Source organism: Leucoraja erinacea, chromosome 2, assembly GCF_028641065.1.
Source record: "Leucoraja erinacea ecotype New England chromosome 2, Leri_hhj_1, whole genome shotgun sequence".
Lineage (NCBI taxonomy): Eukaryota > Metazoa > Chordata > Chondrichthyes > Rajiformes > Rajidae > Leucoraja > Leucoraja erinaceus.
In genome coordinates, this window is record NC_073378.1 from 80,186,606 (window position 1) to 80,258,694 (window position 72,089).

General features: G+C 43.7%; 1 protein-coding gene across 1 annotated transcript; it reads right to left on the reverse strand.

Moving 5' to 3' along the window:
• Positions 1-47,027: 47,027 nt before the first annotated feature.
• Positions 47,028-59,055, reverse strand: med10 (mediator complex subunit 10). Its single transcript, XM_055659118.1, has 4 exons — positions 58,884-59,055; positions 57,542-57,625; positions 54,489-54,591; positions 47,028-47,514 (listed from the first exon to the last, which is right to left on the reverse strand). The coding sequence occupies exons 1-4, from the start codon at positions 59,003-59,005 to the stop codon at positions 47,416-47,418; spliced, it is 408 nt and encodes a 135-aa protein (XP_055515093.1). The 5' UTR covers positions 59,006-59,055; the 3' UTR covers positions 47,028-47,415.
• Positions 59,056-72,089: the final 13,034 nt, after the last annotated feature.

Below are 72,089 nucleotides of genomic sequence, written 5' to 3' on the forward strand. Positions count from 1 at the left end.
CAAGAGCCAGATGACTTAGGTTTAAGGTGAGGGGGGAAAGATATAGTAGGAACTCGAGGGGCAACTTGTTTAGAAAAATGGTGATGGCTATATGTAGCAATGTTACAAAATTTTGAGATTTAAAAAATCAAGTCTGCAATTTATCCCATCAGATAAAGCATAACAATAAGTTTAATTTGACACCTAATTCACTTTCATATCTCAAGTATTAAAAAAGTTATGACCATTTTCATACTCGGAAATTAGCATCTTGTTCCCTATTGATTTTCAATGGGCATTACAAAAAAGCTGTGATCTTAGATAGTCAAAAGCACATTTCTTAAGGAAAGATTAACATTTTTAAATAGCCTAAGTGTCCAAAGATTATTCACAAATAATTCACAATATAACATGATTTTTATATCTAATTTACATTAATTTATAGGCCAAATGGAAGGAATTTAGTGTTCAATTGCTGTAAATAAATGCCCATTTAAATCGGTTTTCTAGTGGGTTTCTGTGAACGCGCAGGTTTAGAATGTTGACAGCGCGCTAGATTAGTGCCCTCAAATGCCGAGAAAAATACTGCGGGATATAAAAAGCCCAAAATGAGCTATTCGTTATAGATAATTATAATTATAGGGTTATATACATGCCCCATTTAATGTAAAAATAAGGTACATACCTTTAATTGTTTGCTTTATAAAACCCTGGGGCTGCGAAAGCTTGCGAACTGAACGAGAGCTTTTAAATTTATTATATCTACTATTCGAGGCCTATAAAACTAATAATAGCTTTTGGGACCGGGTCTTGCAGCGATTCTCCGTTAATGATTTACTAGGCTGAACATCTGCGATTGGAACAGCCTAGTAAAAATCGGGTTTTAAACCCGCCCCCTCCAAACAGCTCCAAAATCACACACAAGGGGTGGGGCAGATGCTCAGCCACGATTCAGGTAGGTTTTGTAACATACCTACTATATGGAACAAGTTGCCAGCGAAGGTAATTGAGCCAAAAACGTTCACAACTTTTAAAAATATTTACACAAGTACATAGATAGGATAGGTTAAGAAGGATATGGGCTAAACACAAGCATGTGGGACTAGTGTAGACGGGGCACGTAGGTTGGCATGGGCAAGTTTCCCCAAAGGGCCTGTTTCCACACTGTATGACTATGACATATAGTATGAGAGCAGGGAGGTGTTGTTCTAGCTTTATAAAACATTGCTTAGGCCAATTTTATGCGCTGGAATATTGTGTGCAGTTCTGGTCGCCACAGTATAAGAAACTCGTGATTGCATTAGAGAGTACACAGAAAAGAGGGACCCGGTTGTTGCCTGTGATGGAATGTTTCACTTTTGAGGAGAGACCGCAAAAGCTGTTTTTGTTTTCCTTGGAGCAGAGGAGGTTGAGGAAGGACCTGATAAGGCATACAAAATAATAGTCAGGGTAGATAATAATCAACATTTCCCAATAGCACAGCTGTCCAAGACCACAAGTTATAGGTTTAAGATGAAGAGTATAAGGTTCATGGGATATAGTCTTTAGACTTTACTTTAGACTTTGGAGATAGAACAGAAACAGGCCCTTCACCCACTGAGTCCATGCTGACCGGAAATCACCCCCATACACTGGCACTATCCTACAGTGGCAGACTGGGTCTAAAAATATTGGTTGCCAGGAGACAAAGGGGGCCCACTTCATCAGGGGCCCACTTGATATAGGGGGCCCACTTCATCAGGGGCCCACTTGCCATCGGGCAAGCTGACACCCTGGCCAGTCCGCCACTGCTATCCTACACACCAGCGCCAATTTACAATTTATACCAAAGCCAATTAAACTCCAAACCCATCTTTGGAGGGTACTGGTGCACCCAGATAAAACCCATGTGGTCACAGGGAGAATGTAAAAACTCTGCACAGACAGCACCCCTAGTCAGGAACAAACCTGGGTCTCTGGCACGGTAAGGCATCAACTCTACAACTGTGCCACTGTGCCGCTCCTATATGAGGAAGTATTTTTCAGCCATAGGATGATTGTAATCCTGACACATTGCCTGAGATGATGGTAGAGACAGGGACTCTCATACCAATTCAGAAAGATCCGAATGAGAATTTGAATTGGTAAGGCATAGACTACCAGCCATGTGCTGGTGACATATTATTATGGACAGGACTTGATGGTTAACGTGGACGCTGTGGCCCAAAATGCCTGTTTTTGTATTGTATGAGTGAATGACTCTAGGTTTACAAGGTTAATTCCCGGGAAGGTGGGACTGTCATATGCTGAGAGAATGGAGCGGCTGGGCTTGTACACTCTGGAGTTAAGAAGGATAAGAGGGGATCTTATTGAAACATATAAGATTGTTAAGGGTTTGGACACGCTCGAGGCAGGAACCATATTCCCAATGTTGGGGGAGTCCAGAACCAAGGGTGACAGTTTAAGAATAAGGAGTAAGCCATTTAGAACGGAGATGAGGAAACACTTTTTCTCACAGAGAGTTGTGAGGCTGTGGAATTCTCTGCCTCAAAGGGCGGTGGAAGCCGGTTCTCTGGATACTTTCAAGAGAGTGCCATATAGGGCTCTTAAAGATAGTAGAGTCAGGGGATATGAGGAGAAGGCAGGAACGGTCAACTGATTGGGGATGATCACATTGTATGGCAGTGCTGGCTCGAAGGGCCGAATGGCCTACTCCTGCACCTATTGTCTATTGTCTAAATGCTAGAGAGGTTACTTAAGGTAAGACAAGTGACATTTCTTGCACTTTTTTTCAATGAGAAGGTAGAAAGAACTCATTCTGACTTGGAAGCAGTATGATGGACCACAACACACCCAAATAGATGTACCTCCTCCTGTATCCTAATTAATAATAATAATAATAATACATATTATTTATGGGCGCCTTTCAAGAGTCTCAAGGAAACCTTACAAAAATTTAGCAGGTAGAGGAAAAACATGTAAGGGGAATGAAATAAATAGTAGAGACATGACTAGTACACAAAGTAAAGGCAGAATTCAATTCAAAACGCAATATGAGGCAATTAATGCACAGATGAAAAGGGAGGGGGGCGTGGGGCTAAGGACAGGCAGAGGTGAAGAGATGGGTCTTGAGGCGGGACTGGAAGATGGTGAGGGACACGGAATTGCGGATTAGTTAGGGGAGGGCGTTCCAGAGCCTGGGAGCTGCCCTGGAGAAGGCTCTGTCCCCAAAACTGCGGAGGTTGGACTTGTGGATGGAGAGGAGACCGGCTGATGTGGATCTGAGGGACCGTGAGGGTTGGTAGGTAGGGGAGAGGAGGTTAGTGAGATATGGGGGGGGGGGGGGGGGCAGATGGTGGAGGGCTTTATAGGTGAGGATCAGGATTTTGTAGGTGATTCGATGGGAGATGGGAAGCCAGTGAAGTTGTTTGAGGACTGGAATGATACAGCACTCACTACATTATTCAACCTCTCCCTGGACAAGTCCGTGGTCCCTGCCTGCTTCAAAAAATCCATCATTGTACCAGTACCAAAAAATGCCTCCCCAGCCTGCCTGAATGACTACCGTCCGGTGGCCCTTACCTCGGTAGTCATGAAATGGTTTGAGAGGCTGGTGAAGAAACACATCTGCGCCTTCCTTCCTCGGAACATGGACCCGTTGCAGTTCGCATACCGTCCGAACAGGTCCACGGACGATGCGGTCTCCCAGATCTTGCACACCGCTCTCTCCCATCTGGACAGCCAGAAGGGGGGCTACGTGAGGATGCTGTTCATACACTACAGTTCAACCTTCAACACGATAGTCCCCACCAAACTGGCCGGGAAGCTACTGGAATTGGGGCTCAACACCTCCCTGTGTGCCTGGGTCCTGGACTTTCTCACCGCCAGGCCCCAGGTAGTCAAGATGGGAGGGAATACATCGAAGTCCCTCACCCTGAGCACAGGATCGCCCCAGGGTTGCGTCCTCAGCCCCCTATTGTACTCCCTGTACACACATGTGGCTAGGTTCAGCTCCAACTCAATAATTAAGTTTGCTTATGACACTGTGGTGGTGGGCCTGTTCTCAGACAACGATGAGAAGGCCTACCGGGAGGAGGTGGCTGATCTAGCACTCTGGTGCCAGGATAACAGCCTCCTCTTGAACATCAAAAAAGCGAAGGAGCTGATCATGGACTTTAGGAGGGCACATCATCCGAGGACGTACACTCCATTGAGGATAAATGGGGATCCTGTGGATAGGGTGAACTGTTTTAAATATCTGGGAGTCCACATCTCCGAGGATATGACATGGGCATCACACGCCTCAGCACTCGTGAGTAAGGCAAGGCAGCGCCTTTACTACCTCAGGCAATTGAGGAAATTCAGAGTGTCTCTGAGGATCCTCCAGTGCTTCTACGCAGCGGCGGTGGAAAGCATCTTGTCCGGAAATATTACCATCTGGTTTGGGAATTGCTCTGCCAAGGACAAGAAGGCTCTGCAGAGAGTAGTGCGTTCGGCCGAACGCACTATGGGAACTTCACTCACCCCCCTGCAGGAACTATACAACAGGAGGTGCAACTCCAGAGCAAATAAAATCATGGGAGACCCCTTCCACCCCTGCAACGGACTGTTCCAGCTGCTACGGTCAGGCAAACGCCTCCGTTGCCATGCGGTGAGAACGGAGAGGTTGAGAAGGAGTTTCTTCCCAGAGGCCATTCGGACTGTAAACGCCTATCTCACCAGGGACTAACTATACTGAACGTTTTTTCTTCCATTATTTATTATGTAAAAGAATATGTGTGTTATGATTGTGTTTATAATTTGTTTGGTTGTTTGGTTGTTTGTCTTTTGCACAAAAGTCCGCGAGCATTGCCACTTTCATTTCACTGCGCATCACGTATGTGTATGTGACAAATAAACTTGACTTGACTTGACTTGACTTGATGTGATGCCAGGATTTGGTGTGGGTGATGAGTCGGGCGGCTGCGTTCTGGACCAGTTGGAGTCGGTTGATGTAGGTGGAGCTGATGCCAAGGAGAAATGGGTTGCAATAGTCCAGTCAGGAGGAGATGAAGGCATGGATGAGTCTTTCAGCAGCGTCTGAGTTTGGCGATGTTGCAGAGATGAAAGAAGGAGGTTTTAATGACATGGCAGATGTGAGGCTCAAGGGAGAGGGTGGAATCAAAGATCACGCCAAGGTTGCGGGCCTGGGGAGATGGGGAGACAGTGGTGCCGTCGATGGTGAGAGTGGGGTTATTGATTTTGCTGAGTGTGGCTTTGGAGCCTATGAGGAGGAATTCTGTCTTATCGCTGTTGAGTTTGTTTAATTACTTAGCAACAGCACAGAGGTACTGTACATCCACAAATGTGCATGACAAGATGTAGACACTTTTGTAGTCAGCTCAGATTGGAAGATCTTTGACAGAATATTGCATAGGTACACCATGGGCATGTTCGGCAACTTGTATACAACTGCTCTGTTCATCAGCGGTAGGACAGTACTAATTAATGGCTGAACAATGATGAGTTTCTCCAATCAAGCCTGCAGTTAAGCAAGAATGGCATCTCTCCTTTATCTTGATCAAGTGTTGTATCAAATAAATCCATCAGGGAGGAAGTGCATGTAAATGGATGGCAATTCCAGGCAACTGAGGCATTTAGATATCACTGTACGTGCTTAACATTGCACCTTTTAATCCAATCCACTGTCAATCTTCAAATTCATATGTAGAGGACGTTCAAACTGGCTTCAGAGTCCACACCAAATATGAGGAAAATATAGGAAATGTGGGGAAGATACCAATTAACGTCACAAATCTTGAAGTAATTAAAAATATCAAAGGCAGTCTCAATCATAAGCTTAGTATTGCTGAGCCCCAGGTTAATAGTCCCAGTTTGAGCCACCAGGTTTTGTGTTGGTCACCACCTGGTACTCTGCATCTAATCTCATGCTGAGCTGATGCAAACTGTATCCAGCCCTTTGGCTCAGATTTCTTGACTTCACTTTCCTTTTTGATAGTAAGGCCCTCGGGCTCACATATGACCTGCTTCCACTGCTGTTTTGAGTACATTCTAAACTCTAACCAGTCTCTGTGTAAAAAAGGTATTTGCTGCTTTGCTTCTATTTTGCCAATCATTGTCAATCTTGACACTCTGCCAGTTGAAGCAGTTTATTTCTATATCTCTAATATTACTCGAACAATATCCTTCATGATATTAAATACCTCTTCCAATCTAAAGCAGAAGCCAACAGCATGAACGCATGTACCATCAGACTCAGGAACAGCCCCTTCCCCTCTGTTATTAGACTTCTGAACAGATTTACCTCATTCAATCTACCTCATTGCATACATTGGACTTTTCCTTGAGAACTTCTTATGCTGCAATGCTGAGAAACCACATTCTGCACTATGATATTTTTCTCTTTGCTCTTCCTGTTGTACATGTTTGGTTTGATTATATTCATGCCTGGTATTATCCAATTTGATTAGATAGCACGCAAACAAAAAATGGTCACTATATTTCAGTACACGTGACAATAAACCCAAATGTTTGCTCCAAAGAGAACAACCAGAGATTTTCGAATCTGTCCACATAACAACAGATCCTCATCCCTACAATATGTTTGATAAATCTCTTTTGCACCCTTCCCAAAGCCTTTATGCCTTCCTTAAATTGTAGTGCCCAGCAGTGGGTGCGGCTGAACTGCCTATTCAGGTGCCTCTTAAACGTTGTTATTTATCTGCTTCTACAATCTCCCCAGGCAGCTCATTCCAGGCACCTACATATGACAAATAAAACTGAAACTTGAACTTGAGGAAACATGTTCCTGATGCTGGGGGAGTCCAGAACCAGGGGCCACTGTTTAAGAATAAGGGGTAAGCCATTTAGAACGGAGGTGAGGAAACACTTCTTCACACAGAGAGTTGTGAGTCTGTGGAATTCTCTGCCTCAGAGGGCGGTGGAGGCCGGTTCTCTGGATACTTTCAAGAGAGAGCTAGATAGGGCTCTTAAAAATAGCGGAGTTAGGGGATATGGGGAGTAGGCAGGAATGGGATACTGATTGGGGATGATCAGCCATGATCACATTGAATGGAGGTGCTGACTAAAAGGGCCGATGGCCTATTCCTGGACCTATTGTCTATTGGCGATTGTTAAACTCCATCTGCCATTTCTCCACACATATTTTAACTGATGTATCCGGTTATATCCTTTAATAAGCTTTCTCACTGTCCACAACCCTACCCATTTTTTCATCACCTGCCAATATCCTTATGCGGCTATCTACATTTTTGTCCAAATCGTTTATTTATATATAAAACAACAGGCTCTGGAACTGATCCCTGCTGAACACTGCTGATGACAGCCTTCTAGTCAGAAAAACACCCCTCCACTTATATAGACTGCTATGACCGAGCCAACTTTAAATCCAGTCTACCTAGCCTCCGTAGATTCCATGTGCCTAAAGGGCCTGTCCCACGAGCATGCAACTCCATGCAGCAAGCGCGACCTAAAGGGCCAGTCCCACCAGCATGCGCCTGCATGCGGCAAGCGCGACCTAACATGGTCGCTTGAGCCGTACCGCCTCGCGGGGCCGGTCCCACTTCGATCGGTGGAGCCATATGTAGTTGTGCGGAGCTGGTCCCGACATCGCGCGGGGCTCCGAAAAACTGACCGTGGTCAAAAATTCTGCGCGTCAATGGCCTGCCGGCCCACAGCCGCCTCAACGCCGTACGTCACGCGCGAACTTCCCGCGGACTTCGCTCGAACTTCATGTCACTCACTCGACCTCCGCGCGGCCGCCGCTTCTGGTTTGGTCGCGCTTGCCGCATGCAGGCGCATGCTCGTGGGACAGGCCCTTTAATCTTCTGGATCAATTTACCATGGGCAAATACTTTATCAAAGTCCATGTAGACCATATCCACTGCCAAAACCTCATGAATCATTTTCATCACCTCCTCTAAAAAACACAAACTAGTTTGTAAAACATGATCTCCGCTGCACAAAGACATGCTGACTGTCCCTAATAAATCCATGCTTTTCCAGACAAGTGTAAATCAGATTCTTCGCCAATCTTCTCCAGCACTGGTAGCCTTTACTTTCCAATTTATCATCTTCCAGCAGCTGTCTCTATCATTACCATTCCCTCCTCACAACGTTCCCCCCCCCCCTCGAATCTGCCCTTTTTTTAATCCTCCCTGCCTGTTTTCCATTATCACCCATCTGCCTCATCGCCCATCTCCACACCTCATCCTTCTCCTTCCCTCCCCTACCTGACTCAATGTATCCATCCTCCTCTACCCCTCCAAGATCCACTTACCACCGACTATCCTCTCTCACCCATTCCCCTCATCTCTTTGTACCTGCTGCCTTCCCTCTCCGCTCTCAGTCCAATTGCAGAATCCCCACCAGAATCATCGATAATTCCTTTACTACAAGATGCTGCTCGACTGAGTTCTAGCAGACGTTTGTTGTTTGCACTGTTTCTCTAACAATTTCCTTATCACTGATGACAGGCTCAATACGTTCTATTTTCATTCTCTGTCCCCACTGGTTTTCCTAACTGTAAACATGAGCCGAAGTCATTGTATGATTTAAACACATCTTTAATGAGCACTTAGCAGCACTTAGGACAACAGGTTATCAATACATCCTGGCTGCTCGAACTGAAGTGCCAGGAATGGGGTGTTAGTATGTTATGGAGGGATGGAGTTAGTGGTGCTGGCTTGTGTGTGATTGGTTCACATGCATCATCAATCTACATCCTTCCCCCTTGGGATTAAGTGTGGAAAGGGCACCCATGCCATGGAGTTAAACATATTCGCCATATCTGTCTGGTGGTCTGCTAACACGTCCCGAGCGCGTGCGGACCCAACCCTTCCCTCCCTCTCCTGAAAGATGGGACGGAGATCCAGGAGGCGAGAATGACGCGGGAGAGGCTTGCGGGAACCGAATGTACTCGGCCATCCCCGGCTAGTAGAACAGACCACGAGCGTGTGCCAGTGTGGAATCGGCCCCTGGGTGACCGCTGTTTGCTTCTTTGAAGTATTCATCTCGCAGCGACGAGGGTATCACCACCTTGTGACCCTTAACCACAACACCATTCTGTACCACCAGTTCATCATGTACCAGGAAGTATGGCTGTACCTCTGTAGGCGTGTCGGATCGTTTGTCAGGCCAGCCTGTTTTGATGATGGAGGAGAGGGTTTGAAGCGTATCTTCAGTGGCAGTGTGCGCGGCCAGGGTACGCAGTTGCATACTGGGGATGAGGTCGACACCGAGGACCATGAAATCCTCCTCCTGTTGATGGGGGTGTTGTTCGCAAGATGCCCGAGGTAGGTGCACGAGAGAGAGTGTCAGCAACATGCATGTCCTTACCCTTCTTGTAGGTAATGGTGAAGTTGTACCGCTACAGCTGCAGCATCATCATGCGCTGGGCTTGGATGGGCTTGTTCAGGATTGTCACCAGCGGTTGGTGGCCCGTCTCGACCGTGAATGTGTTGCCAAGGACAAAATCACGGAATTTGGTGCAGGCAAAAACGACAGCCAGCAGTTCCTTTTCGATTTGTGCGTCGTGCTGCTCCGTGTCGGTCATGGTGCGAGAGGCATACGCGACAGGTAGTAGGGTGCCGTCAGCAGATGGTTGCAAGCAGGCTGTGCCGAGCCCAAATTTCAAGGCATTGCATGTGATCGTCACCGGACGATCAGCCAGGATGTATTGATAACCTGTTGTCCTAAGTGCTGCTACGTGCTCATTAAAGATGTGTTTAAATCACACAATAACTTTGGCTCATGTTTACATAGCAGGACATTGGGGTCATCAGGAGATTCAGCTGGGGTTGTTACCTGACCGTTAGCATTGCGGACTGCTGGAGCATAGCGGAATGTTCTTGATCGACGAATAGCATCTAGACCCGCAAGGTTGAGCAGGAGAGAAGCCTTGACAGGATCTGGTTCATTTCGGTGTGCAATGTTCATGTAGTGCTGGTAATCAAGTTCAAACGTAGCCCAGCGTTCGCTGATATCCGCATCAAAGACAAGAAGGTCAGGCTTTCGACAAGAGGAGGCCATCGTAAAGTAAAACAAAATTCACCAAATAAAAGACATTTTAAAAAAGTTATACAGAAAAATAGGGTCAGACCACTTCTGACACCATGTAAACATGAGCCAAAGTCATTGTGTGATTTAAACACATCTTTAATGAGCACTTAGCAGCGCTTAGGACAACAGGTTATCAATACATCCTGGCTGCTCGAACTGAAGTGCCGGGAATGGGGCATTAGTATAAGTGTTATGGAGGGGTGGAGTTAGTGGTGCTGGCTTGTGTGTGATTGGTTCACATGCATCATCAATCTACACTAACCAAAGGAACAATGTACTTTCCATTTTACTGTGCCTTCTTTCATTCTTCTTTCCAATCTAGTATTCATCATGTTTCTTAGCATTAAGTTTTATCTGCCACCGATCTGGCCATCCTAGCACACCGGCCTGTATCTATTATGCCCAACACCACTGGCGCTTACTGCGATCCATGGCGGTCGGCTGCAGAGCGGCGCTGTCAGCCGAGGGCGGAACAGCCCGTAGAGGCTGCTTTGGAGGCGCGGACACTTGGCTGACTGAACCACGGTCCTGCTGCTTGGCGAGCCACCGCTCATCCGCCCGTTCAGCGAGCTGCAGGGGATCAGCAAAATCGGCCCTGGCGAGGAGAAGGCAGATGTCGTCGGGCATCTGTTCCAGGAAAGCCTGCTCGAACAACAGGCAAGGCTGGTGGCCATCCATGAGCGCCAGCATCTCGCTCATTAATACCAACGGCTAACGATCGCCGAGACCGTCCATATGCAAAAACCCAGGCCCGCGTTCGCGGTGGCTGAGCCCGAAGGTGCGTAGCAGCAGCGCCTTGAGACCCTCATACATATGCAAGGGCAGATTCTGCAGGTAAGGCAGCAAACGGGTGGCAGTCGCCTGGCTAAGCACACCCACCACGTAGAAATAACGAGTAGAACTCGCAACAATTTTGCGGAGTTCGAACTGAGCCTCAATGTGTGCGAACCACACTGTGAGGCCGAACCGCCCAGGAAACAGGCAGTTTGAGGGAAACTGCGTCTGCTGGGCGGGGTTGACGTTGAGGTTTTCAGCGGCATTCATGCTGAAATCTGGAAAAACGTTTGGATCGTTGGGGTCACCACTGAAGCGAGACCAGGCAGGTTAAGTAAAGTAATTTTTATTCACAGAAAAAAACGGAACTAAAACTCGTGAAAACTGCATGCCTGACTTAGCTAACAAAACACAGCTCCTGTCGCTGAGAAAAACGCTGAAAAACTGGCTAAAAGCCCACAAAAACGAACCCCCGCGGTTACGTGACCATGCCAACCAATGACGAGGGTTCTGACTTCCCCAGCCTACCACTTTGTGCCGCTACAACGCCCACAGTTCACCATTTTTGGTGTCATCTGCAAAGTTAGAAATTATGCACATGTACAGACGAGTCAAATTTATCGATAAGAGTTAAGAAAACCATTGGTCCTTGACAGAACACTGAGGATTTACGCTGTACACTCCCTTCCATTCAGAAAAACAACCCTTTTCTTCCCAAGCTCTGTTGACCATGTCAGTTTTTTTTTAAAGCATTCAGATGACAAAATGGAGATCTCGCACACTACTCTTGAAGCCACATCAATTGGCAGATTCTGAGTATTTTATTATCCACTTTCAGCACAGATTTATTATCTCAATCTCCTTTTATTTTAAATTTTATGAATCTCCCTCAAATTTGCATTATTAGAAATGTGCTGTAGTATTATAATGATGTTAATAAACTGAGAGTATACCATATAATTTGATGTAATATTGATTACTAATCCTGACCTAAAGGCAACGTGTCATTAAGCTGGAAAGGTTCACTGGGATGTTACCAGGACTGGAGGACTTGAGTTATAAGAAGAGGCTGCATAAGCTGGGATTTTTCCCCTGGAGCGTAGGAGGTTGATGAGTGACTTTACAGAGGAATATAAAGTCACAAAGAGCATAGATAGAGTGAATGGTCTAAGTCTCTTTCACGTGAGGGGAGTTTATAACTAGAGGGCAGAGGGCATAGATCTAAAGCGAGAGGGAAAAGATTTAAAAGGAACCTTATGGGTGACTTTTTGATAGGGAGTGGTGGGGATATGGAACAAGCTGCCAGTGGCAGCTGTGGAGCTGGTACAATTACAATATGTAAATGATATTTAGGCAGTCACATGCATAGAAATTGGCTTAGAAAGGCTCCGAGGGATCAGAGACAACTGCAGGCAAGTGGGACGAGCTGAGTAGTAGGTCGGCAGAGACAAGATAGTTTCAACTGCTTGTTTCCCTGCTGTATGATTCTATGACTTTATTCTCATGGTTTTTTTTGCTGCTTTATAGAGCATGGCATTCAGCTATTTCTTGGAATTCTTTATAGTCCTTAACAATATGTGGCTTTAATGCAGCTTTTAAAATTTGTCATTGCATTGTACCAAGTCTGTACAGGCAGCTAGACCTTGGATTCCACAGAATGGTTTAACTTCTTGTCGGATTCTGCACAGATATTTTAACAATATTGAGAGTCAGGAATAATGGTGTAGGTAAAATATAAAACTAACTATTCACCCACTCAAAATACAAATTGTTGCAAGGTCATTTCCGTGCTGGGTTCCTTCTCTCCCACCTGCAGAGAAGCTCGCTGAATGAATTTAAATATCACGAGGTTTCCATGGAAGATGGATGGAAATAGATGACGTCAATGTGGGCCAGAAATACTGAGTGACTCGGAGCGCAGCTGATCAGCCAGAGCCAGCACCAGAAACTAGTTTGTGGATATGAACTGACATAACCAAGCACACAGAAAAATAACTGAAAATAGTCGTATTACCAGAAAATGTGTGAAAGCTTATCATTAAAGTCGGAGAAAAGCATTCAGTGGATGCCTTCTACTTGTCAAACAACTACATACAAAGAAATTACAATGATGCTACCTGGACGCGATGGTCTGAGCAATAGGGAAAGGTAGAGCAGGCTGGGACTCTATTCCCTGCCAGGAGGGAATGCCAGGAGAGCGCAGGAGGATGAGGTGTATAAAATCATGAGAGGAATAGATCGGGTGGACACATAGAGGCTCTTGCCCAGAGTGGGGGAATCATGACCAGAGAGCATAGATTTAAGGTGTAGGGGGAAAGATTTTATAAGAATCTGAGGGGTAACTTTTTTACACCATGTCATGTGTGATGGGTATATAGAACGAGCTGGTGGCAGAAGTAGTTGAGGAGGGATTATCGCAACGTTTAAGAAACAATTAGACAGATACAAAGATACGACAGATTTAAAGGGGTATGGGCCAAATGCAGGCAAGTGGGACCAGTGCAGATGGGACATGTTGGTCAGTGTGGGCAAGTTGGGCCAATGGGATTCTATGACTCTAACTTACATTTGTAATTCTGTCTTCTCCTAGGACCACTCCTGTTCCAGCTGGAAGCTCCGCAGACCGCAGCTTCAGGCTGCGATTGGAGCGCTCCCTTCTGGCGACCCCCAGCGAGGGCTCACCCGCTCTGCGATGAAAAAGTTTACGCTGCGCCCGCTGCTGAAGTCCTGATCCCATCTCCAGGAAAGGCCACACTGATCCTTTGTGTTAGGCCGCGAGGGAGGTGACATGGAAACCCGTGCCTGCCTTCTTCCCATATCCCTTGACTCCACTAACCCCTAGAGCTTTATCTAGCTCTCTCTTGAATACATCCAGTGATTTGGCCTCCACTGCCCTCTGTGGCAGGGAATTCCATAAATTCACAACTCTCTGGGAGAAAACTTTTTTTCTCACCTCAGTCTTAAATGGCCTCCTCTTTATTCAAGACTGTGGCCCCTGGTTCTGGACTCACCCAACATTGGGAACATTTTTTCTGCATCTAGCTTGTCCAGTCCTTTTATAATGTTATATGTTTCTATAAGATTCCCCCTCATCCTTCTAAACTCCAGTGAATACAAGCCTAGACTTTTCAATCTTTCCTCATATGACAGTCCCGCCATCCCAGTGATCAATCTCATGAACCTACGCTGCACTGCCTCAATCACAAGGATGTCCTTCCTCAAATTAGGAGACCAAAACTGTACACAATATTCCAGATGTGGTCTCACCAGAGCCCTATACAACTGCAGAAGAACCTCTCTACTCCTATACTGAAATCCTCTTGTTATGAAGGCCAACATTCCATTAGCTTTCTTCACTGCCCGCTGTACCTGTAAGCCAACTTTCAGTGACTGGTGTACAAGGATACCCAGGTCTCGCTGTATCTCCCCCGTACCCAACCTAACCCCATTGAGATAATAATCTGCCGCCTTGTTTTTGCCGCCAAAGTGGGTAAATTCACATTTATCTTATATTATACTGCATCTGCCACGCATCTGCCCACTCACTCAACCTGTCCAGGTCACCCTGCAATCTCCTAACATCCTCCTCACAGTTCACACTGCCACCCAGCTTTGTGTCATCTGCAAACTTGTTAGTGTTGCTCCTAATTCCCTCTTCCAAATCATTAATATATATGGTAAACAGTTGCTGCCCCAACACCGAGCCTTGCGGCACTCCACTTGACACTGCCTGCCTTCTGAAAAGGACCCGTTCACTCCTACTCTTTGCTTCCGGTCTACCAACCAATTTTCTATCCATGTCAACATCCTACCCCCAATACCATGTGCTCTAATATTAGTCACCAGTCTCCCGTGCGGGACCTTATCAAAGGCATTCTGAAATTCTAGATACACTACATCCACTGGCACCCCATTCATCCATTTTACTTGTCACATCCTCAAAAAATTCCAGAAGATTAGTCAAGCATGATTTCCCTTTCATAAATCCATGTTGACTTGGACTAATCCTTTTACTGCTATCCAAATGCCCCATTATTACCTCTTTAATAATTGACTCCAGCATCTTTCCCACCACCGAAGTCGGGCTAACTGGTCTGTAATTCCCCGTTTTCTCTCTCGCTCCTTTCTTGAAAAGTGGGATAACATTAGCTATCCTCCAATCCATAAATGCTGGAGAAACTCAGCGGGTGCAGCAGCATCTATGGAACGAAGGAAATAGACAACGAGAGAGAACTCTTTAACTCAGCGGGCAGGCAGCAGTTAATTGTTGTTCCCTTCAGTTTCCCAGGGGGTCAGGACGGGACTGGAGTTGGGAGGGAAAGGTGGGGGAGTCGAGGGAGAGGAGGGGAGACAGATGGGGGTGTCTTCATTTACTGGCGGCGGGTGTCTGTCACTGAAACAGGCAGGTGAGATTTCACATCCACCTTGTGTGTGCCTCTCTCTCTCTCCCTCCCTCCCTCTCACACAGGCTGAGAGATTCTGCCTCAGTAACTGTGCTCACTCCATCTGTGTCTCCCACATACACAGTAAAACTCTGCTTTGTGTGTGTATATACCAATTCAACCAAGGGAGGATATTTATAGTGTGTGAAAAAAAAGTGACATCATTTGTGCAGTGATGATTTGATTACACTTGACAGTTTACCCTTAGATTTAAACCTCGGGAGACGGACAAGTCACTCGCACAAATAACAGAAATGCCGAGTACCGTGGGAACTCTTTGTCTACCCCCCCGTTATATCGTGTGATATCGTGCTAGACCACGACCACTTCAACTCTTCTGCCATCGTACTTCATCTTTTCAGCCCTTATTGCCCGTTTTGTTTCCTACTGTTGTCCTATGAAAGTTTCCCAATCCTCTGGCTTCCGGCTACTCTTTGCTGTGTTATACATCTTTTCTTTTAGTTTTATTCTATCCCTAACTTCTCTTGTCAGCTGTGGTTGCCTCTTACTCTCCTTAGAATCTTTCTTCCTTTTTGGAATGAAATGATCCTGCGTCTTCCGGATTATGCCCAGAAATTCCTGCCATTGCTGTTCCACTGTCATTCCTGCTAGGATCCCTTTCCAGTCTACCTTGGCCAGCTCCCCTCTCATGCTTTCATAGTCCCCTTTGTTCAACTGCATCACTGCCACTTCCGATTTAACGCTCTCCTTCTCAAATTGCAGATTAAAACTAATCATATTATGATCACTACCTCCAAGCGGTTCCTTTACCTCGAGTTATCTTATCATATCTGGTCCATAACTTGTCCCAGCTACACTACTTCCACCTGCCTGCACTTGGTCCATATCCTCGCAAACCTGATCAATCCATGTACCTGTCCAACTGTTTCTTAAATGTTGGGATAGTCCCTGCCTCAACTAGATCATTTGGCAGCTTGTTCCATACAGCCACCACCCTTTGTGTGAAAAAGTTACCCTTCAGATTCCTATTAAATCTTTATTTAATGAGAGGAGAATTTTGTTCCGAAAATAAACTTGATTCAGAATAATAAAAATGTACACAAAACAAGAACAGTGCAAAAAAAAATCGGCACTATCAGCGTTTATACATTTGTAGGTGCTATATTCACAAATATCCTTATACTAAGCACCCTTGCCACTCATGTGGCTCCCACCAGGGTGATATCCCTGCCCTTGTTTGAGGGGCATCTCCACCAGACCCTGCCCCCCCCCCCCCCCCCCCCCCCCCCCCCCCCCCCCCCCCCCCCCCCCCCCCCAATATCCTGCAGTGGAAGGACCCTAAACTGGAGTGCCCTCCCAAACCCTTGCCGTAGGATGCACCAAGTTTGGCAGGAGATCGCCAGGTTTTGGGCAGACTAAAGAGAGTATTTCACCAAGTTGATGATCTTCCAGCAGCACTTGATGTCCATCTCTGAATGTGTCCCTCTTTGGAGATGGTGCTTCCTCCCAGATACTAAAGGAGAAGGTGGCATCAAGTTCCAAAATTATTCTGGAACCCCATGCATAACTTGTAAAACTAAGAACACTAATGCACAGGAACCGCTCCACATGTTCATGCAGCTGGTTCAAACAGCTTTCACCCAGACCACATTGTAGATGATTTGCAGATTTTAATATTTATGCTTTTAAGCACATTGGTTAGGAGAAACACTCTGCAACCGGTTACACGTTTGTTTATATAAAAGCTTTTTCAATGCACCCTCCTATCCTGTTCACAATTAACTCTCTCAACCTATTTTTGGATATCAAAGCTCTATTACAGAAATTAAACCCACTTGGATTTATTTTGAGATTATTAGAACATTGTGAAATGTAAACACCCACTGTTTCAGAAAGGAACTCTATATCGTTTTCAACTTCTGAATATCATTGAAATCCATCAGAAAGGAAGAAATGAATCATTGAATCTCATCAGCCAGGACTGAGGTTTCATTTTTTTTAGTTTAGAGATATAGCACAGAAACAGTCCTTTCAGCTCACCAAGTCCACTCCAACCAGTGATCCCCAAACATTAGTGCTATCCTGCACACTTGGGACAATATTAGAATTTTATCAAACCCAATTAACCTACAAACCTGTACATCTTTGGAATGTGGGAGGAAACCGGAGCACCCGGACAAAACTCACATGATCACAGGGAGAACAAAGAAACTGCACAGACAGCACCCAAAGTCGGGATCGAACCCAGGTCTCTGGCACTGTAAGGCAGCAACTCTACTGCTGCGTCACTGTGGCACCCGTCTGCCTCAAACAAATGTCACACTCAGGTGGAATAGTGCAGCCTGTAGCAGGACAGGCCGAAGCTGTAATTGCACAAGCTTAATACTCCGAGATAAGCAAATAAAAAGACGATAAGGTGTGAACACACAAATGGATCATTCCACCACAATGCATCTTCTTGCACAGGGCACCAGCTAAAATTGTGCCCCAATGCCATCGTTGTTATCTTGTTAGGTTGAAGATATAGTGTCGAAAGAGGCCCTTCAGCCCACCAAGTCCATGCCGATCACCCACACACTAGTTCTATTCTGCACATCAGGGACAATGTTTACAGAAGCCAATTAGCTCACAAATTAGCTTACGGTGGGTTTCTTTCTCAGAGCAACAGCCATGAACTGGAGCAAAAAACACCAAGTACAGGGGATACTCAACGATTCAGACAGTATCTGTGGAGAAAATGGGCAGCTACTTTTTCAGGTTGGGACTCCCACCACAAACCAGGTGGCTTTTTCGGTGTTTTTATGGTCATCTTTACTGAAACTTTTCACAGCACGTTTATTGCCACTCGTCCATCGCTTATGGCTTTTGATTGTGCCCACAGGGTAGCTTTTCCAGACAATTAACGGTTACTTTGACGGATATAAAAACACTTTCCTTTCACTATGTTTTTAACGCGTTACAACGTCTCAGCGAACCTGGTGAGTTTAAAGGGAATGGGAAGTATACAAGCACGCTGGACACCATCTCTGGGCATAAACCTACCCTCCCTCCTGACCCATGGGGTTCTGCACCCTGGCCAAAGAGTCTGGGCTCCAACTACTCCGGCTTAACATCAGACCAAACACTGCTCCGGTCCATAATCTGGCCTCAGGCTCCAGTTACCTCTCTCCACTCCCCACACCATGCCCACCCACACACCCTGCTCAAGTAGCCCCCTCTCCACCTTGCAAAACCCTGGCTCTGGCTGCATGCCCTGCTTCTGTGATGGGATTAAAACCATCAATCTCCAGACACCCCAGAAACCCCAGGCCCCAGACGTCCTGATCTTCAAAGACACTGCAGATGTCCCCGCATTGCATTCACCACCCAAAGCGTTAATTCCCTTCCCCACCAGTTGACAGTGGCTGCCGTGCATATCGTCTACAAGATATAGACTGCTATTTATTCACCTACGCCACCAGCTGCTAGTTCACCATCAGCTCCAGAGTCGGCCTTAAGCCGATTGGACCAATTGCTCCCAATTGGGCCCCGCGCCTTAGGGGGCCCCGCGCTAGAGTAATCTACTCTTGGCACGGGTAGATCTACCCCGGGTGGAGGGCGAAGAGAGAGTAGAGGGGTGGAGGTGGAAGAAAGGGGTATGTGGGAAGGGGGTGTGGAGAGGGGGAGGGGGGGAGGTGGGTCGTTCCCTCACGGTCCCGGGGCAACGCTCTCACCACTCCAGTCGCCGTGCTTCACGCACTCAGCCTCGACTCCAACCCACTCTGTCCCCGGGGCGACATGGTGAACAATACAGGAAGGGCCGGGGGTTGGAGCAACGTTTACAAACCTCGGCCTCAGCTCACACCCGTCCGCCCGGACCCTGGCATCCGTTCCCGCCGCCAGTCCTCTCCCTCCCTTCTCTCCTCCCCTTCTACTTCCGTTCTACCATAGAGATATAAAGTCTATAGTAGACTTATAGTAGACTTATAAAGTCTATACTATACTTTATTTGTCTTGCTATGATTCTACAAGACTGGGTCTGAACCTGGGGCTCACCAAAATTGTTCCCAATTGGGCCCCGCACCTCCTGATCAGCTCACACTCCATCCTGGCCTGGAAATATGTCTCCGCTCCTTCATTGTCAATGTATCCAAATCCTGGAACTCTCTATTCGACAACACCATGGGATTACCTTCACCAAAAGGACCATGGCAGTTCAAGAAAGGGGCTTTGCCAGTGATGGCCACATCCTGAAAATTTGATAAATTTAGAAAATAATAATAAGCAAAAGTAAAAAAAGATTATTTGACTGTGCATTTGCAAAATCATCACCATAGCAATCCCCAAACCACTGTGGTTGCCACAAACTAAGAGATGGTTTTGGTAAAACATTCAAAATCAAAATATGTAACATAGTGTTCTTCGCTCTCTGGTTATCTGGATATTAATTGAAAACAGGAAAAAGTACCAACGGAGAACAAAATGAATACAAATATTGCTAAAACCCTTTAAATATCACCAGTTATTTGAAGAACTAACAGTTAATAAAGAACTACTTACATAAATAGCTATATATATTGCTAAGGCAAAGCAACGGGATATAAATAAGAATAATAAACTTTATAATTGGCTGGAGAAAAACTAGGAGAGGAAAGTGAAAAAGTTACAGGAACCTTCAGAAATCACTTTAGGCTTGAGGGCTTTGGTGGAATTTTCTGCTGACCAAAATTGCTCTGAGGGTGAAAAAGCAATAATAAATGGCCTGTTTTTCAAAAGAAAAGCAGTCTCTATCCCATGTCTGCCTGTTGTTTCCCAGTATTCACTGCACTGGTGCAACAATTTTACTCCCATCTTTCAAGAACGATTTTTCTTGGAGGGAATCACATCACAGGCTGCTGAAGAATGTAAATTGTCTTTGATTTGGAAAACCAGCCAAGTTCAGGAACACTGGCACGAAGCTCATCCTGCCAAGTCTATATGGAATTTCCAGCAAAATATCCCAAAGCTAAGATTATAGAATGGAAAACAGCTAATTTCGTCTTGTGGGTTCTAGCTATGATCTGCACCATTTACTGCTATGATCTGCACCAGTGGCAGCTAGTGTTTAACGGCTCTGAGATACTAGCAAATTGAGCTGTAATTTTAGCAGTTTCCCATTCTTTCAGTGAGAAAGGGACTTATTAACACTAATGTATCATCATTACTTTAATTCCGATTGCTTAATTAAGCCAATTAAAAGTTTGCTACTATCTATATACTATTAAAGGTCTCGTCTTGTCTGTCTGTCTGTGAGATCAAGGAACTATGCCAAAACAGCGTAGAAAAATAGAGCGCACATTTCTGCAGAATCTTACTCAACGTTTTCCCGTGGACATTAGTATCAAGTTTCTTCACATTTGATGTTATATTTCACAAGTTTTGATATTTAAATTTTTAAGCAAGCCAACTTTGAAAATAATAAATGCCTGTGAGAGTGAGACTTTTCTAGCAGCTTCCAGTGATGATGTCACAATGGCATCTCACAGTTATCCAATCACAATGGGATCTCATTTACACACGCTGCCGTGAAGATTCTGAAAACTGAAAATGACATCACAATGTGATCTCTGCTGACAATACACAAGCTATGAGAGTTGATGGAGTGGGGGATGGGAGGAGAATAAATGTTATTTAAACATTGTCTTTAGTGGAGGAGTGCGAAAGAGGAGAGGAGAGGGAGTGACTGAGGGTAGGGAAAAGGAGAGGGAGTGAAAGGTGACAGAGAGATAATGGGATCAGCAGCTTCAAGGGGAGTAAGGAGAGAGTGAGATTTTTGTCCTTGCCCTCCCCCTCCACATACGTGGAAAGGATTGATTGGCTCAAGGGAGCGCCGACGCCAACGCAAAAGTCAAGTCCATTCATTGGTTCCGGGAAACGCTGACTGCCTCCCCCCACGTGGGAAGCATTGATTGTGTTGGGGAATTGGGTTGCGTTGGGGGAACGTGTGAGTGGTGGAAACGGGTTGCATTGGGGAAACGGGGCCCAACGGGTCAGGGGGGTAGGGAGGGGCGAGGGTGTATGGAGGGTGTGAGGGAGTGACTGAGTGTAGGGAGGGTAGGGGAAAGGAGAGGGTGGGAAAGGTGAAGGAGGGAGTGGAGGAGGGGGGGAGCTGAGGAGAGAGAGGAGGGAGGGTGAAGAGGAGGGAGAGGGAGTGTTGGTGGATGAGGGGAAATGAGCCGCGCCTGCGCAGTTGGGGGCTATGGGTGAGTGGTGGAATATTGTGTTGGGTGAAAGGGTTACGTTGGGGAACGGGTGATTGGCTTTGGGGTGAGCGCTGATGCCGCATTTGGGGACCAGCCCCTCCCATGGGACACCACGCCCCCCCCCCCCCCCCCCCCCCCCCCCCCCCCCCCCCCCCCCCCCCCCCCCCCCCCCCCCCCCCGCGTTAGTGGACGGGGCAGAGCGGGTCCCACTTGGTCTAGTGATAATATAAATTAATGCTCTTTCACATTTTCTGTACTAATCTTTACTCAAACCTATTGCTGCCAGTCAAATTTGAGTAAAGTGAGTTTAGAATAAAGAATTAAAATCACAAAATACATTGTACCACATTGCTGTAGAAAACATAAATGAGAGGGTCAAAGATTCATTGGATGATTGCCACCAACCACACCAAGATCATGTGTACAGGCAAATAAGGTGATACATGTCCCCAATAGAGAAAGTGCATGGAAGCTGGCTGAAGTGATGGTGACTGATTCTTTGGAAGCCTAGAGACAAGGTCAGTGTTGTCTATGTGGAAGCTAAAGGAGGGTTAGAAGATTGCAACCTTCACGTGGTCTGCCCTGTTTCGACTAATGCAATCAACTCGACGTGCACAAACGGAAGATCAAATAGAACAAGTTGTCCAACAACTTTAGGCTGTGCACGCCACACAAAAGAAGAAGAGGCTAAAGGAATGCATCTCGACTATCTGAGTCATCATATGCTTTTGGGATCTAACAGAAGATAATAAGCCATGATTCAGTTATGACACAAATGACCAATAATTTATTTAACCTGAACAGACTAATACGCTCCAGTTTCTATCATTCATGAGTTTCAATATGGAAATTTCTGAACGCAGCTTATCAAGGTTTGTGTTATTAGATGAAAGAATAAAATGGAATTATTACTGGACTAATAATGGTTTAATGATTCAGGGGTATGGGAATTAATCCAAACACAATGCCTCAGGAATTTAAATATAGTCAATTACATCACTTGGAATTTTAAAGTGCTTGTGTTAATCACATTGGTCATAAAACTCCCCAGTTATCATAAAAAAAAACACATCCCTTCACGAATGGCATCTATGTAAGTAGATTTGCTATCTTTACCCATTCTGTTCGACCGATGACCCCAAATGAAAATAACTTGGGTGGATCTTAACTGTGCTCTGAAATGGCTCAGCAAACCTTTTTAGGCATCTCAAAAACCACCGCTACAAAGCACAGTACGAATAAAACTGGTATTTGTAAGCACTGAACCGGATTCTCATCACTGAACGCGGATCGCTCAGGGACAATAGCACTCACCAAGCTGGATCGGACCTGCACGATGCAGCATCCTAGACTGGGTATCTAGAAGGAGAATCATCATATCGGGAAAATAAAAACGATACCCCTTCATCCTCATCAATTTACCTGCTACAACCACAGTAAGCGTTGATGGGACACAAGGAACTGCAGATGCTGGTTTACAAATAACCTCAAAAATAAAACTAAAACAAAATAAAGTGCTGAAGTAAATCAATGGGTCAGGTAGCATCTCTGAAGGACATGGATAGTCAATGTTTCGGGTCAGAACTCTTCTTCAGACTGAATTAATGGGAGTGGACACCACACATGTTTGTGGCAATGAATTCCACAGAATTAACATCCTCTGGCTAAATAAATTCCTCCTCATCTCCATTCTGAAGGTATGTTCTTTTATTCTAAGGCTGTGACCCCTGGTCCTAGACTCTCTACTACAGTACCATCTACCATCTTGGTGTATTGTACCATGATAAATGGCACAAACTCAGAACAGATAAACCATGGGATATCAGCAACAGGAATGTAATGCAGCATGCATATCCTGGCATCTATACTATTACTAAAACTCTCATCTTGACCACTTCCGGTTTGTGTTTTTTTTAATTTGCGCAAAAAAGGTAACCTATATCGCTAAGATTTTCCGCCACCTTACTCACCGTTGTCCTCTGCTCCATGCACACCAAGTTTTGTTCCGATCGGTGAAAAGTTATGAAGGTTTAAAAAATCATGAGATCAGCAGATTGGTATTCTCGCCTGTCAGTCACCATGAAGGTAACGCCCCTTCCGGCACCCGCTGAGAATAAATCCCCTGAGGTGTGGCTGAGTCAGTGAGCACAGGGATGTTAAACCAGACGGGAAGTCGGAGTGGGACAGAGCAACCGAAAGGAATGTGAACAGAGTGCTGCGACCACCCCCCCCCCCCCTTCCCCACACCCCCCATTTCCCACACACCTCCCTTCCCCACACCCCCCTCCCCCACCCCCCCCCTTTTCCCCACACACACCCCCCTTCCCCACATCCCCCCCTTCCCCACATCCCCATTCCCCACACCCCCCCCCCCCCCCCCCCCACATCCCCCCCCCCCCCCCTTGGGGGATGAGGGGAAATAAGCCGCACCTGCGCAGTGAGGGGCTATGGGTAAGTTGTGGAACATTGCTTTGGGGGAACGGGTTGCGTTGGGGGAACAGGTGAGTGGTGGAATATTGCGTTGGGGAATTTGTTGCGTTTGGGGAGACCAGGCCTCCCGTGTGACTGGGACCCAACGGATCCCACTTAGTCTAGTATATCCCTAAACCTATTGTTGACCTCACTCTAAAAATCCATCCCGGCTTCAATAGGGAGGAGGTAGTTGAGGCTTCATTTAAGAAACATTTAGATAGCTGCACAGATAGGATAGGTTTAGAGGGATATGGGCCAAACACGGGCAGGTGGGACTCATGTAGATGGGCCATGTTGGTCGGCATGGGCAAGTTGGCCGAAAGGCCTGATTCTGTGCTGTATGACTCTCAAGTCAGGAGCAAAAGCATTTGTGCTGAGAGGTATGTACCAACATGGTGCATTACAGGGCACTTCGAAAGCCAATCACTGAGAGTAGAATACTATTCATGGGGCAAAGTAACCCCACCATCAGATCAATCATATCAATCTAAACCCATAATCGCCAGTAATTAATGCAAGCTCACCATCCTCAATAGTTGTGGTTGCACATCCGAGCATAAAAGATCCAGAAGTACCATGTGGAGCTTGGCCTCTTCCCAAGGACCTCCACTGCTGAAAGGCCAATTGGTCTACAGCCAACTCAATTCAAGAAGGCTGTGGGGTCTGAAAACATACTGGTTACGGTGCACAAAGTTTTTGCTCAATAACTAGCCGTGGCTCTAGCACAGTTGTTCCAGTGTAATTATAACATTGGTTTCTAGCTGACAATGTGGAAATTTGCCCAGATATGCCTAGTCAACAAAGACAAAGGCAATCTAGCCAAATAAGCCATTACTCAGTTCTCAATCAATAAATGAAAGATGTAACATAAAGACACATCCACCTATTGCTTCAGGTCGAGACCTTTCATCAGGATATAAGTGGGAAGAGATTGGACAAGGGGGGACAGGAAAGAATGGAAGTGTGTAGAGATTAATTCAGACTGAAGAAAGATCCCAACCTGAAACATTACATTTTTTTCTGCAGAAATGCTGCCTGACCCATTGAGTTCTCTGCCTCAGGTGGAGGGCGGTGGAGGCCGGTTCTCTGGATACTTTCAAGAGAGAGCTAGATAGGGCTCTTAAAGATAGCGGAGTCAGGGGATATGGGGAGAAGGCAGGAACGGGGTACTGATTGGGTATGATCAGCCATGATCACATTGAATGGTGGTGCTGGCTCAAAGGGCCAAATGGCCTACTCCTGCACCTATTGTCTATTGTCTATTGTCCATTGAGTTACTCCAGCACTTTGTGTCTGTCTCTGGAGAACATAGATAGCTGCAGTTTCAGTTTAGGAGCATTCTTCAGACATACAGATGCATTGAGACCATTTCAAATGGTTGACCAGGTGAGATATTCAACAGTACCAGTTTTATCATTCTCATCATCTGATGGTCACACAGGATGTGCTTGTTGTGGCACAGGAACTTGTCACTTTGGCTACTTCAGTTGTACGGTCCTATGACCATCAAGGTTCATCATGACCTATGACAATCATTAAAAAGGATTTGGATTCTGGATTTTAAATAAAGCTGAGTGCTGGGCTCAGCAGAAAGGAGTCTCTTGTGCATGTTTGGGGATTTACTTACACAATGGAAAGAAGAGAAAAAAGAAACACAAGCTTTTGTGGTGGATTTTGAAAGACTACAGCCTGATGTAGAATGGTATAAGAGAAACATTCAGCTTCTGAAAGGGAAAGGCTCGAAATAGTTTGTGGAAGCTTTTTTTAATACTTACTATGATAAAAAAAACAAACGGAGAATTGCTTTGCAACAAACATACTGCTTAAGTAAATTGAAAATGCTGATGCAGGTTTAAGGGCTACTACATTTCTTTTATCTGCTGTATAGCTGGTTGATTTTAAAAGGTATTAATTTTGATGGACACATACCAGCTGGGCTGTTATAACCTCACATTAACTGCATGCATATTCATTGTCTGTTAAATCCCAGTGTAGACCTTTTCTCAAGACTGTTGTTGAAGAAAACCCAATTGTTAACAGAACTGTTCTCATGGCAACAATGAAATTGAAGCCAAGGAGCTTTCAAATCCTGAGGTCAAAGAAGCTGGATTCAGAGTTCTGACAAACGGTTTTGCTTTCTGCCTAATCGCAAGAGTCGAATGGTTCTTTAGTGTTTCGTAGTGTTAGTAAGATGGGGGCAAGCCAAGTTTAAAATCAGAAAGTGAGGGCCTTAGGAAAAAGCGTAAACAAAATAAATACTTTAAAAGTAATTATTGGTCATAGCAGTGTGGTAACGTGGATACATTAGTGGTGTTGATGAGCAAAAAAACTCATCAATGGAATTCATCAAGATTGACAACCTGGACAATCTTTTTTCAAATTACAGCTGCATTCATGTATCAAAAGATTTGCTGTCACTTCTAATATGAGCAAAAAGTGTGGTGATTTGATCTTATAGTCCTCCTCCGGTGATTTGTATTCACTGTGATTGGCATGACAATTAGAGACTTCACCTTTGAGATCAACTGTTGGTGAAATTCTATTCCCTGTCTATTAACTGTGTCACCCCAGCAAGGTGTATTTACAATGACAATATTATTCAGAGCATTGCTTAAAAAATATCAATGCATTTAATTGTCATGCTTCACTGCCTGTCCCACTGAAAACTTTAACACCCATAAGTAAGCAAGTATCAGTTTACTATGTAGTGTTGATAATGTTCATATCTAAGCCACAAGTTCTACGCCCTTTGGTAAGATTGAAATATGTAATCTACCTTCATGTACTGACAATAATTTGCATTTCCAAAACATCTTCAATATAGATACAAAAAAAATCACAAAATACTTTGGGGATCTGTGGCTAAGGGGATTACCTTGTGGCTAAGGGGATCAGGGGGTATGGAGAGAAGGCAGGTACGGGATACTGAGTTGGATGATCAGCCATGATCATATTGAATGGCGGTGCAGGCTCGAAGGGCCGAATGGCCTACTTCTGCACCTAATTTCTATGTTTCTATCTAAAGAAACCATGTACCAAAATATAAGGTATTAAGAAAGAAGTTGAAAAAGTAATTTGGGTATTAGAGACTGTGTGGAAGAGATAAAAAGTCAATATCAGTGAGTGGATAACAGGATATTTCCAATTGAAAGATATTCCAAGAATACCCCATATTTAGTTATGGCAGAATGCAGCACATGCATGCTAAACTCAAGGCTGAAGTGTTTGCACCCATTCCTAGACAAAAGCACAGTAGATAATCCACCTTGAATTAACATTGATTTCTCTAATTGTAGGTACATATCACAAATAGCCCCCTCCCTCTCCCCCCCTTTATTTCAGTTTCAGTTTCAGTTTAGTTTATTGTTACATATACCATTTTGTTGCCTGCTAACCAGTCAGCAGAAAGACAACACATGATTACAATCGATCCATTTTCAGTGTGTAGATAGACGATAAGGGAATGACATTTAGTGCAAGGTAAAGCCAGCAAAGTCCGATCAAGGATAGTCCGAGGGACATCAAAGAGGTAGATAGTGTTTTAGCACTCGGGTTGAGGTAGGATGATTCAATTGCCTGAAAACAGCTGGGAAGAAACTGACCCCGAATCTGGTGATGTGTGTTTTCACATTTCTATACCTTTCGCCTGATGGGAGAGGGAGTGGCCAGGATGCGACCCGTCTTTGATTATGCTGCCGGCCTTGTCAAGGCAGCGTGAGGTATTAATGGAATCAATAGAAGGGAGGTTGGCTTGTTTGATGGTCTGTGCTGCGTCCACAATTTGCTGCAATTTCTTGCGGTCTAGGATGGACCTGTTCCCAAACCAAGCTGTGATGCATCCTGATAAAATGCTTTTTATATTGCATCTGTTTCAAAGGTTTCAAAGGTCTAATGTCACATGTACCCATTAAGGTACAGTGATATGCGAATTACAGCAATAGGAAAAAAAAGCAACAACTACATAATAGTTAACATAAACATCCACCACAGCGGATTCCCCACATTCCTCACTATGATGGAAGGCAAAAAAGTCAAATTTTCTTCCTCTTCATTCTCTCGTGGTCAAGGCAGTCAAAACATCTGTCGGGGCGATCAAAGCTCCCGCAGCTGGCGTTCGAAGCTCCCGCGTCAGGACGGTCGAAGCTCCCATGTTGGGGCGGTCGATGCTCCTGTGGCTTGGAGTTCCTGAAGTCGGTCTCTGACCAGAGACCGCGAGTTCTGTGATGCTAAGTCCGCAAGCACCCACTGTTGAAGCTCCAATGTCGATCCTGGCAAAGGGATTGCGGGCTCCGTGATGTTAAAGTCCCGTAGGCTCCCCGCAGTGGAGCTCTCAAAAGTTGGTCGACAGCTAAGGCTGCCAACTCCTTGATGTTAGGCCGCAGTGCGGACGGAGATACGATATGGGAAAAAAATGCATCTCCGTCGAGGTAAGAGATTAGAAAAAGAGGGATAGAAGGAAAAAACAGCAGAATCAGATACAGTTTCTCTCCCTTTACCCTCAGTCTGTCTTTCTGTGAGTACTGACTGCCTGGCTTATCCAAGCCTCTGCATTAAGTTTCTGGCAGGCTGCCAGGAGCAGATTATCCTGAGCCAGCCTTTTCAGTGACTGTGGTGGGTGACATACAGTGTGCGTGTGTGTATGTGTGCGTGTGAGGGGGAGGGCAATGGGGAAATGAGGGAAGACTACTTTTTAAAGAAATAGAATAGGGCTACATTGTATACATTATGTCAATAGTTCATGAAAACATCTTTATTATATTTTGTGCTAAAGCTTTTACCATTGTTAAAAATACTGTGAAATGCAATAAAACACTAACATGGTGCTCAACAATAATAGCATTTTCTTTTATGTTATTCCCATATTCAGCATAATAAGATGTAATGAGTAGTTAACATAAAGAAACAGATTAAGGATTGCTCAAACATATTTTCATCTTGTTCACCCTCCTGTTCAGCCCTGAAAATTGAGACGCTAGGAACTGTTGGAATCTTGTGCTAAATACTAAATACAGATTACTGGAGTAACTCAGTGGATTTAGGCAACAGCTGTGGAGGAAATGGATAGGCGACCCGCTTCAGTCTGATGGTAGTAGGATGGAGAGAAAGGTGGAAAAGAGAGGTGGGGTAGGACAACGCCTGGCAGGTGAGGGTGGTTTGTTTGTCAGATGGATGGAGTAAGTACCAAATGCTAGAAGTGAAAATGAGACACGAAGTATCAGATACGAGGAGTGAAATATAAAGTCAGAATGGAGACATATGCATTGAAGGGGATGGGGGAGGGGAAAGAAGGTTGATAGGGGGCAATATGAGCTGGGGGTGGGAGATAAGAGGTACAAAGGAGTGGAAATGAACTGAGTGACAGGGAGAGTGGGCAACAATGGGAGAAATGGGTGTGTATCGGAGTTGCAGGGGTGGGGAGGAGGTGTGCACAGTGAAGAGAGGAAGGATCATGAGAATTTATACTTTCATCCCCTTTCTGAAATAGCCACAAGGAAAGTACTTCCCCTTTCCCCAAGGATCCCTATAGTAGATAATTATTGTCAAAGATATAACATGGGTAGCGAAGTAGCGCTTAATCATTTAGAGGCTGCCAAATACAGAAATCCAGAGATAAATTATTGGGGCATCCACTGTACTGCACCAGTGCTGGCAAGAACACTCCTGTTCCTCTCTGCACTATGAAGTGCAGTCATAAGAAATCACTTGTACCATTATTTGGTACCCCCCAATTATTCCTTTAAGGATATATTTAGGCCACTACAGAGCTAGAAATAGGAGCTTGCACAGCTAAACCGTGTTAACTCCCACCCAACCACACTAAACATTTGAAGAATTTGTGTTAATTTCTAGCTCAGTGAATATTAATGATGGTAGCTGCCTGTGGCTAACATCAAGTCGTAGAATCCACCTCGCCAAGTAAACTGAGTTTGACAACTTTTGTCGGTTCCAATTTGTGAGCCTCTCAAAATGAAACCTGATTTGTAATTGATTGTAGTTATCCATTCTTCTTCTACTTTTTCTGAGACAGCATTTTTATGTTTGTGAATTGTTTTTAAATGTATTAATTTGCTAGTGTTTTCAAATTGATTAAAAAATTAAATATTAGATAATTAAAGGAATTGTAAATTATGTAGAAAGGAGGACTTGCAGATGGTGGTTTGCAAAGTGCTGGAGTAACTCAGTGGGTCAGGCAGCATCTCTAGAGAACATGGACAGGTGATGTTTTAGGTTAGGATGATTTTTCAGACTACTTGTAAATTATGTCTGATAGTATGTATTTATCAATATTTCATGTGTGCATATGTGAATGGTTTTTGATTCAAGAATTGTAGAATTTGTTCATTTGTAAGATTTTTAATGAATATATGAAATTATCACTTACGAATTTTCAAATTGTTATTGCTTATCAGGTCCCTCATTTTAGGATTTGTTTAAATTAGGATGTATTCTGGTAAAAGCACTTACAGTAAATGCTGAAGCTGTTGGACATTAACATGAACACATCATGGAGTGGCACAGTGGTAAAGTTGCTGCCTTACAGCACCAGAGACTGGGTTTGATCCTAACTACAGTTGCTATTTGTATGGAGTTTGTATGTTATCTGCTGTATCTCTGAAATCTAAAGACTAACTGCAGTAAACATCACATATCCAGCACTATTCACTGAAATAATACTTTGGAAAATCTGAAACAATCTAACTCATTCAAGAACCTGAATTATTTCCTGTCAACTTGGAACATAATTGAATAATTTCTAATTAATACACAATGAAACTATATGAGGGATGCCAAGAATTCCATATTTATAGCCATTGGAACAGTTTCAATATGAATAGTAAAGTTTAAAATCAATATTTATTCTTGGGCTTACACCAATAACACTCAAATTAATTATATTATTCAAATATATATAATACGGTCTAATGCTTCATTGCCCAATACTCCATCCATGAAAACATTCTCCATGGATGAAAATCAAATCTGTGCTTTTACATTTGCCACTTTAGCATGAACATGATTAAACACCCCTTGTCATATAAAAGTTTTTAAGGCCTTACACAATGATTACCTACCTTCTAGCAGAGCATTCGATTTAATTGTATACTTATTCACAAACTGTAAAATAAATATTATTATTGGTTGATAAATAATCGGCAAAAACTTTAGCTTGATGAAATTGATATAATGCTGTATTATTGAAGCCTATACACTACAAGATTACAGCAAACTCTAAGTAAAATAGAGAAACTCAGCAGGTCAGACAGCATCTGACCCACTAAGCCCCTCCAGCACTTTGTGTTTTGCTCAAGATTGCAGCATCCGCAGTTTCTTGTGTCTCAATAAAAAATTGTACCAGTATTACTCAGACTTAATCATACATTGAAAACTCCATTCGTCTAACCTTGGTCTTTTGATCACCCTCCATGCTTTTGCATCACCTTCGAGAGCCAACTGTCTGGACTCATGCCAGTGGAATCGCCATCCCCTGTCTTTTTAGAAGATTCTGTTACGCTTTTAAGCTTTGCTAACAATCTTATCATTCTGGCTTTTTATCTCAACCTCCTGACCCCTAGATCTTACATCAGTAAGACTAGGCGACAAAACATCCTCCACGATAATTCTAAACAATGATACCCTGCAACGATATGTTCTCAGACAGTGCAAAATCCAAATTATGTAGAGCATCCACACAACAGCAAAAATCTGTAGTGATTCAATGGTTCTTTATTATCACATGTACTGAGGTACAGGGAAACTATTTTTTTGGAATACAATTCAGTAAATTATCATCATACATAAGTACAACCCCAGATTAAGTGTATAGAAATAGTCCACTGATTCCAGAGACAAGAGTGGCCTGGTTTTCACACCATTTTCAACGTTCAATTGCAGCTGACCATAAAGGCCCATTGCAGCTCTCACCTCAATCCGAATCATCCAGCGAACTGCCATCTCCTCGCCAAGCCCCCATTCAGCCATTGTGTTCCGGGGGCATCCTACTCCGCCAACCTTCAGGGCACAGAAGGTAGGACCCAAGATCCGTGCTATGGGAATGTTGTCAGTGCCTGATGGTCGGTGGGAAAAAGTTGTTCATGAACCTGGAAGAAACCGTTCTCAGATTCCCGTACCTCCTTCCTGATGGCAGCAGCAAAAATAAATTACAGATAGGTAGTTTCAGTTTAGTTTAGTTCAGAGATACAGCACAGAAACAGACCCATTGGCCCACCTAGTCCGCTCAGAGCAGCAATCCCCGCACACTAACACTATCCCACACACACTGGGACCAATTTACAAGCCAATTAGCCTACAAACCTGTACGTATTTGGAATGTGGGAAGAAACTGGAGATCCCGGAGAAAAGCCATGCAAAGGTGAGGAGGTGTGGGTCTTTGATGATATTAGCTGCCTTCTTGAGGTAGCGCTTCCAGTAGTTTCCTGCAGTGTCGGGGAGGTCAATACCTGTTCAGTTCAATAAAGATTGTTTTAGTTCCTTTATCTCTGTTGCTTGCTTTAATACACAGCAAAGTAAAGAATTGAAAATAGTCCACTTTAAATTAGGTAAATTAAAACTCTTCTGTGGGCCCCTGAGCTAACACTTCTAGAATAAATGCGCTTCCCCTAATTAGAATCAACTTTGCTCCCCCTCTCCCTGCCCCATCTGTAACGGGTGCACCAGCCGTTTCCCAGGAGCATACCACTGACCTCAGTTCTCCCACCTTTCAGTTCAATAACTATTGTTTCCTTCTTTCTGTTTAGAAACATAGAAACATTTAGGTCTCCATTCAGTTGCTTGCTTTAATACACAACTCAAAGTTCTCTCCATACCCTCTGAAAGACAAGGGCCACATTGAAAGTAGGCCTCAACTACCCTTTGGCAAAAGTTAGGTAAATTAAAAAAGTCTTCTGTGGGCCCCTTATCCTGAGCTAGCAATCTTCTAGAATAAATGTTTCTCCTCTATAAACCCTAATTTGTCACCTGACTGAATCAACTAATTGCCCCCCTCTCCCTCATCCCCATCTTTAACCCACAGTGCACCAGCCGTTCCCAGTGAGCATGGCCACCATGAAATAGTCTGCTTACCACCAAAATGGACCCCATACCACTGATGTGATCCAAAGAGACTTCCCTAACATCGGGAACAATCTTCCTGCATCTTACCTGTCCAACCCCTTAAGAATATTCTCAGACTCTTTCTCCCACCCTTCAATTTCTTCCAAATCGGCGACCCTAGCACAAATCTCAAATCCACCCTCTCCTACTACTGATCAATACAGACCCTCCTACTCCTGATCATCCTTGATCCCCACTTTGCTCTTTGCTGTTGATCCTGATTTAGATAAATCCCGGGCATTATTACTTTTCTTTATCAATTTTCATGCCCCAAAGTCTTTACAAAATTTCAGTTCCATACAAAGCATAAAGATGGGTTATAATAAAATGATATAAACAGGACACACATGTAACAAAACTCCACCACAGCATTTTTTGGTGGAAGCACACAAAAATTTTGGCCGTCCTCCTCCATTTCCCCCCCCGTGGACAAGACCAGAGTCCAGAGTCCAGTCCAGGATCGGTCTTTCCTCACCGGAGACCGCGGCTTCAAGATTGTGTAGGTCGAGATTTAAAGTCCCTGCCGCAGCCAGAAGCACCGTCTGCAGGGCCGGCGGTCGAAGCTCCCCTTATTGGTAAGTCTTTTCCGGGCCGGCAATGGCGGCTTCTTCTTCCCCCGGGTCCCCCACGAAGAGATCCCGGGCTGTAGACGCCGCAGCAGCTGGAACTCTGCAGACCGCGGCTTCAGGCTGCGACTTCAGGCTGCCGGCTGCCCCAGGCCAGTGAAACGGAGCGCTCCCCTCCGGCGAGCAGCGAGGGCTCCAGAGTCCACGGCGAACCCCGGGCATAACAATTCAAGGGCGGATCCATATTTGTCCTTCCATGGGAACCATAACAATTCAGGGATTATTTTCCTTTGCGATGTGTGCTGGAAAATTGAAGTGATTGTTTTAGTAGACATAGGAGACTGTAGTTGTTGGAATCTGGAGTAGCAAACAATCAACTGAATTCAATGAGTTCCTTCAGCTAACCATTGATTACTTTTGATACCATTATACTTTCAAAGGCAAGTACAGCATCGAGCAAAAGAGAAAGTGGTCATTTACCCTCACTGTTGCTCTGTCATTGCTCACATTTATTCTCCACATCTTTGATTTCTATTTCTCATACATTAAATATAATTATTTCTTCAGGCCTCATCTCATAATTGACTGCTTAAACAGGACAGGGGTCAAAAAAAAATCACAGAGTTGTGGTGAAGTCACAAAAAACCTAACAGGCCAGTGTTGGATTTTATGTGGCTCGGAATAATACAAGGAGCTACAATTTGAATGGTCCTCAGTAAATTGCAGGTTTATGAACTGGAGAATATGCTATTGTCCTATCAGCAGAAGAAAATTCAATACCCTCAGATAACATATGGCACATAGCATTTCAACTCATATTTAATCTCATGGCCTTTGTACCAATCTTTTTGTGTTATGAATTGGCAGGGCATTGTCTAACGGAATAACTGCCTAGCAAACTGGAGTCACATATTTTGCTTTAAATATATATTTTTTAAGTATATTGCAGTTTATATTTTCCCATTGCATCACTTCCAGTTTATAATATCATCTATGCTCTTCTTGTTCTTGGTTATCTGTAGTCTTGGAAATATCGTAAAATAATGAGGTTAATAATATCGAAAGGGAAAAACGAAAGCAATTTAAATGATCAATATTCAGAGATGCCAAACTAAAAGTGTTTTTTGACTGACGATGCTCATAGAACAACCACTGGAAAAATTATTAAATCAGCATGATTATTTACAAATTGCTGGGGAATACATAAAGTTGAAATTTCAACATTTTGAAAGCAACTTTCAAAAATATATAAATATTTGAGGGGAGAGGCTTGAATATGCAACGGGAAGATGGAGCAGCAGAGCTTAATTTAATTCCTTTCAAAGAGTTGTTACGGGCATAATGAGCAGAACGAACAGCTGTGTTGTATCATTGCACTGACATTTTAAGGATGTATAATGTAGTTCACCTGATTATCATGGAATTTCTTTTGCAAACACACCTGGCACATTTGTATCTGATCCACTTGTTCACAGTCACAAAAGATGTAACAATCACCTTGTCTTCAGGGAAATGTAATGCACTTTTAATTATATTTGTTATTAACTAAAATGCACTGAAAGACCTTGACCAAATACTTTTCCTTTCAGCTTAAAATGATCCAGTTTTTGTGAATCGTTATTAAAATATAATTCACTAATCCAAAGAGACAGTTCTCATGTTAGAAGCCATTTTTTTCCACCTCCTGTCAGGTTATTTGGCTGCAAAGGGCATTCAGCTGTCTAATTCAAACAATAACTTACAGTGCCTCCATAATGTTTGGGACAAAGACCCATCATTTAATTATTTGCCTCTGTACTCCACAATTTGAAATTTGTAATAGAAAAAAATCACATTTGGTTAAAGTGCACATTGTCAGATTTTAATATAGGTCATTTTTATACATTTTGGTTTCGCCATGTAGAAATTACAGTTGTATTTATACATAGTCCCCCCACGTGTGATTTTTTCTATTACAAATCTCAAATTGTGGAATACAGTGGCAAATAAATAAATGATGGGTCTTTGTCCTAAACATTATGGAGGGCACTGTACGTGTACATTTACCATAGGTGGATAACAAGGAACAAAAAAAAACATGCCATCTTTTACTTTCAACACAGGGGCACAGATGCCAGTTACTGCAGCCGTATCTTCTTAAAACAAGCATTCCAGATCTACATACATTATCCATTCCACAATCAGAAGCTAGCTGCATTGTTTTAAAGAATTAACATTCACACAGAAAAGTATCTATTCAGTCCATTGTGTCTGTACTAGCTCTTTTAAGGGCAAGCACAGGGGCACCAGAAAGATGTTTGCTCAGGCCCCTGTTCTACTCTGCTTATAGCTATGACACAGCCCCAACGCCATCTTTAAATACAACAACAAAACCATCATCGGTGGACGAATAGTGAATAACAGCAAGTCAGAATAAGGGAAGGAGGTCAATATTCTGGTTGAGTTGTGCCAGAATAAAAATCATGTTTTAAAAGTTATCAAGACCAAGGAACTGATTGTTGACTTCAGCAAAGGAAACTCAAAGGTCATCAACCTGTCATCATTGGAAGGACAGTGATGGAAAGTCAGGATTTCAAGGCCCTGGCCGTACACATCTCCAATAACCTGCCTTTGGCCAGCACATTGATGCAATCACAAAAGAAGTCGCTACTTCCTCAGATATTTGGTTCAGCATGTCACCAAATACACTATTGTACTTCTACAGGTGTATGGTGGAGAGTATACTGACTGATTGCATCATTGCTTGGTTCAGTTAATCAAAAGCCCAAGAACAAAGGAGGCATCACAGATAGATAGGGTAGTCAAAAAGACCTTTGGCACTTTGGCCTTCATCAGTCAAAGTATAGGGTATAGAAGGCGAGGGGTCATGTTGCAGTTACATAGGATGTTAGTGAGGCTACATTTAGTGTATTGTGTTTAGTTTTACAGGAAAGATGTTGTCAAGCTGGAAAGGGTGCAGAGAAGATTTACGAGGATGTTGCCAGGAGCCTGAGCCAAAGGGAGAGGTTGAGCAGGCTGGGACTCTATTCCTTGGAATGCAGGAGCTTGTAGAAATGTACAAAATCGTGAAAGAAATAGTTTGGGTAAACACAGAGTCTCTTGCCCAGAGTAGGGGAATTGAGAACCAGAGGACATAGATTTAAGGTGAGGAAGAAAAGATCTAATGGGAAGCTGAGGGGTAACCTTTTTACATATGGTGATGGGTATATGGAAGGAGCTGCCAGAGGAGGTAGTTGAGGCAAATACTATTGCAATGGTTAAGAAATATTTAGACAGGTACATGGATAGGCTAGGTTTAGAGGGATGTGGGCCAAACATATGCAGGAGCGTCTAGGGTACATGGGACATGTTGGTTGGTGTTGGGAAGTTGGGCCGATGGTCCTCTTTCCACTCTGTATGACTCTACGACTCTATACTACAGAAAGTGGTGGACATTGCCTGGTCCTTAATGGGGCAATGACCTCCAAACATTGAAGGGATCTACAGGATGTGTAGACTCAAGAAGGTAGCTAATATCATCAATAGATTCACACCAACCTGGTGGCACTCTCATCTCACTGCTACCATCAGGAATGTGATACTGGAGCGCAAGAACTGTTACTGCCAAGAACTTTTCCCCACTAATCATTAGTTTTAAGAACAAAATCTACCTTTGCATACTTCACTTGCACTATTATCATAGAAACATAGACATATTAGAAATTAAACCAGCCTGCACCAAATTCAATATGATGATGGCTCACCATTGCCCGTACTGCCTTCTCAGCTCCCCTTAGCCACAAGGGCCACATCTAACTCCCTCTTAAATATAGCCAATGAACTAGCCTCAACTACCCTCTGTGGCAGAGAGTTCCAGAGTTACGTTTCTTAGTATAGTATAACTGATAATTTATTATATTCTTGTATAAAAATGTATTGTGTTCATGTAAAGCTGCAATTTAAAGCTTGTAAATTGTTCCAGTCCCGGTGAATATGACAATTGAACACTCTTGACTTGATTCTCCTGCTTCTTCTGAATGGCACTTAACATTTCCCCCTTCATCATTGCACAATGCATTTTGTAAGTTCTTATTTAATCTGCTTGCATGTTATTCAAATTACACATTCAAATACATTTGCACCAATCGCACCATTTCAGTGAAAACTATATCCAGACACAAAGCACCTTGGAGCATTTCCCTACATTGAAGACCACAAATAAATGCAGGAGCAAAAAAAACAAAAAATTACTGGAGTAACTCAGTAAGCAGACAACATCTGAGGAGGGAATGGACCATTAATGTTTTCTGTCATGACCCTTCATCTGGACAGCCAATTCCAGCATCTGCAGTCTCTTGTGTCTCTCATAAATGCACAATTTTCTTCCTTCTTCGCAAGTTTCATAATAAACAATGATAGGTAGATTGGCACAACATTTCATGCAGTGTAAAATGTTATTGTCCCATGTGATTATAACTGAAATGATGCTGAATATTTCCACTACATGTGGTGAGGGAATAGCATTGTGTTTTCAGCCACGAACTTCGAGGATTGAAACGACAGAAATATCAAGGAAAATGTCAGGGTTGTTTTCTCATCACAACTTCTCGACGTGTTCCTAGCTTGAAACATTTTATATTGTGATTGGAATGGGTTTCATTGCTGAAAAGTTATGCATGATACCCTGTTAAGTTGCAGAACGTGTTTTTTCTGCATACATACGATCCCAAAAGCAATAATCAAGGATTCTATTTTTTATTACATTTAGCATTAAAATGTATGTGCACAAGTAATAATATCATATGAAAAATATCTTTCAAACCAACAGTTTATTGCCATTTTAAAGAAAACGTTCAATAAAATCCTACTTTTGACTATCAGCTTTTTCCTTTTAAAGTGAAAATCAACAATCTACATCCAACAATTTATTCAGAATTGCTCTTGATTGAGCAATAGGTTATGGTTTACCTTACGGCATACTAAAGCCGTATGGTTAAAAAAAGCTTATATATGAAAAAAAAAAGAAATTAAGTTCTGGAGGTTGCATCAGCTCTTGGCAAATAACCCTCACATAATACATAAATAAACAAGTGACCAAATTCCATACCTGCAACTTCAAAAAATATAATTGCCACAAATGAAAGTGGACATCTGTTTTATTAATACACTTGGGCCCTGTTTTCCCAACACAATCTTCCACTACTCACCGATAGCTCGCAACTGCGCAGGCGCGGCTCATTTCCCCTCATCCCCCAGCGCACCCTCCCTCTCTTCACCCTCCCTCTTCTTTCCCCTTTCCTCCTCCCCTTCTCCACTTACTCCTTCACCTCTCCCTCCCTCTCCTTTCCCCTACCCCCAGTCACTCCCTCCTTCCCTCCATAACCCCTCTCCCCTCCCTACCGCCTCCTCTATGTTTAAATAACAATAAACAACAATCCTCTCCTCATCCCCTACCCCACTCCCTCCCTCTCCTTACATCAATGTTACAAATCTCTCATTCGGCTGGGAGTCCTGGCTTTGTTAACATTGTCCACAAGCCCTCTCCCCTCCCTACCCCAAGTGGGACCAGTTGGGCCTCGTTCCCCCAACGCAATATTCCGGTCTGGAGCCGTGGGAGGGGGAGGGAGGAGCGCGTTCCGGGCCCAACCCGTGTCTGTGTCCAGTCACGTAGGGCCCTGGGCTGTGGTTCGAGCCGGTGCGGGGTCCAGGGGCTGCTGCTCCAGGCCTGCGGGGAGGCTTCTCCCTCTCCCTCCCACGGCTGGTTTCCTCTCCCTCTCCCTCTCCCCCCCCCTCCTGCTGCTGGTTGCCTCTCTCTCTCCCTCTCCACCTTCCATGGTTCCGCATGCGCGGCATTTTAAAATAACTGAAAGTCTTGGGCCGCAGGAGGGGAAGGTAGGAGCTGGGCCCAGTCCATGTCTGTGTCCAGCGTACATTTATCGGGGGGACAGTGAGGTTTTTTTTAATGTAAATGAGATCCCATGGTGACATGTCATTGCTGTAACTGCAGTGTTCAAACTGGATTTTGTAAAGATAAAAATGTGAATAACGTAAAATATAACATCAATCTGAATGAAATTTGATAAAAACACAGACAATTGTGAGAAAGGTGGTCCAACATTTTTTGCGTATCGTATACCGTTTGGCGTAATTCAGGGCATGATTTACACATAGACAGACTCGCAAACAAGGTGAGTTTTAGTAATATACTAGACTAAGTGGGACCCGTTGGGTCCCATGCTCACACGGGAGGGCTGGTCTCCCGACGCAATATTCCACCTCTCCACCAATTCCAATATTGGTGGCCAGTGGGGGGGCTTTCTGGAGCGCTGGTATGGGTTCTTGGGGTGGCAGCTCAGTCCCTCAAGCCTGATGTGCTGGCAGCTCACTCACGGCTGGTGGGCTGGCAGTTGACACAAGGTTATTCCATGAAATTCCATTTTATTTCAAGCAGGGTGCAAGGCCACCAAATTCAAGTGCAGTTTCCAACTACTTCAAGCAGGGTGCAAGGCCACCAAATTCAAGTGCAGTTTCCAACCACTTCAAGCAGGGTGCAAGGCCACCCAATTCATGTGCAGTTTCATTCCACTTCAAATAGGGTGCAAGGCCACCAAATTCAAATGCAGCTTCATAGCATTTCATGCAGGGTGCAACGCCACTACATTCAAATGCAGTTTCATATCATTTCAAGCAGGGTGAAACCACAATAAAACCACCATAAAACCACACAAAACACCACTCACAGTTCAGTAGACATTCAGTGTGTTCAGTTGATTCACAGCTCAGATAGTCGTGACCTATCCCTCCCCCATCATGCAGAGACTGAGCCACACCCACACTTCTGGGTTTTATAACCCCTCCCCCTCCCACCGGAAAAGGTGTGGCCTTCATGGCGTGATTGGCAGGAGAGAGATTCTCAACATTTTTTAACCGCTAATAACACTTTTATTTTTCATAGATGGGAAGAATCCTCTGCAACTGCTGAGCGGAGGGGGACTGAGTAAGATGGCCAAAAATCAAAGCCGTAAGTGGTAGCGTTTTATCTAAAATCAATATACAGTGCAAACAGGAAGTTACCCAGAGTACCCAAACCACCATTTGCAGTAGTGCCTTTCAACTTCAAGCCAAAGCACCCAAACCACCATTTGCAGTAGTGCCTTTTTACTTCAAGCCAAAGCACCCAAACCACCATTTGCAGTAGTGCCTTTTTACTTCAACCCAAAGCACCCAAACCACCATTTGTAGTAATGCCTTTTAACTTCAACCCAAAGCACCCAAACCACTATTTGCAGTAGTGCCTTTTTACTTCAACCCAAAGCACCCAAATGACCATTTGCAGGCAGTGCCTTTTTACTTCAAACCAACCATACTTTCATTTTCAAACCACATTAAGGGGACTCAGTTGAGTAGACATGTGTTCAGTGTTATTCAGAGATGTGACCCTTTGGCTTCCTCCATCTTGCAGAGACTGAGTGAGGCACACCACTTCCGGGTTTTATAGTCCCTCCCCCGTCCCACCAGCAGAGAGAATGGCAAATTTTTAAAAACATTAATATCTCTCTGATTTTTCATAGATGGGAAAAAGCCTCTGGACCCGGAAGGGAGAAGGGGGCTCTGAGCGAGGTGGCCAAAAATGACGGCCGTAGATGGCGGCTTTCTCTTGCAAATCACAGCACAGCGAGCCAAAAGCGGTCAAGATCAGACTTTTAGTAATATAGATAGATAACCACCCAATGACATTGGCATAAATTATTATAAATCTGAAAAATACATTCTCTCTCTCTCCGTCCTCCCCCACACTAGTCGTCCTACTAGTTTAACTGTTGTCTGCTTAGTTTCACTTGGTATCACCTTGTCCACAGCCAACAATGGACCATCGTGGGCTCCACCTTTCCTTCATCATCACTGCTAGCTTTGATTTGTTCTTTTGCACACCTTTCATTCATTTGTTCTTTGTAGTTCTGCGTATCTCTAGTTTCCTCTAATTCCGAAGAAGGGTCTCAACCCGAAAAGTCACCTATTCCCTTTTCTCCAAAGATGCTGCTTGACCCGCTGATTAACCTCTGTGGTTCTAAGTGGTTTTCACGTTCACCCTGTGACATAGAAACATAGAAATTAGGTGCAGGAGTAGGCCATTCGGCCCTTTGAGCCTGCACCGCCATTCAATATGATCATGGCTGATCATCCAACTCCGTAACCTGTACCTGCCTTCTCTCCATACCCTCTGGTCCCTTTAGCCACAAGGGCCACATCTAACTCCCTCTTAAATATAGCCAATGAATTGGCCTCAACTACCTTCTGTGGCAGAGAATTCCACAGATTCACCACTCTCTGCGTGAAAAATGTTTTTCTCATCTCGGTCCTAAAAGATTTCCCCCTTATCCTTAAACTGTGACCCCTTGTTCTGGACTTCCCCAACATCGGGAACAATCTTCCTGTATCTAGCCTGTCCAACCCCTTAAGAAATTTGTAAGTTTTTATAAGATCCCCCCTCAATCTTCTAAATTCTAGCGAGTACAAGCCGAGTCTATCCAGTCTTTCTTCATATGAAAGTCCTGACATCTCGGGAATCAGGCTGGTGAACCTTCTCTGTACTCCCTCTATGGCAAGAATGTCTTTCCTCAGATTAGGAGACCAAAACTGTGACCACATGGGTTTCCTCCCACATCCCAAGGATGTGAGGCTTTATAGGATAATTGGTCTCTGTAAATTGCCCTGTCTCGCGAGTTGATGAGAAAGTTGCATAACATGCAACTAGCGTAAACGGGTGATCGATGGTTGGTGTGGACCCGAGCCAAGGGCCTGTTTCCATGCTGCACCTTTCAATCGTTCAACTTGGACAAAGGATACAATGCTGTAAATGCATAGTATAACACTATGCCAAATTGATGACGCTTCAAGTGCTTTTGATAAAGCTGCACTCAGTTATATTGTAGGACTATTTTTATCTCTAACACATAATTAAGTGATCATTTGTTTTCTTTCTCTGAGGACATTGCCATTTTGAGGTGTTGTTCATTACCCTAATGCCGTTAAGAAGTTAATTCTGCAAGTATGCGGGACCTAAATTTGCTCCTGTTATTTGTCATCAATATTACAAATTTAGATTGAGAATACAGTTGGCATGATAAGTTTACATATGACACCAAAATTGGTGCAGAGGACAGTGAATGCAAGTGTCTAAGGCTATAAAATAATTTGGCCGAGGTGGGAATGGGTCAAAGGAATAGGAGATGGAATTTAACTTAGACAAGTGCAAAGTAAAACATCTAAGGAAATTAAACAAGGGCGGGACATACACAGTGAATGGCAAGGCACTGGGTAGTATAATGAAACAGAGAAACCTAGATGTACAAGTTGCCTGAAAGTGGAGACTCAATCAGGTTGGTGAAGAAGGCATATGACATGCTTGCTTTCATTGCTCAGGTAATTGAGTACAAGAGTTGGGACATCATGTTATAGTACAGATGATACAAAAGTGAGTGGTTTTGCAGATAGTGAAGATCGTTGTGAAAGATTGCAGCAGGATCTGGATCAATTGGCCAGGTGGGCAGAGGAATGGTTGATGGAATTTAATACAGAGAAGTGTGAGGTGTTGCATTTTAGGACGTCGAACAATGGCAGGATTTACACAGTAAATTATAGGCCTCTGGGTAGTATTGTAGAGCGGAGGGATCTAGGAGTTCAGGTGCATGGTTCCTTGAAGGTCGAGTCGCAGGTAGATAAGGTGGTCAAAAGGCTTTTAGTACTCTGGCCTTCATCGGTCAGAGTATTGAGTACAGAAGTTAGGAGGTCATGTTACAGTTGTATAAGAATAGAATAGAATAGTTTCTTTATTGTCATTGTAACATGAACCATGTACAACAAAATTTAAAATGTCAGCCAGTCAGTGCAGCATTCAAACATTTCTCAAAGCTAACGATACATTCAAGGTAAAATATTAAAGATAAACAACTAAATAAATATCACGGACAAAGCACGCATACACACCCAACCCTCCATCCTTCTGTCGATTCCACAGTTACCACAGTCCCTTAGTCTGTATCGCCCCTGCGTTCCTTGGCGGCTACATTTAGTGCTTTTATAGCAGTGGGGTAAAAAACTGATATTTGTCCTCAGATCTGTACTGCCTGACGGCAACAGGGTTCATGATATTCTGGGATTTTTTGGTGCAGCGGGAACTGTGTAAGTCCTCCAAGGTAAGGAGAGGGCAGCCGACAATCCTCTGGGCGTTGTTAATGGCCCTCTGGAGCGCTTTCCTCTGAGCCGCTGTGCAGCTGGTGTACCACACGCATACACAGTATGTTAGTATGCTCTCTCAGACGTTGGTGAGACCGCATTTAGAATATTGTGTTCAGTTCTGGGCGTCATGTTATCGGAAAGATATTATCAAGCTAGAAAGGGTTCAGAAAAGATCTACAAGGATGTCGCCAGGACTAGAGGGTGTGAGCTATAGGAATAAGTTGAGTAGGCTGGGTCTCTATTCCAGGGAGCGCAGGAGGATGTGGGGGGAATCTCATGGAGGTGTACAAAACCATGAGAGGAATAGATCGGGTAGATCTCTTGCTCAGAGTAGGGGGAATCGAGGACCTGAAGACATAGGTTCAAGGTGAAGAGAAAAGATTTAATAGGAATCCGAGGGGTTACTTTTTCACTTAAAGGGTAGGACTATCCCAACATTTAAGAAACAGGTACATGGATAGGACAGATTTGGAAGGACATGGACCAAATGCAGGCAGGTGGGACCAGTGTAGCTGGGACATTGTTGGCCAGTGTGGGCCAGTTGGGACAAAGGTCCTGTTTCTACACTGTAACACTCTATGACTCTAAGTCTGTCTCGTTTCAATGTAGTTTTTATTTTATTTGTTTTGATGGGGTATGTGTGTGGGGGGCGGGGTGGGGTGGGGAAACTTTAAAATCTTTCCCCTGCACGGCCTTTCGACCTTTTCTTTGTCGGGTCTCCGTTGTCGTTGGGGCTGCAACGTGGAGCGGCCTCCAGCAGGAACGACCTGGGGCTCCAGTCACGGAGCTGCGGACTTACGTACCATCACGAAGCTGGCCGAGTCCTGAGCGGGTGGAGCGGTGATGGCGCGCTGCTGTGACCCGACCCCCGGAGATTCCGAGGCTCCAACCGCAGGTCTGGCAGACAGGAACACCGGGAGCCTGCAGGTCCCTGCTGGGAGACCTCTTTTCGGGGCTTCCGCAATGGCGACTTCTCCCGCCCAAGTTGCAGGGTTGAAGATTACCTGGAGCGGGGCCTTACATCACCGCCCCGCACGGCTTGGAATGGCTGCGGGACTTTGCTAGCGCCCGCCGGGGGCTCCAACAACAAGACCCGGAGCGTGGCCCTGCATCACCCGCCGTGGCTTTAATGGCCGCGGGACAATTACCATCGCCCGCCGGGGGCTTTGACTCTGACATCGGGGGGAGAGGGGAGTGCAAGGGAGAGATACGTTTTTTGCCTTCCATCACAGCGAGGAGATGGCTGTGATGGATGTCTGTGTAAATTGTGTTGTGTCTTGTGTCTTTTTCTTTTTGTATGTATGACTGCAGAAACATTTCATTTGGACCTCAACGAGGTTCAAATGACAAATAAAATTGTATTGTATTGTTGTATTGTATTGTAAGTTGGTGAGACCATACAAAGTGCTCTATGCATTTCTGGTCACCATACTATAGGAAGGACGTTATTAACCTGGAGAGAATACTCCAGGCTCACAATGATGTTACCTGGATGGAGGGCTTGAGTTATAAGGAGAGACTGGATAGGCTGCAAATGGTTCCCCTGAAGTGCGGGAAGCTGAGGGGTAACCGGACAGAGTTTATAAAATCACGATGGAGGGGTGGGAGATTGCAACCTTAATGTGGTCTGCCATGTTTCGACAAATGCAATCAACCTGGTGTGCACAATCAAATAAGATCAAATAGAACAAGTTGTCCTACAACTTTAGGCTGTGCCCACCATACGCAAGAAGAAGAAATCACGATGGGCATGACGGATCGCAGTCTTTATCCCAGGATAGAGGAGTCTAAAGCTCGAGGGAATATGTTTAAAGTGGGAGGGGGAGATTTAAAGAGGTATCTGAAAGGGAGGCTTTTCACAGAAATCAGTGGTATATGGAACAAGCTGCCAGATGAAATGGTAAAGGCAAGAAATATTACAACATTTAAAAGACATTTAGATAGATAGATGAATAGGAAATGTTTAACGGAAGTGGGCCAAATGCAGTCAAATGGGAATAGCTCAGCTAAGCACCTTGGTCGACACAGACGAATTAAGCTGAATGTCCATGTTCATGCGGCATAACCCTGATTCTAATGTTCGGCACACAAAGTCTGCCATTACTGCAACACCAAAAATAAGATGGAATTTCAAGTTTCTAAAAGATTATCAAGCTAGAGTTTCATATTGATGGAAGAACCAAAGCAACTGCAACGGTAATATAAATTCCACATCCACTCAAAAAACGTTACAGAAAAAGTAATTTAATTCTTTTCATTGAACTAGTGTTTTGCTTCAACATCCCCAATAACCATATAACAATTACAGCACGGAAACAGGCCATCTCGGCCCTTGTGGGATTATTAATAATTTGTCCGTTTATTTTCTAATTTATACGGGTTCAATAAATGAGTACAGTGAAAACTATCAGTCATGGAGTTGTATGCCATGGAAGCAGATCCTCCGACTCAACCTATCCACACCAACTAAGTTGACCCACCGAGCTCGTCCCACTTGCATCCATTTATCTGTCCAAGTGTCTTTTAATTGCCATAATTGTGCCAGCCGCTACCATGCTCTGTCAGCATATTCCATGTACACACCATCTCCTTTGATAAAAGGTTGCCTCGCAAGTCCTTTTAAATCTTTCACAAAATTGTTTTAGATTCCCTTTCCCCCATCCTCACTGTTACTGAACTTGTTTTAGAACTCAATTTTATTTTGATTTTGATTTACGCAGCAGTGGTGCAACTGGCAGTGACCAGAGTTCAATCCTGACTTCAAGTGCTGCCTGTGCGGAGATGGCACTTTTTCCCTGTGACCATGTGGGTTTTCTCCAGGTGCTCCAGTTTTGCCTCGCATCCCAAAGATGTACTGCTTTGTAGGTTAATTGGCCTCTGTAAATTGTCCCTAATACGTTGTTCCATGCAATCAGGGCAGAATTAATGAAAATGCAGGGCAAATTTTAAAAATTTAGTTAATGTAGGATTAATGTAAATAGGTGCACAATGTCAGCACAGACTCGATGAGCCAAAAGGCCAGTTCCTATGCTGCAAGAGCCAAAGTAAAGCAACAAAATTACTGTTTCAAAATGTAGTGTGAATTGAAAAAGAACTCGGGATTGTATGTTATTCCTGAATAGCTTTATGTACTCATCATTTTCATACTACCCATCCTTTTAAAATTTATAATTTGTATTATTAGTAATAAATAAAAACACTTTTGAAGAAAATTCCATTAAGCATTCTGGTAGCAAAGAGCTTATTTTATTACAAAAATTGCTGAACAGACCAGCAATATAGAAAATGAACTCATCATGTCTACTGGTACAAAAGTATCTCAAAATCAGTTTTAACTAAATTTATCCACCCATATAATTGTGATGTTGCCTTTATGTTATCAAACACATACCAACTAAATCCATTCAATGTTAGCAGTAATGCATACAGAACATAACAAGGCATTTCCTTCTTTCTCCGTGATATTCTGTTGAGCTTCATGTATAGGAAACAAATGTATTCCTTGAAAGCAGTCAAGAATAATTCCTCAGGCTACAAAAAGCTAGCCACTATTAGGTTAGTTCCATGGAAAAAAACAATATATTTCCACAAAATAAAACACATTGGATCTAGCTACGTGGGCAGATGATCTTCACATCGGATAGCTCGGTACTTGGACATCTCTTCAGGAAAAACCTTACTCAGTTCATGAATCAAAAGACCCTTGAATTTCTGAAATACAAAAACGATAATTAATTGCACATATACAATATAATTGTACAACACACAGATCCACCCGTTCTGCAAGAATCACAATGCCATTCTAAACCAATTCCATCTGCCTGCACTATTCCTCACATGTTCCACGTGTCTGCCTAAATTTCGCTTTAATGTTGCCTTCATATCTGCTCCAAACACAACCCTTGGCAGTTGCAATGTAACCGTACAACTTTTACACTCAATGTTCCATCCTATAAAAGCCAAGCATGTTGTATGCCTTCTTTACCACCACATCCACTTATATTACCACTGTAAGCGAACTACAAGTCATTGTTTTTAGTTAATTTGTTGCCTTAAGTGTCTTGAAAGGTATTTCCTCCGACTACCATCTTCATGTTTGGGTCCTCTCTACAGATAAAGTATATCTGGATGTTAAGGATGATACTTCTACTTTTAAAACAAGAGGAAAGCAATTGTAAAAATACACACACATCAAAATGGAAGGATGACCACATTCATTCAATCATTTGCACAACTATCACAATATTTTCCCCATTTAAAAAATAACACATTAGTGCTTAATTAGTACCATTGTGGAGCAGCATAGTGGTAGACCCGGGTTCAGCGCCATAGACCAGTGTTCAATCCTGACCATGGGTACTGTCTGTACGGAGTTTGTACGTTCTCCCCATGACCTGTGTGGGTTTCCTCCGGGATCTCCAGTTTCCTCCCACACGCCAAAGACATAGAGGTTTGTAGGTTAATTGGCTTTGTTAAAATTGTAAATTGTCCCAAATGTGTAGGATAGTGTCAGTGTTTGGTGATCGCTGGTAAGCGCAGTCGTGGCGGGCCAAAGGGCCTGTTTCCGGGCTGCATCTCTAAACTAAAACTAAACTGCCAGAGAATAACAAAGACAATTAACATCCAAACTGTCTTGTCTAGGAGGGAACTGCCAATGCTGGTTGGCAGTCAGTAGTCTGTGGAAGTCCCGGTCTGAAACGTTACCCATCCTTTTTTTCCCAGAGATGCTGCATGACCCGCTGAGTCACTCCAGCACTTTGTGTCTATCTTCGACCCAAACGGTCTTGATCCAATCCTTCCAGTTCATCACCATACCACAAATAAGTACAATTAGAGAAAAGGCATGGATAACTTTGACAAACGAATATGGGAATGGAGGAAGGTGGATTGAAGCTGATTTTCAAAGCTCTGCAAAAAACAATGTCTGGTTCATCCCTTCCTGTGAATTGGGGCACATTATGCCACAGATGATAAGATGATTAATGTGTGCCCTTCAACAGTGACTAAAACTTCACCTCAACCAAAAATAGTTCTAATCAATTGGACCAGACAAGAAAGTTCACCTTTCTGTTCCAGTTTAGTTTGTTTCATGGTAGGTAAATATAAAGTCACCGTAGACCAAAGGAGAATCTATCTTTTTTATTGCAGCATTCAAGCCTGAGATCTTTGCAGATTTCATGCACTTTTTAGCTCACAAGTTTTCTTTTTGTATGTAAGCTATATTATGATATATTGCTCCCCAGGTATTCTGCCTTTAATCAAATCAAGTCTGCTGCAGCACGATAGTAAATGAAACAGATCAGTAAAATTGCTGGTACAGCAAAAATAATGGTTTTACTGAACTGATTTAATATACAATGGCATAAATATCATATATGTACAGTTTTGACTCCATAATCCAAACCAATACTAGAAATGTATTCCTTTGAGCCATTTGAATTTACTAAATGAAAGCACAGAAAATGGCTGTGCATAAATTGACCAGAGATTCACACCTTGCATGGCTCTCATAAAGTAAAATAACCTCATCTGCTAGCAGTAAAAACAAATTAACAAACAAAAAAATCTCCAGTTATCGTATCAAATCTCTGCAGAATGACAAAACTATTCCATAAAACTGAAATGATGACATGCCCAATATTGAAGGGTTCACACATAAAAATAACACGTTGTGCAATGGTTTTGCCAAGTCTATTTGGCTCCAATGGACTCAAGTTCAAAGTGAAGTGAGAGGGGCTGCCCTTAACATCAAGGCAGCATCTGTTAAAATTGGTCATCGAGAACCAATAGGAAACTTTTCATTGTTGGTCTCATAACTTATACAAAGGAAAACTAGTGCCAAATGCAGCCATTGGGAGTTAATTCACCCCAGCCCCAGGAATAGTGTCCTCGGACCAACTATTTCCAGCTGCTTTAATTATGACTCCATTATTAGGCAATATGTGAGGTGGTGAGTTGATGTTTGTACAATTCTTTCTGCAACTCAGCAGAAAAGAACACAGCACATTACTGCATGCACCAAGGCCAGGATAACAATCAGACATAGGCTGCTGAGCAGCAAACAACATCAATATTACATGTTCCTAGCAATGACATTTCTAATAAAGCAAATTCTAATCACCTATTGTTCACATTCAACCTCAGGGTTATTGCCAAGATCCATACCACTAACATCCTGCATTTGAGGAAGAGAGGGTGTAGAGTAAAATAGATACCTATACCACTGCCCAGGTAAAAGGCAGTGATGTACCTCTTTGCATTCCAAAGCCATTCCACCAGCTACAAGATACAAGCCAGAGGTGTGGTGGATGACTTTCCATTTACTTGGAACAAGCTCCAACAACATTTGACAAAATCCAAGACAAATCAGCCTGTTAAATGGTACTACATTCATCCCGCTAAACATTCGTTAAACTACCACTGGTGTACCATACCTGCAGTGTGCACCAACTACAAAAGTCTTGCTAAGTTATTTGCTAAGTCTACTTTGAGTCACAAACTCACAGCCTCCACTATCCGGAAACAGAACATGGAAAACATGTTGGGTTCCCTCAAATACATTAAGATTTAGAAATACTCTGTAATTTATAATCTGGAATTATCTATCTAACAATGGAGTGGGATCACTTTCTCCTGAAAGATTTAATGCATCAGGTAACCAAAAGCTTGGTTAAAGTGACAAATGTTATAAAGTATTGTAAAAGGAAAAGGGAAATATAGACAGAGGTTTAGGAAGGCATTTCCTGACATTGAACTCTAAACTGAAGGAACAGACATAAATGTAGGGATTCCGCTCCGCTCGGTCCGCAATAACCTAGCTGACCTCCCGGTGGCTCAGCACTTCAACTCCCCCTCCCACTCCGCCTCTGACCTCTCTGTCCTGGGTCTCCTCCATGGCCACAGCGAGCAGCACCGGAAATTGGAGGAACAGCACCTCATATTCCGTTTGGGGAGTCTGCACCCCGGGGGCATGAACATCGACTTCTCCCAATTCTGTTAGTCCTTGCTGTCTCCTCCCCTTCCTCAGCTCCCCTGCTGTCTCCTCCCACCCTCCAGCCTTCCGGCTACTCCTCCTTTTCCCTTTCTTGTCCCCACCCACCCCCACCCCCCTGATCAGTCTGAAGAAGGGTTTCGGCCCGAAACGTTGCCTATTTCCTTCGCTCCATAGATGCTGCTGCACCCGCTGAGTTTCTCCAGCTTTTCTGTGTAACCTTAAATGTAGGGATTAATTGACACAATTAAGAAAAGGCCATAATTAGAATCTTTCCGATTTAAAGGAATGAAGTGGGTTTCAGAGATGGGAACGTCATGACCGTGAAGGGATATTTAATGATTTAATATTTAACTATTGAGACATTGCTGAACCAAAAATTAAGGTAGGCCAGAGATGAACCAGACTTGAATCAGCACAGTAACAACAGAATTTCACGTGAAGTTACTTATATGTGGGAGGTCAGTCAGGCCAATCACTGGAGTAATCAATATTATAAAGAAACTAAGGCTTGGATGAGTGATTCAACAGCAGGTGAGTTCAGGCAGGGGGAAAGTCATATGATATAGCATTGATGGAAAATGCCACATGAGTAAATGGAACAAATAACTGGTGGAAAGTTAATTGTGACACCAAGGTTACAAATGGTCAGAAAAAGCAATGAAGTCAATGGCTACAGGATTCAATCTGTGGCAGGGACAATACTCCTTAGTCTTCCCAATATCCAAAGCTGGATAATGGTCATGCAGCACTACAAATCAGAGAAAACAGAGGGGTTGAGCAAGGTGACAGTAAGATAGAACTCAGGGTTGTGATCATACCCATGAAACCCAAAGTTCTGTTTCTAGAGGATATAACACCAAGAGATAATACCAAGAGGAAGATATGAAACAGGACAGCGCCAAGGATAAATTGTTGAGGGAAATAGAGGTAACAGTACAGCGAGGGAAGGAAGTAAGCAGATGAGCCGACAGGATTAATTAATAACCTAATTTGTGGCACTCAGATAATTTTAACCACAGAACCAAATTTTAGAAAGAAAATCAATCATTTCAGGAAAGGGAGAAAAATAGTAAATGGGAAAGAAAAACATCCAGTACATTTCAGTAGTGTAAAAACTATTAAAATAATCATTAGGATTAATGTTCATAACTAAACAGAATCATATGCAGCTCAGTTTTTCTTAGCTTTCACCTTCCAGTTTTAAAATATGACTGGCTTCTCTTAACCAGCAAAGTGGGACAATAGAATGATGCTTAATGGCTGCCACAGAAGTAGTGGGCTGCAAGAGCTGTTGGTGCGGCTCCATGGAATTTGCCCCATCTTTCATTGAGTGTTGCAGCACTGGACAATGGAGAACCCAGCGTGGGGGGACCGCCGCAAGGAGGAGGTGAGGGGGGGGGGGGGGGGGGGGGGGGGAAAAAGGGGGACCTGCAATGGTGATACTTTGGGTATACAAGCAAATAAATTCACTGTGACTTGTCACGTGACAATAAAGTTCAATTCAATTCACTCATGATTTGATATTTGATTCAGCATTTTCAGATAATGAACCTTTCCTATAGGTTTCTGAACTCATCAGTTCTAATGCACGATCAACCGACTGCAAGATTGACTCAGTTTTTCTCTCCCCACACATATATCTGACCTGCTGGACATTGTCATGATTTTTTTTTTTTTTCATAACTGCTTCCATCTGAACATCACAGTTCCAGCATGTCTGACTGTCCTCAGTCATGGTCCTTTATTCACATTCTTCTAGATAGATCAGGAGTAATTCATAAGCATTTCTTCTCCTCTCTTAAGCAGCACCAATAGCATCCGTGTCACTTTTGGCCTCCACCCAATCCTTTGGTTCTCCCCATCTTCCCAGTCGCTGCATTTTAAAATGCTTGTTTCCTCAGTTTTCCAGTTCCAATGAAGATTTCTGACCTGAAAGTAGGACAGCTTTTGTTCTCTCCACAGATGGTGTCTAACCTGCTGATAACCTCCAGCATTTTCTGATTTCATTTCAGATACCCCAAGATGAAGTGTATTACATTTTTAAAAAGTAATCTCCAATTCTTTTATGTCAATTTAAATCGGTGTTGCCTGGTTGCCAATCCTTTCACAACTGGGGACAATTTTTTGTTGTTCAACTCTCAAAAGCCACTATCCTTTTTTTCTGACAAAGGGTCTCGACCCGAAACTTCACTCATTCCTTCTCTCCAGAGCTGCTCTCTCTCCAGCTTTGTGTCTATCCTTTTTTTTTTCATTGAACTGCCTAACAATCTTTAGTCAAATTTCATATATGATCTTTTTATTCACTCAAACTCCACAATTTATTTTTTTAAATAGCTTAGCTGTTTTCAAATCCATTCATTGATCTTGCCTTAGCTGTCAATCCAAGAAATTATGCCATCTATTCAGCTCCAGGATGCTGTCAATGAACAAGATGTGATTCCAGAGAAATTCAGGATGTTGGAGAAAGTGAAGAGTAAATGAACCATACAGTAAAGTCCAGACCAGCATGTTTCCATTTGCAGCAATATGTGAGTCTTTAGAAAAAAAAAACTTAGAAGGAACTTATTAGCTTAGGTTGCTATATGACTACCACTGCACAGATGAAGCAAGCAGTCTAGATGCTTTTACTGGGAGGCAACGTAGGAATGTTGGGTGGAGACAATAAGCATTTTTAAAAATACAAGAGCAGTCAAGTAGAGCATAAACATCCGCATCGGCAGGTTGGGCTAAATTACATTTTTGTGCTTTTTCCATACATTTCAATGCAATTCTGCACAGAGACCACATCCATTGATGGATTAACCACAAATGTTATTTTTTTGATATCTGCCTCATTTACTACTTCTATCATTATTTTCCCTCAAAACCTAATGCATTCAGACAGCTCTCATGTTTTGTAGCCTTTCCGTGTCAACATTTCTTAATTACTTGGTGTTCCGAATTTTTGATTAACTTCTTCACAAAAATATAATTTTGACAATTAATTTTACATTTTCAGCATCTTTTAATTCTCCTTTTTCATCAGCTGTGCAGCACAATTATTGCCCCTATCATCAAAATCCTCTTGCAGTCTGGATTTTCATTTTACTATAATTAACGTGCAAGCCTTGACTGTGTACACTTGCTTAGCCCATTAGTGCACCGAATTTTAAAATCAGAACCAAAGGTGTTGCCTGGTTTCTTAACGAGTGCATTCCAAAATACCATTACATCAAAACTTCAAACAAGATTGGAATTTTTTTTAATCTAATTGCATATTTATTTAATCTTTATCTCATTTAAAAAAAACCTAAATGCCACGTGCAAACAAAGACTTGCAACATTCAGTCAGAACCTTGCCTTCTTCTCAAAAATTCTTAGGGTAATACAATGGACAACAAATTCAATTCATAAACATTTCCACGGATATTATAGACAACATTGAAATGCTTATTTTCTATTTTTCTTGCAGACAATTTAATCTATGATTTAATACTCCTTGTTTAGCTGTTATAATTCTGGCAGGACGTAATCTTTGTTATTAAGTCACCCATCTCTGATAATCGCTTAGAATTATGTGTAAGTAGTTATAAAATGCTGGAGAAACTCAGCGGGTGAGGCAGCATCTATGAAGAAAAGGAATTATGCGTTGACCACTGCGTAGAATTATGCGTTGACCACTGTTTACAAAAGCATTCATCCAATTGCATACCTTTAGGGTGTCAATTTTCCCTTTGACTTGTTCATTCTTGGCCAAGGCTCTCTCAAGGCATTCTTTGGTGTAAAGTTGAGGATTTCGACCTTGATCAATGTATCTGTATGAAAATACAATAACTTCCGCATTAAGGTACATTTTTTCATGTAATCTCTCAAGATTTGCACAAATCATTACTAGAGTCTCGAGATATTAGAAGTGAAACAATGCCAAATAAGTCATAAGTAATGTCAATCAATGACATCTCTGACCATTCAATCTCACTACACCCAACTACAGTTCCGCTACATCCACCGTTGGAAACTAATTACCATCAATCTTTTACTTTCAAATCCACATCTGTCTAAATTTGCGTCTTTTATATTGATACCTCTGCAACCGTTTATCTACTCAGTTAACACCCATCTTCATTTTGATCCCCATCTCTATCAAAACCTTTACTCTTTCCCATCCCTATCATTCCAAATAGTGGAAGTCGTAACTTCACTCCTATAGTCAAGGGTCAAGAGTGTTTTATTGTCATATGTCCCAGATAGGACAATGAAATTCATACTTGTTCCAGCATAACAGAATACGTAAACATAGTACATAACGGGAGAAGAAAAAAAATTCAGTGCGCGTATACACATGCACACATACTCAATAAATAACAAATATAGTGCAATAATAATAATAATAATAATAATGTCTGTTGCAGTTCAGAGCTTATTTGTTGTTGTGTTTAACAACCCGATGTCTGTAGGGACGAAGCTATTTCTGAACCTGGATGTTACAGTTTTCAGGCTCCTGTACCTTCTTCCCAATGGCCATGGTGAAATGAGTGTGCGGCCAGGATAGTGTGGGTCTTTGATGATGTTGGCTGCCTTTTTGTGGCAGAGACTTCGATAGGTCCCTTCGATGGTGGGGAGGTCAAAGCCGGAGATGGTCTGGGATGTGGTCACAACTTTTTGCAGTCTTTTCCGCTCCTGGACGTTCAAGATGCCGAACCACGCCACAATGCAACCAGTTAATAAGCTCTCTACTGTTCACCTAGAGAAGTTCAGGAGAATCCTCATTGACATGCCGTATCTCTGTAATTTTCGCAGGAAGTAGAGTCGATGATATGCCTTCTTTATAATTGCATCAACGTGCTGGGTCCAGGAAAGATCTTCGGGAATATGCACGCCCAGGAATTTTATGTTTTTGACCCTCTCCGCCATCGTCCCATTGATGTAAACAGGATTGTGGGTCCTCAACCTTCCCCTTCCAAAGTCCACAATCAGCTCCTTGGTTTTACTGATGTTGAGAGCCAGTTTGTTATGCTGGCACCATTTGGTCAATCGGTCAATCTCACTTCTATTCCAAGAACCACAATATTTTGGTAGCAGAACACGTATTATCAATCCATCACCAAATCATCATACAAGAGCATATTAGGTCCCATAAAGGTTCAAAAATCTTTAATATTATCCCATTAGCAAAGTTGCCTCAATTTCATTATCACGTTGGGCCCCACTAACGCTCAAATCAGACGCCGGAAACGCGTCTGGAGAGGGAAGCCACTGAGCCTTACTCCTGCTCATCCCCGAGGACCGGAGAGAAGGGTGGAGAGAGTCGGTGACAGCAAACGCTAGAATAAAGGGCCGGTAAAAAGAACCGGGATCTTACCTTCCATGCCCTCAAGGTCGGCTGCGGCCCCGGGGCATAACAGGCTGAAGCTGGACATGCAAGGAGAGGGACGACGGTTCAATGGACAATCCAGATGGAGGCAACAGCGGTTATGGGGCTTTATGGCAAGCTGCAACTGGAACTCGGAACATGATGCCAAAACCTGGCATCCCCTGCCTATGGTCACAGTGGGCTGTTTTTGAACATTCTGTGTTTAATCTGGGATTGTACTTATGTATGGCAATAATTTAACTGAACTGTATGTAAAAAAAATAATTTCCTTGGACCTTGGTACACGTGATAATAAAAAAAACATTGAACCACTGAACTTGTCGCTGTAATACTCTCTCCACACTCTGCTTCAACAAGTGAAAACATCTGAAAGATTCACATGTCAAGAGGCAACCCAATTACTTCCTACTGCTATCTTTACCACCAGACTGTCAAATCCTCCCAAATCCTGACCAAAGGTGTTTCCCTTCCATTCCTTACTTTCTAAGGTCTATCATCCAATTGATACATTGCTTACTCAACTTCAAGTCAAGTCAAGTCAAGTTTATTTGTCACATACACATACAAGATGTGCAATGAAATGAAAGTGGCAATGCCTGCGGATTGTGCAAAAACTACAGAACAGAATAGAACAGAATCAGTATTACATATTAGAAAAAAACCCAGCAATTTAAAAAAGACACAACACAACAGTAAATTGGCACAGTAAATTAGTCCCTGGTGAGATAAGAGTTTACCGTCCTAATGGCCTGTGGGAAGAAACTCCGTCTCATCCTCTCTGTTTTCACAGCATGACAGCGGAGGCGTTTGCCTGACCGTAGCAGCTGGAACAGTCAGTTGCTGGGGTGGTAGGGGTCCCCATAATGTTGCTGGCTCTGGATCTGCATCTTCTGATACACAGTTCCTGCAGGAGGGCGAGTGTAGTTCCCATAGTGCATTCGGCCGAACACACTACTCTCTGCAGAGCCTTCTTGTCCTGGGCAGAGCAGTTCCCAAACCAGTTTGTGATGTTGCCGGACAAGATGCTTTCTACAGCCCCTGAGTAGAAGCACTGAAGGATCCTCAGAGAGACTCTGAATTTCCTCAACTGCCTGAGGTGGTAAAGACGCTGCCTTTGCCTACTCACCAGTGCGGCAGCATGTGATGTCCATGTCAGATCCTCTGTGATGTGACAATCCCCCTAAACTGATAAAAACCCAACAAGGTTTTCTATTGCAATGTAAATAATCCCCTATCTGCTCAAATCACCATTGAAAATTAAGCTCTACACTGAGGAAATGCATTGTTCAAACATCAATATTTTGTTTGCTATCATGCTGTGCTGCAGTCATTAATATTAGTTGTGTCAAAATGTTTATTGCAGCAAGCTTTAAGCCACAATTAATACTTACTCAAATACTTCCAGTGGCACATTAATATCATGCAACTGTTGTCGGCATTTGTCAACATCTTGTAGTCCCGTAATCATAGAATTTCTAAATATAAAAACAAAGTTATGATGTATGCACAAATCTAATACAATGTGAATGGCCTTCAGACTAATATATAATTATCACCTCTACTGATTTACATCTTATCCTACAAGCCACGCCCCCACTTCCCAACCCCAGGCAAGAGAAGGCAGGATTTCTGCCATAGTAGACACTGATCACAGCAAATTATAGCTTAGTATTTTAAACAGGAAACCCTTGAGGTTTCTGTATTTTTTAATGCACAAAATATTTACCTATTGAATAACACAGACAGAAAAAGTATGTGAACGAGAAAACATAATAAATCCAGATGAAATATAAAGCTTACATTGAGCATTAAACGTGACATGTATCATTAGTGGTGACTAGCATGCTGATGTTCTTTAGCTCCTATAAAATGCTAATTTTACAGCAAATGTTCTTTACAAGCCTCAAAACGTTAACAATGGGTGATATCAGTTAAAAGGAAAATGTCTTGATTGGATTATTCTGGTATTATTCATCACCAAAGTCTGATTTTGAGGTACAAAAATGCGAATTGAATACCAAAATAAAATTTTGCGCCTTATAATTATAAATTAAAACTAGTGTCTGAAGCACACAAAACCCTAAGTGCCTGCAGGTCTGGGGTTTGTACCTCATTTGCTAAAATGATCAATCAGACTGCATTCAGAAGAATATTCAACAACAGTTAGCAAGCAACAGAATAATCCCAACATTTCCATTAGCAGAGAGTGCTTCTCCCTGCCTTTACCAAAACATCTCACTGCTGAAATCCCCTTTACCCTTCAATCCCCCTCCTTCCTCTTCCCAACCTACGCATCTCCCTCCTGCCCTGGCACCTCCTTTATGCCCTGGCACCTTCCATAACACCTCCTTCCTGCCCTGGCACCTCCTTCATGCCCTGGCATCTCCCTCCTGCCCCGGCACATCCTTCATGCCCTGGCACCTTCCATAACATCTCCCTCCTACCCTGATCTATCTCCTCTGCCCCCGAGACACCACCGTCTCGCGCAGACACACCTCCCTCCCACCTGCTTTGGACCAAAGTTTGGTGCATTCCACCTGCCCTAGTCTACCTCCTGTGGCCCTGACACACCACCCTCCTCCCATACCCTGGTACCTCCCTCCTGCCTTGGTCTATCTACCTCCCCCTGCCCGGACATCCAGCCGTCCTACCCTGACACATCTCCCTCCATGGTCTCCATCCCTCCCTCATCGCCCCCTCCCTCCCTCTCCCGCGACCCCCCGCCGCCCTCACAGCTTCTGATTGAGGCCGGCCTGGCTGCTGGGCTGGAAGTCGCTGACGATGATGCCGAGCTGCCGGATATTCTCGATGAATTTCTCCAGATGCTCCTCCAAGCTGTCGAACTTGTCCGCCATGGCGCCGCCGCCGCCGCACCGCGCAGCCGCAGCTCAGCGCTCAGGCCCCCCCCTGCGGCACTTCCGCCTCAGCGCAGGGGCGGCCGGGATACAGGAGGAGCGCCCGCGGTCCTCCGGCGGCGGCAGCAGCAGCAGCGGCCTGTGCTGGTCTAGTCTAGTCTAGCCTGGTCTGGGGACGGCGGTGAGTGGAAGCTGCCAAGTCCAGAGTTATGAACATAACACAAACACACCGCGGGTTTGGCAGCATCTGTGGAGGGAAACGGACAGGTGACGTTTCGGGTCCGGACTCTTCTTCAGAGACTTGAAACGACTGCCCATTCCCTCCACATACAGTGCCTGACCCATTGCATTCCTCCAGCACTTTGTGTTTTCTAGCATCTGCAGTTTCTTGTGAGTCCAGAATTATAATGGGCCTGGGTTTAATTTGGCGTCTTCTGCAAAGGATTTGGAGATTCCAGCTACCATTGGACTCGGCAGATAAATCATTTGGACATATAGAGATACAAGAAACTGCAAATACTGGAATAATGTACCCTGGAGATACAAGAAACTGCAAATACTGGAATAATGAGCAAAACACAAGGTTCTGGAAGAACTCAACAAGTCAGGCAGCAGCTGGGGAAGGATTGGACAGATGACGTGCAGACTGATTCAGCTGAAATCATTTAAATACTTGTTTATTATTTGACCTTCATTGGTATGTATGTATGTTAGTGGGGTTAGGATATTTCTTCTCACTTGGTCAAACTATATAGGCGATGTGAATAATGGTTTTGACTTTACAGTTGGCTATAATTTATTATTGACTTCAAAATTATTTGGGATGACCTAAAGGGGATGTGAAAGGTGTTATACAAATTCTAGTCCTTTCATTCTTTGTGAGGGATAAGCAAGGCTCAAGTTCCCCAGCCCTGCACGGCCCGATTTTACCTTCTCCCCAAAATCCACAAACCTGACTGTCCCGGTAGACACATTGTTTCTGCCTGTTCGTGCCCCACCGAACTCATTTCCACATACCTTGACTCCATCCTATCCTCCTTGGTTAAATCCCTCCCTACCTATGTTCAAGACACCTCAGACACTCTCCGTCGTCTCCGCACATTCCATTCTCTAGGCCCTCACCCTCTCATCTTCACCATGGACGTCCAGTCTACACCTCCATCCCCCTCCAGGATGGTCTCAAAGCCCTCCGGTTCTTCCTCGACCAGAGAAGCAACCTATACCCGGCCACTGACACTCTCCTCCGCCTAGCGGAGTTGGTACTTACCATCAATAACTTCTCGTTTGACTCCTCCCATTTCCTCCAAATACAAGGCGTAGCTATGGGCACACGCATGGGGCCCAGCTATGCCTGCCTCTTTGTCGGTTACGTCGAGCAATCCTTGTTCAATACATACCAGGGCCCCATCCCCGACCTCTACCTCCGCTACATCGACAACTGCTTTGGTGCCACCTCCTGCACCGACACACAACTGTCTGACTTCATCCACTTCACCACTAACTTCCATCCGGCACTCAAATACACCTGGACCATTTCCGACACTTCCCTACCATTCCTTGACCTCACTATCTCCATTGCAGGTGATAGACTTCTGACCGACATCCACTATAAACCCACTGACTCCCACGGCTATCTGGACTGCACTTCTTCCCACCCTGGACTCCATCCCCTACTCCCAATTCCTCCGTCTACGCGGCATCTGCTCCCAGGATGAAGCGTTCCACACCAGGGCATCTGAATTGTCCTCATTCTTCAGGGAACGGGGGTTCCCCTCCTCTACCATAGATGAGACTCGCACCAGGGTCTCTTCCATACCCCACAACACTGCTCCCTCTCCCGATCCCCCCACTCGCAACAAGGGCAGAGTCCCCCTGGTCCTCACCTTTCACCCCACCGGCCGTCACATACAACAAGTAATCCTCCGTCAGTTTCGCCACCTCCAACGTGACTCCACCACTCGCCACATCTTCCCATCTCCCCCCATGTCTGCCTTCCGCAAAGACCGCTCACTCCGTAACTCCCTTGTCTATTCTTCCCTTCCCTCCCGTACCACCCGCTCCCCGGGCACTTTCCATTGCAACTGCAAGAGATGCAGCACTTGTCCCTTTACCTCCCCCCTCGACTCCATTCAAGGACCCAAGCAGTCGTTCCAGGTGCGACAGAGGTTCACCTGCATCTCCTCCAACCTCATCTATTGCATCCGCTGCTCTAGATGTCAGCAGATCTATATCAGTGAAACCATGCGGAGGCTGGGCGATCGTTTCGCCAAACACCTCCGCTCGGTCCGCAATAACCAACCTGACCTCTCGGTGACTCAGCACTTCAACTCCCCCTCCCACTCGGTATTTGACCTCCTTGTCTTGGGTCTCCTCCATGGCCAGAGCGAGCAACACCAGAAATTGGAGGAACAGCACCTCATATTCCGCTTGGGGAGTCTGCATCCTGGGGGCATGAACATTGAATTCTCCCAATTTTGTTAGTCCTTGCTGTCTCCTCCCCTTCCTCAGCCCTCAGGCATCTCCTCCCATCCCCCAGCCTTTTAAGTTTCTGGAAATCTGAAAATAAAACTTAAATTTTTGCAACTTTGAATGTTGTTTCACATCTCTACTATGGGAAAAATATGTTTGGCACAATCATTTAGAGAATTTAATTTATTTTTTCCTCTTCTTTTTCCAGGTTGCCCATTGCATTCAGTCATAACCGTCATATTTTTTATGATGAACAACACTGCAAAATATAACTGTTTTAAGAATATTAAATCAAATTTTTGTCGCAGTCCTTCAAATTATAGTATCTTCCTCAAATAAACCGCAAAAAAAAACTTTTTCCGTCTAACGCATTGATTTTAAACTTTTGAAAAGTGGTATTTTCAGCAAGAATCGTAACCTTCACATAACTTTTCACCAACTTCCTCTAACCAATAAAACAATATTAACTTCAGATGAATAGGCAGTAGCATACTGTTCATTTATCAATTCAAGATTCAATCAAGATTCAATTTAATTGTCCTTTGGACCCCTTGAGGCCCAAACGAAATGCCGTTTCTGCAGCCATACATTACAAACAAATAGACCCAAGACACAACATAATTTACATAAACATCCATCACATCGCTGTGATGGAAGGCCAAAAAACGTATCTCTCCACTGCACTCGCACCCCCCCCCCCCCCCCCCGATGTCAGAGTCCAAAGTCAAAGAGTCAAAGCCAAAGCCCCCGGCTGGCGATGGCGATTGTCCCATTCCAAGCCGCGCGGGGCGGTGATTAAAGCCACGCTCCAGGGCTCTTCGGTGCGGGAGAAGTCGCCGTTGCACCGGGCCTTGGCGTTCCCTCCAGGGACCCCTCACGGCATGATAATTAATCGCGGTCGCAATTACAGTCCCGCGGTAATTCCATTTTACACATTATGAGCATAAAATACTCATGTGACGGATATGACTCCGCATGGTGGAGATGATCAGGCCCCGCTCCAGGACTCTTCGAGGGTTCGGGCTAGGGTTTAGCAAGGTTGGGGCTCGGGCGGGGCTGAAGTCGGACTAGTTGCGAGAGCCCTGCTGTGGCGGGTCTTACCCCCAATCCAGGGACCCACGGGCTCACGGTGCCGCTTACAATTGATAATTAATCCCGGTGCCAATTACAATTGATAATTATGGTAATTGTATTATTTTACACATTATGAGCATAAAATGCTCATGTGACGGATATGACTCCGCATGGTGGAGATGATCAAGTTTGGGAGCGTCACGTGATGAAGATGACTAAAACTATCTTAATAGGGTTTTGTACGGGCTTTAAGGGGTTAGGAAAGTAAAGAAAGTGAGGTTGGGGCTAGGGTTTAGGGAAGTTAGGAAGGCTAAGGGCGGGAGAGAAACTAGGGTTGGGGGGACTAGGGTTGGATTCCGCTTATTTATATATTTGGGGGTTACTATTGCACCTCATGCTGGGTCTAGGGTTTTTGGGGCTAGGATTGGGGCTGTTGATATCCACATTTTTATTGTTGTTACTTTTTCCCCCCATCTCCAGCTCCAGCAGGTTATCTCCATCTCCAGCTCCCACCAGCATCCTCAGGACTTTCTACAACGGTGGAGCCACGTCGCATAAATACTGGTCCCTGCAACTGTGACCTGCAGAGGGTAGTGTCCCTCTCCTACCCTCGGTACAAGAACTGTTCCAGAGCCCTGTCTGAAGAAAGCACAGAGAATTGCAAGCCGGTTCACCTGATCTCTTCCCATCAGGCAAGAGATATCGGGGGACATGTTTCCTGCATCTAGTCACAGTACTTGACCAACACTCCCTGGCCACTCAACAATTTTTTATGATTGGTTTCTATAAAATCCTCTCTCATCCCTCTAAAATCCAGTGAATACAAGCCCAGTCGCTCCATTCTTTCATCATATGACAGTCCGGCCATCCTGGGAATTAACCTTGGGAATTAACCTTGTGAACCTACGCTGCACTCCCTCAATAGCATGAATGTCCTTCCTCAAATTTGGAAATCAAAACTGCACACAATACTCCAGGTGTGGTCTCATAAGTGCCATGTACAACTGCAGAAGGACGTCTTTGCTCCTATACTCAACTCCTCTTGTTATGAAGGCCAACATGCCATTAGCTTTCTTCACTGCCTGCTGTACCTTCATGCTTACTTTCAGTGACTGATGTACAAGCACACCCAGGTCTCATTGTACTTCCCCTTTTCTTAACCTGATACCATTCAAATAATAATCTGCCTTCCTGTTCTTGCCACCAAAGTGGACAACCTCACATTTTTCTACATTAAACCGAATCTGCCATGCATCTGCCCACTCATCCAACCTGTCTAAGTTACCCTGTATCCTCATAGCATCCTCCTCACAGTTCACACTGCCACCCAGCTTTGTGTCATTTGCAAATTAGCTAATGTTACTTTTAATTCCTTCATCTAAATCATTAATGTATATTGCAAATAGCTGCGGTCCGAGCACCGAGCCTTGCGGCACCCACTAGTCACTGCCTGCCATTCTGAAAGGGACCCGTTAATCCCTACTCTTTGTTTCCTGTCTGCCAACCAATTTTCTATCCATGTCAATACCCTACCACCAATACCATGTGCTCTAATTTTGGCCACTAATCTCCTGTGTTGGACCTTATCAAAGGCTTTCACTGGCTCTCCCTTGTCCATTTTACTTGTTACATCCTCAAAAAATTCCAGAAGATTTTTCAAGCATGATATCCCCATCGTAAATCCATGCTGACTTGGACCAATCCTGTTACTGCTATCCAAATGCACCGCTATTACATCTTTGATAATCGACTCCACCACTGATGTCAGGCTAACTGGTCTATAATTCCCGGCCTTCTCTCTCCCTCCTTTCTTAACATTAGCCACCCTCCAATCCACAGGAACTGATCCACAATCTATCGAGCATTGGAAAATGATCACTAATGCGCTCACGATTTCTAGAGCCACCTCCTTGAGTACCCTGGGATGCAGACCATCAGGCCCTGGGGATTTATCAGCCTTGTCCCATCAGTCTACCCAACACCATTTCTTGGCTAATGTGAATTTCCTTCAGTTCCTCCGTCACCCTGTCCCCTAGTACATCTGGGAGATTATTTGTGTCTTCCTTAGTGATGACAGAACCAAAGTACCTGTTCAACTCGTCTGCCATTTCCTTGTACGCCATAATAAATTCACCTGTTTCTGTCTTCAAGGGACCCACATTTGTCTTAATTATTGTTTTCCTCTTCACATACTTAAGAAGCTTTTACTATCCTACTTTATATCCTTGGCTAGCTTACATTCGTACTTCATCTTTTCTCCCCGTATTGCCTTTTTAGTTACCTTCTGTTGATCTTTAAAACTTACCCAATCCTCTGGCTTCCCGCTCATCTTTGCTATGTTATACGTCTTCTCTTTTATTTTTATACTGTCCTTGACTTCCCTTGTCAAGGGATGGTCGCCCTTTTACTCCCCTTGGAATATTTCTTCCTCTTTGGAATGAAATGATCCTGCATCCTCTGGATTATTCCCAGAAATATCTGCCATTGCTGTTCCACCGACATCCCTGCTGGAGTCCCTTTCCAGTTAACTTTGGCCATCCCCTCCCTCATGCCTCCATAGTCCCCTTTGTTCAACTGCAATACTGACACTTCCGATTTTACCCTCTCCCTCTCAAATTGCAGATTAAAACGACATGTTATGGTCACTACCTCCTATTGGTTAATTTACATTGAGTTCCCTTATCAAATCCAATTCATTACACAACACTAAATCCAGAATTGCCTTCTCCCTGGTAGGCTCCAGTACAAGCTGCTCTAAGAATCCATCTCAGAGGCACTCTACAAACTCCCTTTCTTGGCGTTCAGCACCAACCTGATGTTCTCAGTCTACGTGCATGTTGAAATCTCCCATAACCACTGTAGCATTACCTTTGTTGCATGCCAATTGTAACTCCTGATGCAACTTGCACCCTATCTCCAGGCAACTGTTTGGGGGTCTGTAGATAACTCATACATGATAAATGTCAGTGTCCAGGGAGATCTGAGTAACCTCATGCTAGAAACAGGGAATGTTAATATGAAGGTTCAGCAAATAAGGTTTGTTATCTGTGCATTGTAAATTATTGATGTCAATTATTAAAGGCTTGTAGATCTGGAACACAGATGACAAAAGTTTCCAATTCATCTTATTGATTAACTTCACTCCAGTGTAAAACTTGTACTAGGGTAGGTGCAGCTTTACAGCAAGAACAATTGAGATGGTTAGTGGCAATGAAATAGCCTTACTTAACCCCAGTCCATACTGGGAATGGGCCCATGTAGATTTAATATTGAGGATCACTGCTTTCTTGTAATTAACTTGCAAATGGTAACTTATTTTTGAGGACAACCAAGTTTCATTTGTAATCTCCATAATCCCTCTTGGCTATTAGTCAAAAGATTTATTGGGGTTAATAAAGGCCGTGAATGGAGACTGCTGCGTTAATCTACTTTTTTCTTCCATTCGTGGTGCAGCAAAGGTCATGCCCATTCCACCTCTGCATGGACAGAATCCACATTGTAACTCTGGGAGGAGCTCCTTCACTAATGTAAACAAGTGGATAGTCTTGTATTAAATATCACAAAAACATCAACAATCAAGATTCACAAAAGATTCCTGGAAAAGGTAGATCACTTTCCACATTCTTGGGAGCCATCTCTCAATGAAGGTGGATCTTGAAAACAAAATTCACAGTCCTTGTGCATCAACAAAAACATCCCCAGTATGGAAGCCTTTGTCATGCTGAATCAACTCTTGCAGTCCTGGCTCACATACAGCAAGAGGTTTTAAGGAAGATAGGGTTAAACACAATAAGGATCTTTTGAAAGTCTCCTTAATTTTTTTTTTCCATCTTCACTGGTGTATGGAATCCTTGACTCTTGCTTGCTTAAATTGGAGGAGCATTTGAAAAGGCTCAACAAGCTTTGAGTCCCAATGATGGGAGCAATCTTAGGTCATGGGTAAACAAGGGAAACGGCTCAAATCATCCTAAACAACCGTCCTTCCTCATCACGTGCTCCACCCGTGGGATATGCTGTGGATTAGCAAAGTTAGGCACCTAATGCCAACTAAGACCCTATGTAATTGATATGGAGGCAAGTATCCTTGATTCCAAGGAACTGTCTAAGACGAAAGAAGAGAAGAATTCACCAAGTAATTAAGAAGACAAATGGAATGTTGCTTTTTATTGGCAGGAGGATGAAGTTCAAGTATACGGGAGTCTTAATGCAATACACAGGGCACTGGGAGACAGCTGTGATCCAGCATAGCTAACCAGAGAAGTTAATGATAGTATTAGATCAAAGAAAAAGGCTTATCTTGTTGCCAAAAAGAGCAGTAAGCCTGAGGGTTGGAAAAATATTGAAATTCTGCAAAGAAGGGGTAAAACATTTATAAGGAAAGGGAAAGTCTAATACAAGAGCAACTTGCGAGAAACATTAAAAGAGACTAAAAACCTGGATAGATATTTCAAAAAAAAAAGATAAGTAAATGTCACTGAAGGTACCTTACAAACCAGTCCAGGCAAAATTATATTAAGGAAAGAGGAAATTGTGTAAATATATTATTTCTGTCCTCACTGATGAAGGCATAGAAAACCTTCTGCAAATAGTGGAGAACGATAGACATGGAGTGAATACTCCATTGTAATTTATTAATGCATATTCATGTATATGTTAATGATTTGATGTTCTATATAAGTAGGGAATGTTGGGTAATAAATCTTTCTCATGATCCAGGCAGCCTGCGTGTAAGTTGTTATTCATTCTGCTGTCCGGAATATAACAAAATTGGCGACGAGGATGGGATAGAGTTTGTGAACTCATCCTTTAAATACAGTGCAGGACTGTTTTGCAACAAGCAGTATTGTTTAACAGTTTAAACAGTAAATACGTAGTTGTGTCGCAGTTGTTTGCGAGCTGGACTCGAGAGGCCGCAGATCCTTCTATGCAGGGGGCTGTAGTTTAAAACAGCAGCTGAAAAAAATCGGCAAGAGTTTGTCAGGCTATCTATGTTGTGCCTACATGGCAAGATATCGTCCTTGGGATTGTATAACATTTTAGACTGAGTTTTTTTTGTCGAATTCCTCAAGCTGAATAGCCTTTGTACAGCTAAGTTTTAGGTGAATTGATACATCAAAACAGACAGGAATTCGGGGTTTTTGAACGCACCTTTTATTTTAAAAAAACCGACATGATGGCAGCGTTTGGTCTCCAAATCTGAGGAAGGACATTATTGCCATAGAGGGAGTGCAGAGAAGGTTCACCAGACTGATTCCTGGGATGTCAGGACTGTCTTATGAAGAAAGACTGGATAGACTTGGTTTATACTCTCTAGAATTTAGGAGATTGAGAGGGGATCTTATAGAAACTTACAAAATTCTTAAGGGGTTAGACAGGCTAGATGCAGGAAGATTGTTCCCGATGTTGGGGAAGTCCAGGACAAGGGGTCACAGCTTAAGGATAAGGGGAAAATCCTTTGAAACCGAAATGAGAAGTACTTTTTTCACACAGAGAGTGGTGAATCTCTGGAACTCTCTGCCACAGAGGGTAGTCGAGGCCAGTTTATTGGCTATATTTAAGAGGGAGTTAGATGTGGCCCTTGTGGCTAAGGGGATCAGAGGGTATGGAGAGAAGGTAGGTACGGGATACTGAGTTGGATGATCATCCATGATCATATTGAATGGCGGTGCACGCTCGAAGGGCCGAATGGCCTACTCCTGCATCTAAGTTCTATGTTTCTATTTCCACGGGCTATTGGAAACCTTGGCACTTTTGACAAGAAAAGAGAGCCGTTCAGCTCCTAGATGGAGAGAGCAAACATGTTTTTCATGGCAAACAATATATTGGAGAATAGTGGTGAAGGAGAGATAGTGACTGAAACAAATAAGGCCATTTGCGAACACATGAAAGCGATTCTGCTCACAAAGATCGGTCCTGAAGTGTACTGCACACTCGTGAATCTCCTTGCAACCTTAAAGGCAAAAGACATGCCATTCAATTACATTATAAAGAAGTTGGAGGAGCACTTCAACCCAAAGCCTCTGGAAATTGCAGAAAGCTATAAATTTGGCACTAGAAACCAGAGGCAGTATGTGACAATCAACGAGTACATTGTTGCCTTGAAAAACTTAACTGTACACAGTAACTTTGGAACCTTTCTCGGACGAGCACTACGCAACAGATTTGTTTGTGGTCTAGTGGATGAACAAATTCAGTCCAAACTCATGAACACTCCAGATCTCACATTCGAGAAAGCAAGCAAGATTGCTACCACAATGGAGATGGCATCAAAGAATGCTCATGAGTTTCGCCCACCACGGACCGCAGTGGCCGTTTACAGTCACAAGGCAGTGCCTATGGCCAAACCAAGAGGTGCTAAACCAAAACCAAAAGTATGGCGGGGAGCCGAGTTCAGCCAGTTGTTATCGTTGCATCACTCATCCCAATTTTGTCAGTTCAAAATGGCCAGTTCAATAACTGCCAGAAGAAAGGCCATATCGCCTCAGCATGTCAGGCCAAGCTTAAAACAGGAAACCAACAATCTGCGGGAATCAAGCAACAACACCAGAGAGGAGTTCACAACTTGGAGGTGAACCCAGATAGAAATGAACTTGGGTTGTACACCATTTATGCAACCAACATCGATAAGTCTATAACAAGCCAAGGCAAGGACTTTCAAACTAAACTATTGATTAATGAACAGTTAATCGATATGTGTATTGACACGGCAGCAGATAGTTTGGTCATGAGCAAAGACCTGTACGAAACAAAGTTCCCACAGACACCATTGTTTGAGAGTAAGGTCAAGCTGAGAACCTACTCGGGTGAAGTTTTGGAGACATGTGGACAAATGAACTGTAAAGTTCAGCATAATGGTCAGTCAGTAACACTGCCCATCATAGTGGCCAGCTACAGAAATAAACCAACCCTCCTTGGAAAGGATTGGCTGAGCAGAATAGAGTTAGACTGGAAGAACATTTTCAGCATCGATTTGTCCAAATCACGTCTTGAAAACGTCATAAGGAAACATGCAAACATTTTTGCTGACAGTTACACAGGAATAACAGGGTACTCTGCCCACATTCGACTTAAGCAAGATGTGAAACCTGTGTATTGTCGACCAAGACCTGTACCATATGCACTAAAGCAACAAGTGGAGGAAGAACTCGACAGATTAGAGCGGAATGCAGTACACGTGAAGACAGACCAGAGTAACTGGGCAACGCCAATTGTGGCCGTACCCAAGGCTGATAAAACTGTTCGACTATGTGGTGACGACAAAGTCACAATCAACCAACCCGTTGATGACGAACAATATCCGTTACCAATCTCGCAAGATCTGTTCGCAGAACTTAGCGGAGCAAGAGTCTTCACTAAACTGGATTTGTCTCATGCTTACGCCCAACTCAATGTCAACAAGGAAAGTCAGCGGTACTTGACTATCAACACACATAAGGGCTTGGATTCATATACAAAGCTGCCCTATGGTGTGAAATCCTCCCCGAAAAATGTTAAGTCTGTCATGGACAAAATGTTACAAGGTATTCCCCACTGTGTGTGCAACCAGGATGACCTACTGATATTCACAGAGGGCATGGTAGAACATCTGGAAATCCTCGAGCAAGTTCTCACACGACTGAACTGCCACAATGTCAAACTGCGACAAAGTAAATGTGCATTTGCGCAGTCAGAGGTGGACTACCTTGGACTCAAAGTAGACGCCAACAGACTTCGCCCTGTGAAGGTGAAAGTTGAAGCAATAGTGAATGCTCCAAAACCCAACAATGTGTCAGAGCTACGATCATTCCTTGGGATGGTGCAGTTCTATGCACGATTCCTTCCAGATTTAGCAACTGTGCTAAAGCCACTACATCATCTGCTACAAAAAGATGTGAAATGGACGTGGGGAAAGGAACAGCAACGTGCATTTGACATCTGCAAGGAAAACTTGACAATTGACAAACTTCTTGTTCACTACGATACGACACGCGAGATGAAACTTGCTTGTGATGCTTCAAGTTATGGTGTAGGTGCAGTGATCTCCCACGTAACGAATGACGGACAGGAAAAGCCTATTGCTTTTGCATCCCGCACCCTATCACCGAAAGAACGCAATTATGCACAGATAGAAAAGGAAGCACTCAGCATCGTGTTCGGAATCAAGAAATTCCATCAGTTTCTTCTCGGCAGACCATTCACACTAGTGACTGATCACAAGCCATTACTAGTGATACTTGGTCCCAAGTCAGCTATACCTTCCATGGCGGCATCAAGGATGCAGCGCTGGGCAATTTTGCTGTCCCAGTATGACTACAAGGTTGAGTACCGAAGCTCCAAGTACAACGCAGTTGCAGATGCTTTGTCCCAGTTGCCCCATGAGAATTCTGACGTGGGAAGTGAGAACTCAATCTACACACTGCAAGTTGTAGATGAAGACTTTCCAGTGACTGCAACAGAAATTGCACCAGAAACAATGAAAGACAATGTGCTGAAGTGGGTTTATGAACAGACATTGAACAGATGGACTGAAATCGATAGTGGATTGAACTCAGTTCTGAACTCAGAGCTGAAGCCTTTCCATAATCGACGCCATGAATTATCATGCGAGCAGGGATGCATTAAGTGGGGTTCCAGAGTGGTTGTCCAGAGTCTTTGAGAAACAAAATTATGAACGAACTTCATGCCGAACATCCTGGCATAGTAAGCATGAAGTCAATTGCCAGAAGTTTTGTGTATTGGCCTGGTATTGACAGTGACATCGAGTCACTGGTGAGCAAATGTAGCATCTGCCAAAATTGCCGGAGAAAACCACCAAAAACACCACTGCAACCCTGGTCATGGCCACCAGAAAGTAGACCCTTTTAGAGAATTCATGTAGATTTTTAGAAAAGGGTAATGATCATTTTCTGGTGCTACTAGATAGTCATTCCAAATGGATTGAGGTTAAACATATGGGGTCAAGCACTACTACTGAGCGTACCATAGATGAGTTGAGATCAATTTTTGCATGCCATGGTTTACCGGAAGAACTTGTTTCTGATAACGGGCCTCAGTTTTGTTCAGAATGGTTCAAAGAGTTCATGCTGCGGAATGGTGTAAAACACACACTTGTTCCCTCATACCATCCAGCCTCCAACGGGACGGCAGAAAGGTCTGTTAGAGTTGTCAAAGATGTTCTCAAGAAACAGGTTTTGCAGGGTAGTTCAAAGCTCAGCATGAAACATTGTTTGGCTGGTTTCTTGCTGAAGTACAGAACCACACCACGAACACCAACGGGTTACTCACCTGCAAAACTGTTGATGAAAAGAAGGCTAAGAATACGCCTAAGTCTAGTTCAACCCAATTTGGCTTTGAGAGTTGAATAAAAACAATTAATTCACAAATGCCATTTTGACTCCCACAAAAAGGAGAGGTACTTCAAGTCAGATGAGCAGGTTCGTGTTCTCAGTCCTCCCAACAAGTCCAGTCGAGGCAAATAGGTTATTGGGAAAATAGTGGAAGTGTGTGGACAAAAAGATACTTAGTGGAAGTTGGAGATAGGATCAAAAGTGTTCATGTTGAT

What these genes read in the sequence shown, in the direction of transcription:
- med10 (XM_055659118.1), bottom strand. Translation starts at nt 59,005, where the DNA reads ATGGCGGACAAGTTCGACAGCTTGGAGGAGCATCTGGAGAAATTCATC. An exon ending in GCCGGCCTCAATCAGAAGCT is followed by an intron (nt 57,626 to 58,883) that starts GTGAGGGCGGCG and finishes TTTTATATTTAG; the next exon opens with AAATTCTATGATTACGGGAC. An exon ending in GGAAAATTGACACCCTAAAG is followed by an intron (nt 47,515 to 54,488) that starts GTATGCAATTGG and finishes TTTGTATTTCAG; the next exon opens with AAATTCAAGGGTCTTTTGAT.